This window comes from Limanda limanda, chromosome 10 (genome assembly GCF_963576545.1).
Source record: "Limanda limanda chromosome 10, fLimLim1.1, whole genome shotgun sequence".
Taxonomy (NCBI): Eukaryota; Metazoa; Chordata; class Actinopteri; order Pleuronectiformes; family Pleuronectidae; genus Limanda; species Limanda limanda.
Genome location: NC_083645.1, coordinates 25,848,875 through 25,906,965, shown reverse-complemented (window position 1 = coordinate 25,906,965; position 58,091 = coordinate 25,848,875). Strand labels below are relative to the sequence as shown.

At 42.0% G+C, this 58,091-nt stretch overlaps 4 protein-coding genes across 7 annotated transcripts; 3 read left to right on the top strand and 1 right to left on the bottom strand.

Annotated features, from left to right (window-relative positions):
* Positions 1-284: 284 nt before the first annotated feature.
* On the top strand, positions 285-13,885 carry slc49a3 (solute carrier family 49 member 3). Its single transcript, XM_061079842.1, has 10 exons — positions 285-614; positions 5,944-6,102; positions 7,328-7,547; positions 8,166-8,242; positions 8,509-8,646; positions 10,133-10,249; positions 10,853-11,005; positions 11,629-11,786; positions 11,966-12,069; positions 12,236-13,885. The coding sequence occupies exons 1-10, from the start codon at positions 429-431 to the stop codon at positions 12,493-12,495; spliced, it is 1,572 nt and encodes a 523-aa protein (XP_060935825.1). The 5' UTR covers positions 285-428; the 3' UTR covers positions 12,496-13,885.
* A 506-nt stretch (positions 13,886-14,391) lies between these two features.
* Positions 14,392-22,756, bottom strand: LOC133011628 (nuclear cap-binding protein subunit 1). Of its 3 annotated transcripts, none has more exons than XM_061079423.1 (23): positions 22,600-22,756; positions 21,491-21,579; positions 20,812-20,912; positions 20,566-20,722; positions 20,349-20,456; positions 20,054-20,175; positions 19,827-19,896; positions 19,401-19,616; positions 19,213-19,310; positions 19,062-19,125; positions 18,860-18,970; positions 18,177-18,241; positions 18,000-18,062; positions 17,803-17,877; positions 17,495-17,598; positions 17,227-17,349; positions 16,912-17,014; positions 16,319-16,412; positions 16,127-16,230; positions 15,868-15,985; positions 15,615-15,776; positions 15,382-15,495; positions 14,392-14,939 (listed from the first exon to the last, which is right to left on the bottom strand). In XM_061079423.1, the coding sequence occupies exons 1-23, from the start codon at positions 22,631-22,633 to the stop codon at positions 14,826-14,828; spliced, it is 2,409 nt and encodes an 802-aa protein (XP_060935406.1). In that variant the 5' UTR covers positions 22,634-22,756; the 3' UTR covers positions 14,392-14,825. The 3 variants fall into 3 exon arrangements, with proteins under 3 accessions (XP_060935406.1, XP_060935407.1, XP_060935408.1); XM_061079424.1 differs by having other exon boundaries at positions 15,615-15,758; XM_061079425.1 differs by having other exon boundaries at positions 15,615-15,755.
* A 281-nt stretch (positions 22,757-23,037) lies between these two features.
* Positions 23,038-27,465, top strand: LOC133011822 (thiosulfate sulfurtransferase/rhodanese-like domain-containing protein 2). The gene is made up of 9 exons (XM_061079732.1): positions 23,038-23,177; positions 24,711-25,000; positions 25,110-25,218; positions 25,317-25,436; positions 25,696-25,801; positions 26,017-26,132; positions 26,282-26,440; positions 26,646-26,784; positions 26,937-27,465. Exons 1-9 carry the CDS (start codon positions 23,043-23,045, stop codon positions 27,164-27,166), a joined length of 1,404 nt encoding a protein of 467 aa, XP_060935715.1. The 5' UTR covers positions 23,038-23,042; the 3' UTR covers positions 27,167-27,465.
* Positions 27,466-30,368: 2,903 nt separating this feature from the next.
* Positions 30,369-50,317, top strand: sec24b (SEC24 homolog B, COPII coat complex component). Of its 2 annotated transcripts, none has more exons than XM_061080111.1 (24): positions 30,369-30,625; positions 31,422-32,114; positions 33,312-33,455; positions 34,221-34,373; positions 38,271-38,354; positions 38,653-38,816; positions 39,058-39,242; positions 40,037-40,139; positions 40,250-40,373; positions 40,479-40,588; positions 40,864-40,976; positions 41,131-41,249; positions 41,625-41,680; positions 42,026-42,232; positions 42,849-42,972; positions 43,071-43,229; positions 43,498-43,671; positions 43,967-44,077; positions 44,389-44,564; positions 45,006-45,143; positions 45,542-45,646; positions 46,276-46,368; positions 46,932-47,035; positions 49,302-50,317. In XM_061080111.1, exons 1-24 carry the CDS (start codon positions 30,535-30,537, stop codon positions 49,414-49,416), a joined length of 3,645 nt encoding a protein of 1,214 aa, XP_060936094.1. In that variant the 5' UTR covers positions 30,369-30,534; the 3' UTR covers positions 49,417-50,317. The 2 variants fall into 2 exon arrangements, with proteins under 2 accessions (XP_060936094.1, XP_060936093.1); XM_061080110.1 differs by having other exon boundaries at positions 40,247-40,373.
* Positions 50,318-58,091: the final 7,774 nt, after the last annotated feature.

Genomic DNA, 58,091 nt, shown 5'->3' with positions numbered 1-58,091 from the left:
TTGGATCACCATGAAAGTTTAATATAAAGAGCTTGGAACGTGTCTGATAATTTAATATAAAGAGCTTGGAACATGTCTGATAGTTTTATCGAAAGAAGTTGGAACAATGAGGATGAAACTGTCACAAGTTGTAGCAATAACCAGTTGTAGTCATGCCTACGCCCGGGTGGTTGTTTTCCGGACGGAGTGGCTCATCTAGTCAGTATAGGATCTTCGCTACAGTACCCTCCCCGGCGCTGTACCTGAATAACGAGGCGATGTCTCACTACCTTCCTCCTCCGTGTCTGACCTCCTGTGACCGAACATGAGCGTCGACCCTCTCGCAGCTCACACCGGATGTCAACACACTCACCTGGATTTCCCGGGAGATCGTCTCCACCGCAGAGCTCAGTTAGCTGACTGACTTCCGGTCAACACAACTTCATCTAATGGAGGAGACCGGCGCCGGCACGAATGGCGGTGAAGCCTCTTCCTCCTCCTCTTCCTCCTCTTCCTCCTGTGAAGTTCCCAGGGAGCCCAACGTGGAGCTGAAGAAGCTGCTGTTCTTCAAAGTGTACAAGAGGCGGTGGCTGGTGCTGCTGATCCTGTGTCTGCTCAACTGCTCCAACGCCATGGTGAGTCATGTGACGTCACAGGCACATCGCTAGGGTCAGTTGTGTTGTGTCAGATTCAAACACAACACAAACAAACACGTTGGATGAATCCAGATCGTTCCAGATCATAATTGTTTGTAAATGTTTTATGTGTGTTTTATAGTTCAATGTTTTTGTTAAGCTCATGTTAAGTGTCTTCTCATAGTTGGTGTTTTAGTATGGAAGCCCAGAGGCGCCAAAACAGACAAAATCAGGACCAATCAATCAGATTATGGGTTAACGTCCTATAAGAACTTTTAATGTCAAACTATGTCATAAATAGATAAGTTATCAGATCAGTTTTAAAATCATAGGTCAGGTGGGTTAAAAAACAAAAAACAAACTTCATCTGTGAAACTTATTTGGTAAATCAAAATCATAACCATCCAATCAGATTGTGAATTAACGTCCATATGCTTAGTGTCCAGAAGCATTCCAATGTCAAAGTGTTTCATAAAAGTGTTTTAGTATGGAAGCCCAGAGGCGCCAAAAAAAAACAATCAGGACCAACTCAATCGGATTATGATTATAAGAACTTTTAATGTGAAACTATTTCATAAATAGATAAGTAAGCAAGTCAGATTTAAAAATCATAGGTCAGGTGTGATATAAAACAAACAAACTTCATCTGTGAAACTTATTTCATAAATCAAAATCATAACCACCCAATTAGATTATGAATTAACATCCATATGCTGAGTGTCTAGAAGCATTTCGATGTCAAAGTGTTTCATAAAACAAATAAAAGCTCCACTTAAATGGGCGTTTCAGGTATTTTTCACCAACCAGAGTTTGAGCCTTTTATTCAGAATCAGAATTATTTTAAGTATATTTGCACATACAGGAAATTGCTTTGGTGTGGTTGGTGCACTCTACATAAATAACAATTAGACATTAAACAACAATATAAAACAATATAAAACAAAACAATACAGTAAGAGAGCATTTCGTGGACTGTGGCAGTTTCCCCTTAAGATTTCACCGTATCCCCAGCTGCAGGTGGAGGGAATCCTCTGAACCGATTCCACGTCCACATTGGTAAACATAGGGCCAAGGTTAAATACCAGGATTTCCCTTGAAGCACCCGTCATGTCTCTATCCTCAGGACGAGGTAGATGTCGTCTCATTCCACACTCGAGGAAGTGGTCACTCCTGATGTCGTCCTTCAGCCGACAGCTCGTTGCCTTGGTCCAGCGTCTCCGTCGACCTCTGACCTTTAGTCTCCGGTGTCTCACAGCAGATGTGGTCGTGAGCACAGCAGGGAGACGACATGTGTTGCCCTCTTGTGATTTGCTGGAACTTGATATCTATTCCCCCCGGGGGGATGTTGTGATTGTCCAGCAGAGCCGGTCTGGAGGCAAAGCGTGCCGCCCCCCCCCCCCCACCTATTTGCAGCTCCCTCAGGACTCGCCCTCTCTGTGGGAGGCGTCCTCTCCCCAGGGCCGGTGTCCCTACTCACTGAAGATGCTCAGCTGCTGGAGGGTCGGTCATGAGGAGGCAACCAGCAGCAGACATTAATCTGTGAGGCATTAATAACCCCGCTGAGGGTTCAGGATGTTATCGTGGCAGGTTATAGATTGTTAGTCTTGTAAATTGATTTTTGAGAACCAGGGTTTCATTGTTTACCTCCTTTGTTTACACCCAGGTTTTCTTGGCTAAGTGTGAAAACCTCTGACACTAGAGAGAGAAAGTAAAGCTGCAGATTTGTATTTTTATTGAAATTAAAAAATAAAAAATCTTCCAGGGAAGAAAACTTCCGTTCCTATTAGGGCGATGAATCAAACTTGTATGTGTCCTAAATGAAAAACTGCAGAGGAAATATAAAAGGGATAACTTGATCTTGTTGTTGAAGTATCTTTTCCTGCTGTGCCACTTCTAACAGTTTACAGGTGTCTGTCTCCCCATGAAGCTTTGTCGTGTAAACACAACAGGACACTCAAGTAGTGGCAACTTGACACAAGGCGGTATTGTAATGAAACAATATTGTGTCAGACAACCTGATCGTCCTCACAGACACTCCTCTCCTCTGCAAACAGCACCGGTCTCTGGAATAACAGAGGGAGGAGGAATGAGAGGACAGGACTGGCTTTGTGCGTCCGAGTCAGCTGACCAGCTCGTGTCAGACCCAGTTCGGCCTAAACAAGGTTCTCTTCATTGTTCCCATCTAGGGTTGCAAAGGGGCGGAAAGTTTCCACGGGAATATTAAGCTCGGGAATTTTGGGAATTTTATAAAAAAAACTATGCAAATTAAACGCTGAGGAATAAAAACATCATTCAAAACTCTATTTTAAAGATGTATGGAAAGCAGCACACGCTTCACGTTGAATTTCAACCCTCCACTGTGCATTCTTCCATCACATGCACAGATAACTCCCAGCATGCTTCACTCTACAGCAGGGCTACTGAGGCCTGCTGTAGTGTGCAGGACTAGTCAGGTAAGTTTCGATGATATTACTGGGGAAAACATATTAGCATGCTGATTGAGGATTGTTCATCTGTTCATCTAGCCTATTTCCATTCATTTATCCATCAATTGACATTTCAGCCCATTCAATGTAGAAGGAAAGGCTGTGTACATTTGCAAATACTGTGCAAAGACCTATGTTAAGAATGACACAACGATGCAGAAGCATATAGTCAAGTGCCCAAAGTTTCCTCAGGGCTCAAATCAGCCTATGACACAACAAAATGTTCATATTTATGTCTGTATATGACAAGGTAAATACAGTTAGTATAAATTACCCACAACATTTCCAGTTCATTATTACAATTTATCCGTTAATTCCCGTTAATTCCCGTTAATTCCTGTTAATTCCCATGGAAAGTTTCCAGCTTTTAATATTCCCGGAATTTTGCAACCCTATTCCCATCACAGGGAGTCGTACTGGTGCTGCCTCTGGGATCCCAGTTTGGGTGACGGGTCAGATTCATTCAGTCAAAGCCCTGCGTGTAACTTCTTCTCAGATTCTCTCTACTGTACGACTGGTGGAGTCCTCTCAGATCATGTGACTAAACTGCTCTGCATGTCTCACATGTCCGGACCCATGAGCAGCGCTGTGTCAGCACTAAAGCTCTCGCTGCACTGCTCTCATTATCTCTCTGCAATAGGAGGAGAAGAACCCGCTCGGCCTTGTTCTTTAATCAATCACAATCGACTGTGGTGACGGCGCTCCTCTAGATAAAGTTGGAGAGGGGGACTCGTGTTGGTGGATCCAAGCATCAACCCACCGGGAAGTCACGACTGCTTCGAGGCCTGGAGGTTTTGTCCAGGGCCCTCATCTTGGTTCTTTGGTAACTAGAAGGAACCATATTTGGCGGAGCAGGGGGAGGAGCCTAACTGAGAGCTTGAGGACACTCTACGCATATTGGACGCCACTAGTTGTCAATCAAACATATCTCCAACGCCCCAATGATTACAGTGCTCTATGGTCTATTGGACCGTCATTTTATTAAAAGAACTCCATGGTGTATTGAAGAAGACTTGAAAATACATATTGAGACCATAGTGTCCTTAGGGAAATGTCTACTGACGTCATAAATCAAGTGAGAAGAAAAATCATTTTCTCATAAACTTCTATAGAAACCGACTTCTAAAAAACCAGTGGAGTCGCCCTCTGCAGACCATTTGAGAGAATGCAAGTATTGGCCACTTGTGCATTTCCTTCGCTCTCCAGAAACTGCGTCTACGTCCATTTTTATGAAGTCTGTACGTGGAACATTTCCACGTGTCATTAAAACATCTAATTCACCAAACAACAGGATGTTGACTGTGTGATCCAGATCCAAACTCTCCATCTCCACGGCTCAGGTTGCAGTTTAGAAGATCCTCTCATTGTTTTCCGGAGCAAAGCGAGTTTTGATTTTGATAACCGGTTGGAAGAAGCAGTCGATGAGGACGGCACGCTTACATCCACAGTGTCCGTCCCACGCTGTCCTCCTCTAAATGAACAGCGCTCACACGCAGCGCCGCCCACATCGAGTCAATTCCCGATCTGTGGGAGACGCTGCTGAGACGCCACGCTGCTTTGTTTGGAGAAGAGAAGAAAAGGCTGCGGCGCCACACACACACTGAGAGGGAGGAGTCGATAAAAGAGACAGAACCAGCCTCCATAGAAACATCTATTTAGACATGTTCAGTAGAAGAAATACTTCTGTTACCATCTGTGCCTCAAAGTCTCAGGCCACACTGCAGAGCCTCAAGTTCAGTGTCCTTCAAACACTGTGCATCAAATAAATCACTGGTTTCTGGAAGAAAATCTACTTAAGGCAGGAAAACCGAGAAATAATTCATATTCACATTAACCTGGTTATTGTATAACTCATGTTATCATGCTCGGTATTAAAGGTTAAGGTTTGTAGAGTCTCAGAGTGCATAGTTTTGAATATAACAAAAACGAGAAGCTACTTTTCTTTCTTTTAGAATCCGTTTTAGTTGAAGACAGATTTCTGGTTTAATTATATCGTAGCCAAGAATGTGCTGCTGCTAAAACTGTGTCCTTTAAGCCGTGTGACCTCGCTGCCTGTATGATCCCTTTGTCACGCACATATCGTAAAATGTTTTTTTCTCATTCCTCAATAACCGAAACCAGACTTCTTCAAATTCAAGAGGTTTGGTTCCTAAAGCAAGTGAACAGGCTGTAGCTCAGTTACTTCAATGCGTGGAAATACCCTCGTGTTCAGTCTGTTAACCAGTGAAAGGCCTCGTTCCAGTCAGCCATTGCGTGACAGTAGCCCCCACCCCCCAGTTTCCCATCCAGCACGAAAAAAATCTGCGCACAGCAAGATGAAGTCTGTTCCTCACATGAGCCGAGCAAGTGTCTGCACTTCCTCTTTCTAAAACCAACGTGTCCAGGTCACATGACCACGAGATACTTGAGGGAATCTGTCACAGAAACGCACGGTGAAGTCGAACTGATCACAGAGAAAGTTGAGTTGATACGTTTTGACTGTCGTTAACTCAGAGATTAAATCCTAACTTATTTATACATAACCTTTTTTAAAAGCCAGTCACAAAGTGCTCTACGTGAGATGAATGATAACTTGATGGCAAATAATTAAAAGCAATTTGAAGATCACAGAATATTAGGAGAGAAATTATAGAGTAAAAATGCTGCAAATGAAAAATACGTTAAAATATTGTAAAAAGATCAAAATAGTTAGTAACATTGCATTTTTATCAAGATCTGTTTTTCCCCAGACTAAAATAAAAGACTATCAATATTCCACAGTTTTTCATAAATCAGTATATTGTACTTTTTCCCTCAGTCGACTGATTAGATGTTGGAATAAAACTCTGAATGTGCCTTCACAGTTATGGCTGACCTTTGCACCAGTAGCAGACCAGTCTGCCCATTACCTGAACGTCACTCTGGAGGGGATCAACTGGTTGTCGCTGGTCTACATGGTGGTGGCCATCCCGCTCAGCTTCGGCACCACGTGGATGCTGGACACGCTCGGGCTGCGGATCACGGTACAAACTGCACCCTGAGCTCATCAGGTATTTCTGTATGATTCAGCACATCAGAGGTAGATTCTACAGGAAGGAGACATTTTCCTTTTCTGTACTGGAAGCTGTGTTTCTAAGTTGAGCCAGAACAATCTGGAGTTAGCCGGTTGTTCCAGTGGCACAAGGATTTAACCACCACGCAGGGGATTTTTAAATAAATGTGCAAGAAACATAAAGAGATTATATCGATTGTCTTCTGAAAGTCAAGTGAAGGCAGCTGAGAGAAAACTAGGGTTGCAAAGAGGGTGCAAAAAAACTATCATTCAAAACTCTATTTTAAAGATATATGGAACGTTGAGTTTCAACCCTCCACTGTGCATTCTTACATCACATGCACAGATAACTCCCAGCATCCTTCACTCTACAGCAGGGCTACTGAGGCCTGCTGTAGTGTGCAGGACTAGTCAGGTAAGTTTCCATAATATTACTGGGGAAAATATATTAGCATGCTGATTGAGGATTGTTCATCTGTTCATCTAGCCTATTTCCATACATTTAGCCATCAATTGTAAAATATGTTTACAGACGATTCCAATTGTTTGGCTAACTATTTATATCTCTGGCATTGCATTAGTGTCTTTTTACAAACTTTTTTCTCATCTTATTCTACAGAACAATGCCACATGCACTCTCTCATGTGTGGAGACATTTCACCCCATCCAATGTAGAAGGAAAGGCTGTGTACATTTGCAAATACTGTGCAAAGACCTATGTTAAGAATGACACAACGATGCAGAAGCATATAGTCAAGTGCCCAAAGTTTCCTCAGGACTCAAATCAGCCTATGACACAACAAAATGTTTATATTTATGTCTGTATATGACAAGGTAAATACAGTTAGTATAAATTACCCACAACATTTCCAGTTTATTCCTGTTAATTCCCGTTAATTCCCGTATATTCACGTTTATTCCCGTTAATTCCCGTATATTCCCGTTAATTCCCATGGAAAGTTTCCAACTTTGAAAAAAACCCTAGAGAAAACTCTGTTTCCAGAAATTGAAAAGCAAAGACCTGACTTCCTCCCACTTTCCAGGGGATGAAGACAAGTTTATTAACCTTCTAGTTTGGTTCATGTCCCATTCACCAACATGGAGAAGAGCCGGGGTTTATGACCTATACCGCAGCCAGGCACCAGGGGGCGATCAGTCTGTGGTTTTGACGTGTCACTGCCATCTTCCCCTTGCAGCTGGTCCTGGGCGCCTGGCTGAACATGTTCGGAGCTCTGCTGCGCTTCATCGCCACGGAGGGAGGCGAAAAGTCACCGGGTCTCCGGTTCCCGCTGGTGATGGTGGGTCAGACCCTCGGCGCCGTCGCCCAGCCCCTCATCATCTTCACCCCCACCAAGCTGGCAGCCCTCTGGTTCCCGGACCACCAGCGGGCCACGGCCAACATGATCGCCTCCATGTGTGAGTGACCTTATCACCACAGCGTTCACTATTCATACACATGCAAGATAAGATAACTTTATCATCTGGTAATATTTGTTAGAGGTGTGTCATTTTTAGCTTATCGTGAATTTACTCATCCCCCAGACTTTTCAGCTTTAATTTAGTTTTTCTTCAAATCCAAAAAATGAAGCACCACAGAACAAGACATGGAAACATTTAGATTTAGTATAAAGGTGATTTCCAGAAAGAGGATTTCTATTATGACCTATAAACGAAGCAGGAGTTATTTGAAAATGTATGTTTAACCAAGTAGGGTGAATTAAACATCGCAAAGAATTTAAAACATCTCCTTTTTTGGAACCTGTACATCATGACCTCACTATTCCATAGCTACATGTGAACTTTAGACCTCAGGCTTTTGTCAAATTCACCATTAGAGAATCAAAAATAAATATATCTGAAATATACATTTTTCTGAAGTCAAACCAGCAAATAGAGGTAATTTAAGATGTTTTTGTCTTGGCTTTGGCGAATAATTGAGGTGGTAAACAAACACACAAAGACAAGTGGAATAAGACTGAACTTTTACCACAGGAGCAGAATAAGCCCCGGACTCACTTCTCTTTCCCTCCTCAGCCAATCCGCTGGGCGTCCTCCTGGCTAACATCATCTCTCCTCTGATGGCTCAGACGTCGGCTCAGATCCCACGGCTGGTGAGTCCAACCTGGTTGCTGCCGTGAAGCTGGTTCACAAAGGAAGTGTTGTGCTTTCGAGGCTGACTAGGATGAGATAACGATCTTGTCCCAGCGATCCGAGGGCAGATATTTCTCTCATGGGACCGAACCTGAGCAGGAAGCAGAGAACATGTTGGATTCTGACCAACCTCCGCTGCTAATGATGATAAATCACCTTTAATCTAACACGCTAACATCCATTTATCATCACGTTCTGTGTGTGTGTGTCTCTTTCCCTCCTCCAGTTGCTCGTCTATGCAACCCCGGCCTGCTTCATCTGTTTCCTAGCAACAGTGGGGATACGGAGCAGCGCCCCCCCCACGCCACCGTCAGCCAGTGCCGAGTCCTCTGCCTCCGAACCCTTTGTGCAGGGCATCAAACTGGTGAGAACACACAGAGTGCAGAATCAATTTTCCGGATATTTTCATGTCTGACATCAGTAATCGAGTCGTTTTCCAGTGGAATCTCACTTTAGATCGAGCAGCAAACGGGCGAGCGACGCAGTGAGAGAACAGCTGGGGAAGGACGTTTAACATCTGGCGTCTAAAAACTAGGATTAGTTCCCTCGGGGGTTTGGCACAGACTGAAAACAAAACTGAGAGAGAGCGAATATTTAGCCACTTCGATTCTCCAGGTGGCGAGAGACACGAGTCCAAAAGAATAAGTGTTTCTCTGTAACAGATAGTATTTGTTTATACTGTATATATACAGTGCTGTGAAAACGTATTTGCCCCCTTCCTGGTTTCTTATTTTTTGGCATATTTGTCACACTTAAATGTTTTAGATCATCAAACAAATTTTCATATTAGACAAAGATAACCCAGGTAAATACAAAATGCAGTTTTTAAATGATAATTTCATTTATTAAGGGAGAAAGCTATCCAAATCTACCTGGCCCTATATACTGTATATATATAGTATAATATGTAAATAAGTTAGCATTTGTTAACAAGCTCATTATATCAAAACAAAAAATGTAAATAAGTAAATCATTAATAAACCAAAACATACAATTTTTTCATTCAATGACAGTAGCACTAATAATTACTTATTACATTTTTGCTGTTAATTGATAATTGATTCATCAGTGCAAACATTTTTCAAACAAAAAAGTCATAAATGTGGTGATTTACTAGTTTATTTGATTATTTTGTATAATTAATTGTTTCAGCATCAAAAGGTAAAAACGTTCATACATAATAAAATAAACAAACATGACTTAATAGAAACATTTAGCTAAAAATATTTTTTTATTTTTCAATATAACTTACATATTACATATTAAAAACATGCAGCTGTATCTGGGCTTGTTTTAGTTTCAGTTCCGTCCACCTGCTGCTGCAGCGACTCTGCAGCGACTGACATTTAAAAAAGGGGGGGGGGGTGTGATGATGAGGAAGCTCCGACGTTTCCGTGACATTTCCACCACTCAGTGATTTCTGCACAGAGAGGAATAATTATCAGCGTCTCAGACTTTGTGTGAGTTTTGAGATTATCTGATAGATCAAAGTCTAAAGATTAGTTTTTAGCCAGTAGAACTATATAATATCAAATATTGTGCGTTGACCGAAGCAAATAGACCATCAAATACCTGTAGTACTTTATTTCATGCTTTTTAATTTTCAGAACTAAACCTTAAGGCTCAAAGCTAAATCTTTAGCATTTGTATTTGTCGGCTTCATCCATCAGACGTTTCTATCAAATGAAAATAATAGAAAACAGAATAGTTCTTGTCTAAATGCTTTGAGAAGATTAGTATATTAAGTTTTGCATCAGCATAACGTTTTAAAATCAAGATGGACGACTTGTCTCCACTTCCTCCCATGAAACGTCAGCAGATGTGTGACGCTCCCTCTGTCTCCTGTTCAGTTAATGAAGAACCGACCCTACCTGGTGCTGCTGGTCTGCTTCGGCTCGGGCATCGCCGTCTTCACCTGCTTCTCCACGCTGCTGGAGCAGATCCTGTGTGTGCAGGGATACACCAACGTGAGCACGCCAGCCCATCTCCACGGAAACCGCTAATTCATTCATTAATTCGTTTTTTTTGACAGTTGTTTACAAAAACTTACATCAGCCCAAGGGCAATTTTCTTTCTTCTGCTGTCAACCTTTTTCAAAATTGGGTAACTTTGTACATTTTGGGAGAGGTACAGTGCGTGAATGTAAACAATAATCACAGATCAATAGAGAAAAAAAATAAATAAATGAACAAGCCGAATAAAAAACAACAACATGTTAGAGGGTGACTTGAGAGAGAATGGGACAGAGGTCGGTGAGGCTCGCTAAATCAAGGCAACATTACAGGTTCATTCAATACAATCCACAAAGTCTGGCCTTAGGGGTTTTACATATCTCACCCATGTGCTCCATAATTGGATGAACACAGTTTTCCGAAGACGAAGGGAGAAAGTAATCCTTTCCATAACATAAATGTAATTTACTATATCTATCCACTCCTCTATTGTGGGGGGCTCAGGAAGCAGCCAGCGCCTTTTTTTACAGGCGGTTATTAGTATCGCTAATTCATTCTTAATTAACAATCGGGTTTTTCACTTTATCGATGTTATTCCTGAACGTCTGACCCCTGCAGGACTTTGCCGGCCTGTGCGGCGCCCTCTTCATCGTGTTCGGCATCGTGGGCGCCGGCCTCCTGGGACTCTACGTGGACAAGACCAAGAAGTTCATCGAAGCCACGAAGATCAACATGAGCTTCACTGCTCTGGCGTGCATCGGCTTCTCAGTGGTGAGAACACGTTTCAAGCAAATGTCACTAAACCGTCTTTGAATGTAGTTGTCACTTTTTAAAAAACCTTCATAAAATAACATTTTAATGCAATTCTCCCTATTCAGCATTTATTGGGACTTAATAAATGTTTAAAACACTATAATGAAGCTATAATAACATAAAGACATTTAAAGTGTTTATTAATGTGCAGGATTTTTCTTCAACCTCGTTGTGGGTGCATTAGCTTTACATCTGGGAGTGTCCCGTACGGGTGGTGCTTCGTGCACCGCTGCCCTCCACAGCTTTATAATTACATAAAGCGTTTAATTTGTCAACACTACACTTGGCCTTCTATGAGTCTTCTGACAGACTTGTTGCACAAAAGAATAAAAGAAGAAGTGAAGCTTGAGCGAAGGGCATCTGGCAAATTGAAAAACAAGTCGGGTCCATTTGAGTTCGAGCACAGGGAGAAAACCAGAATACAGACAGAGGTGATAGTAGAGTATTTATTACTCTGTAGATGTGGGAGGCATGTGGTTAGAAAGGTGTGTTAGTTATTTCTTAATTTAAATGAGTATTTCCTGTCCAGTTGTTATTCTGTTCATCTCAGAGTTCTGTTTTCCCCCTGCCCCCCCCCCCAGGTGTCTCTGATGCGGGAGCAGAAAGTCGCCGTGGCCGTCGTCTGTTCCATCTTTGGCTTTTTCGGTTTCTCCATCTACTCGGTTGCCATGGAGCTTTCTGTGGAGTGTTCGTATCCGGTCGGTGAAGCCACGTCGGCCGGGCTCATCTTCGTTTCGGGGTAAAACTTCACCCCTCAAAGTAGTGGAGAGGAAATTATGTTGGTACAGCTCGTGATATTTTTATTTATTATGGGTTCTTTTTGTGTTTTAATATTTACAATAAACTCTGGTCAGTTGCTGGACTCGTGTGTGTGAACTCGTGTTGGTGATGACCGTGTCCCTGTGATCCTTCTTCAAGACAGGTTCAGTCTGTTCTCTACATCGTGATCCTCCAGGCGCTGACCAAGCGGATCGCTGACTCTCCTCTGTCGACCTGTGGGGACGCGGTGCTGAGCTGGAAAGGTGAGTCACATGACGACGTTTACACCGAGGCCACGCCCCCCTGGTCTCTGCGTACATGACATCAACCACGACACTAATCCTTCCTGAGGTGTTGTCCCGACTTGAAGGAGTCTTCACACTAAGGGATCTTTCATTAACGTTAATCCGGTTCCTCTCTCGCCCTCAGTGCCGATGATGGTGATGGCCGGACTGTGCACTTTGTTCAGCTGCTGCTTCGTCATCCTCTTCCACACGAGGTACAGACGCCTGGAGGCGGAGATGGAAGCGACTTACGGCACCAAGCGAACCAGTGACCCCGCCCACAGTGCGGTGAAGAGTGACCCCGCCCACAGTGTGGAGACCAGTGAACACGCCAAGAGTGAGGCGACCAGTGACCCCGCCCACAGTGCAGTTACCAATGACCCCGCCCATGTTGAGGCGACGTGAAACCTGACGGACTCGTGATCAGAGAGAAACTGTTCTGTATTTTATTTTTTTTACCTCAGAATAATGGATTTTATTTAAAAAAACAAGATTTTTTAGTAAAATATATATATGCGCCCAAAGATTTTAGGTACATTGAGTTTCTATAGCAGATTTTACTTTTACACCACTGGTACGTACAAGTATCCTCAAAATATAATTCAGCGATATATCGACTATTAATCTGCAGAAATAACCTCAGCAGGTTGTTCTCATCGATCCATTGAGAAATGGAAAATACATTTCTATGGTTCTCTGAAAGATTGTTCGCGTTAACAAAGAAGTTATTCATTAAGAGGAAATCTACAGAATTATTCTCACTATTGATTTTCACATTTCCATGAAGAAGACGGCAAGAATTTCATTATATGAAATAATGAAACTTGAGTTCTCTCTGCATCTGAGCTCATTAGAGACGCACATGAACTTTTAATATTTTATCTTGTAGATAGTTACGTGTGACCAAAACGTATTCATCTTGAACGCACAAGTTTTTTAAAACATCACCCATCGGGACTTTAAACCTCCGTAGAAATCTGTAAACTGAAGTAAACATTTAACCTTCCTCCTCCAATCTGGGGATTTAAATGATTCTTGCTTTCCAGGTTTATTTTTTAGTAAAACTTACCTTTGATTAAGGTAATCGAGCGGCACAGTGGTGCAGTGGTTCACACGGTCGTCTCAGGTGAAGGTTCAGTTCCTCGTTCTCCTGGTGGTGGTTTTCTCCGGCTTCCTCCCACAGGCTGAACACATGCAGCTGGGAGGTCCGACTAACTGGAGACTCAAGTGGATAGATTCTGGTAGAATCTGCTTGGTGAAGTAATTTTAACAGATAGAAACTAGAAAACCATCTCTGCAGGTCTCATCACTGTCCCAGGATCCTTTATCTTTAAATCCTCAGAGGCAGCAGGGGCATTAAGCTGCAGTGCATTCTGGTCTATTTCACGCACCTTCCATTCTCAGGGTCTGACAACAGGAACCTGATGTTTACAGCTGAAGCTTCACAAACCTTCTTCTCTGCAGCGGCTCGAAAACAACTTGATGTGTTTGTCTCATCATCTCACACGTCTGCATCTGATGGTTTTATTCTGAAACTGCTCTAAAAGGTTCTAAAGGTTCAGTTTACTAACACATTCTACATGAAATTGTGCAGATGAAACCAAACCTGTTGTGTTATTAATGTCTGTCTCCCTGTTGTTGAGAGAGAGAATCCTACTTACAGCATTTAAATACTACTTATTTTAAAGGATGGTTGTGGGTTTTGTGCAATAAAGGAAACTGTCAATTTTCTGTTTGGTGGACGACACTTTTGAATCAAACTTTAACTCTGTAAGAATTATTCATGAGCAAATCATCTGATTTCTACTTTATTTGATTTTATATTCAAACTTTTTAAATTGTAAATGAACTGTTTTTTTTTTTACAGTTATAAGACTACTAAAGATTGTTTTGTACTTTTCAGAGATAATGAGATTTGTTACACTTGAAGGACCTAATGTAAAATGAAAACTGAGTTCAAACATGTTATAAAACATTCTGTTGTAATGAAAAGCATCTTTATAACATTCTCTGAAAGTCAAAACTACAATAATGTTTTGTTACATTTTGTATTTCAGTGCCTTAAAATGTGAATAAACCTTTGAGTCTGACCTTTTGGGGTAAATCTGTCCCTCTGATGTAGAATATTTAATTTGTGCTTTATCAAATTCCTTGAATTGTGAGTCAAGTAATTCAGATATGTTGAATCTGTGAAACTCCCCAGCTCATATAAATGAGATCTGCTCCATCAGAAGAAGAGAAACCCGACAGGAAGAAGCTCAGTGGCTTAGGTTCAGAAAACGACAGAAACAAGCGGCAGGATAAAGACTCTGGAGAGTTTAATTATTTCCCACTTGCACAAAAAACAAATATAAAAAAGTATATCGCTCTTTCGATTCAGAATCTGTTGGAGCCGACCTGATCACTTCTCCAGCTCTGTCTGGACTCAAGACAGTTTTAAAAAGACCAAACTCACGAGAAAACAAGCAGAATGTAAAAATGAACCTAATTAAAAACAAAAGCAGAAAAAGGGTAAATACAATTAAAAATATCACTACAGCCAATTAATGACAGGATTTGTCAAATACACTCTTGCATATAACTGACGGGTTGAATGACACTAAACACAACAAAAAAGGGAAATTTAAAAAAAAAAACAACTAATGAGATTCTTGATGCAAGAGCTGGTAGTTTGTAATGTGTATGTTTAGCACAGGTACTGTGTGAACACGCGTACACATCGATGTCGGTGATTCTTAGAGCTGCAGAGCACAGAACTGCTGGTAGACGGCCAGGATGTGAGGGTCCAGCTCTGCGGTGAACAGCAGGTTCTCCAGGGTGCCCATGTACTGGTGGATGGTCACATGGTGCTGCACGGAGAGAGAGAGAGAGGACACGTACACTCAGGATCATTCAAACACTACGGAACCTTATCCTTTACATCTTATGGAGGGACTATTCAAATTGAAGCGGATCCACAAAGACGGGACGTGTTAGAACAAGAAACCCATCTTGATTTTATCTGGCCTGTCTTTGTCTTTGTATTTGATTTATTGTCGAGCCTGTTGTGAAGCTCCTTGTGTGAGTTTTATTATTATAAATCCTATGAGCGTCCTTCTAGATTTATATACGTTTACAATCTGGAGAAATACGTTTATGTGGATCCTTTTCAGAGTGAACAACCTTATTTACAAATAATCTAAAGAAAATGTTTAAAAGGTCATGATTCTATCTTAGATTTTTCATATATCCCAAGTTTTAAGAACCAGCCTATATTAACCGTTACTGTGTGTGTGTGTGTTTGTTGTTTACCATGAGGAAGATCTCCTGCAGGCGCTCGATGCAGCTCTTGTACCACGGCGTGCTGATGTCCACGCTTCCTGTCTCACAGCGAACCAGGTGCTCGGTCAACAACATGATGAAGCGCTGAGGGAGGAGAAGCAACATTTAACACAGTCTTTTATTTTTCCCTCCACCAGAGACATCGGCCGTTTGAAAGGACTCTGGTCCGATTCAGATGAAGACTTCAGAGATGGAAATGTTACCTGGAAGATGACGAGGAAGAGGTTCTTCTGTTCGCTCTGAGCCGACTCCACCTTCTCCTGTAGCCGGTCGATCTGCTCCTCCAGCTGACCGTCCTCGTCCTCGCTGTTCTTCTCCATGTCCTCCTCGTCCCCGCTGTCCTTCTGCTGGTGTACAAGCCCCAGCTACACTTTACTCAACAATTAACCTATAGATTTGAATCACTGATGTTCAAACCGAGTAACGTGGTGGAGAACACATCGAGGATGAACTTACCCGCTTATGCTGCTGTTTCTCCAGCTTGTCCTTGGCCTCCTCCAGCTCCACCTGGATCTTCTGGACGTGTTTGTTCATCTTTCGGATGGTGGAGTGCAAAATCTCCCAGGTGAAGAGTCTAGAAGGAGGTCAAGGTTGTTTTTAGAGAAAACATATTGTATTCAGGACAATGCAGAACACACTTATTTTATATTCCATGAGCAGAGAATGTAAAATAAAATGAGAAATGTAACGCAATTCATCGTTTCCTCTGCCTCACCTGGTGAACTCGTGAGCCATGTCCTGGGAGAAGAGCCAGTTGGCGACAGCAGCACAGTCGACAATCTGTGTCCGGATCATTTTATCCACCAACACGGCGATCATCTACGACAGGAAAACACAAAACTCTTCATTCAAGTCATTAAAAACATACATTTCCGTATGAAGCCCCCCTGAAGGACCCTGTGTTTACCTGTGGGTGATTCTTCCACGCTTCATAAACCACTTTCAGCATGTGCAGCTTCCCCTCGTCGCTGTCGGTCAGCGTCTTCAGGATCTCATGGAACCTGGAGGAGAAAGATGCAGCTGAGGAAACGGGTCTGGATTCACTCATTCAACACCAACACAAAAATCTATTTGTTTAGTTTAAATCTCAATAGTTATACAGCTGATGATTTGTATTATCTTCATTACTACACTGTTCTCTTGAGATCAAACTCTAGTTTAAGCATTTTGCATTTTAATAATAATTAGTCTGGTAATTAAAATATTCAGTTAAAGATTAAATTGTAGAGTGACATGTCAATTTAATTATGTAGTTTGTTAGTTTAAGTTTAATCATGGAATTTGCAGTTGAGTTCACATGTTCTACCAATTATACAGATTTTCTCATCAACTTCTTAAAGTAAATTATCCGCAAACGTTGAGGGTTTAACAGAATCACCTGAAGCCCCAGTGTCTGACTTGAACCAACTAATTTTAGTTTGTTTCTTCTGAGGCATGACAAGTGGTTTAATAAAACCCCGTGGCCGATGAAGAGGAAGGTTTCTGTGGAGGTGAACTCACTTGGCGAGGGCGCTGAAGGAGTGGCTGAAGGATTTGGCGGCGAGGTGGAGAAGAGTCTGCAGGAACACGTCGATCTTCAGAGGGTTGAAAGTCTCGCCTTCATCTGAGAGGAGCGGAAACAAAAAGAACAAAGTCAGAGACGGGTTTCAGGCCAGTGATCCACCAGCCTGGAAGAGTGAGAACAGAATAAAAACCCTTCAGGGGCGTCAACACATGTTAAAGGTGATTTTAGATTAATACGACAACTACTGACAAACTGTAAAATGATTTCTACATAGCAGGTAACATGTTCCTTCCACTAAAATGAAATAATACCATCGTCGTCTTCCTGGTTGGGGTTGGGCACTTCTTTGAGGATGGACATGATCTCTTCGTTGGACGCCCGGTTCTTGATGGCGTTCCCCACAGTGATGGACACTGGGTAACCTGGCAACGACGCTGCGATGCAGGAGACACATTCCAGTCACTTCATATCCAAATGAATATACTCAACACAGATTTGTTCGTACTGATAATCTCGCTGCTGCTTTTCACAGTAAATGTGTATTTGAAAACGTGCTGCAAACACTGAACAAATTCTTACAAGCGCTCTCGTCCATGTACTTGTAAATGAAGAGGGGTTCAGCGGGGATGAGCGCCGAGAAGGTCGGAGGGACGATGTCCACCATCCGCTGATGGTACGAAAGTCTGGAAGGGAAAAGAGCGAAAAGATGAAACTTTCCAAATAGAAAGGGAAACATGATAATATTCAACTTCATCCAGTTGAATTGGAGAACATACAGCAGCAAATAAATCAAAGTGAATGAAGGATTTTGAAAAGTACTGAGCTGCAGATTCAAAGTCATTTTAAACTCCATACAACTTAAGAAAAGGTGAATAATGATTTAATACCTCATAGACTTCTCCAGAACTTCTTTGACAAACTTGGGCTTGGGTTTATCTAGATCCACAGCCAGGCAGTCGGACCTTTACAGAGACACACGTTATTAACTGTAAGGTTCACATCTTATTTAAAACTAATGATCAGCTGCTATAAAGGTTGTGTGTGTGTGTGTGTGTGTGCGTGTGTGTGTGAAAGATTCACTGACCAGTCGTCCCAGCTCCATCGAAACTGGAAGTTGCTCAAATGGTGAGAAAACCAGTTTATTAGTCTGGGGAAGAAAAGGGGAGAAGGAGAGAGAATGAGTGATGGTGTCACTTCAGACAGGAAGCTCCTCATGGAGGTTCCACTCTCTGACAGGAAGTGGAATGTGCCGTCAGGTTACCTGTCTATGCAGGTGGTGTTCATGGTGTCCAGCCTCATGTACATCATCTCTGTGGCTTGGGCCAACTGACAGGCAGGGGTTAAGATAAAGTTTCTTTTTAACTGTTCAAGAGGTTTTTCTCTTCTGGGGTTTTCATTTATTGCAACTTACAACTATTAACCACCACATGTCCAGGATAATAGTTTTAAGATTAAGATTAAGATACATGTATTTGTCCCAAACACATGCACAGACATTCACAAGCACACTCATGCAAGGAGGGAAATGTAACCTCTGCTTTTAACCCATCTGGTGCAGGACACACAGAGCAGTGGGCAGCCATGTACGGCGCCCGGGGAGCAGATGTTGGGGGAGTAAGGTGCCTTGCTCAGGGGCACTAGACAGGGTAGGGAGAATCCTTTTGGATTTTTTGGACAGATCAATCCAGGTTCGTCTTTTTGTTGTTTCTCCGTGGAGTCGAACCAGAGACGAACCAGAGACCTTTTCTGCCCATAGTCCAAGTTTCTGCCACTAGTCCACTGCCGATCTCAGGTCAGTTTAAAGGGATTATATTATATTTTGTCCCCTTTAGTCAAAAACTACAGAAACATGTTCAAGTCCATGAAAATGGATCCTGATACAAGCTCAGATTTTTAAAGGGCTGGTGGAGAATGGAACTTTGACGTAAACTCAATCAAGGATACGACTTGAGGCAGAGAACCCGGCTGCAGTTTGCAGAGTTCTATCAGCAGTGTGGTGTACATGACGTCGAGGTGAGGCGGAGCGGGAAGCTGGAAAAGCTCCCCGAAGATCACCTGGACAGAGAAACACAAACATGTTCAAACCAGCCTTTAGTCTTTTCTTAAATGTCAGTGTGAAGTTTATCGAGAAACAAAAGCTTTATACCTCCACAATGTGATAGTTGAGCGGGATCTTGTTTTTCCCTGGATAACTGAGTAACTGAGCAGCACTGAAAGGTCATAAAAGAAAAATGAGACAGGTTAGAATATGTGCGTCAGTGGTCGGTTTGCAGAACACAATCCAACTCATCACCCACCATGATTTCCTCTCTTTCCAGTGAGTCTTGATGATGCAGTGCAGGTTTTCTTCGATGACAAATCTCTCCACAGAGTGACTGCCGGGCATCACGGGACCCTGGAGACAAAGAGCAGGAACATGTGGGATCTGTGACATTATCATCATATTTATGGCGAACCAAAATGTAATCAGGAGCATGTACTGTACCTCGGGGGCGTCGGTGTAGTCGAACATGCGGAAGACGACCTGGGGCATCGGATACTGAGCGTCGGGCATGTGGCCCGGGGGGGTGAAGGGGGGCAGGTTGTGCTGCAGAGCCTCACACAGGACGCTGTCGAAGGCGATGTACGGGCGAAGGATGTGGCGCTCCTGCCATCGGTCTTTTTTTAGCTTCTGAATCTGACTCCAGAGGCAGTCCAGGTACTGAGGAGGGTGAAGAGAGAGAGGGTCAGGTTCTAACAGTGACCTGAACGCTGGATCTATCAGAGACAACCGGTTTCCTTCAAGAATGAACAGAAACTTCATGTGGAAATGAAAACAAGTCCTAAACTTCACTATAGCTGTGCAATGGGAATGTGTTGTGTATTGTTGAGTAGACTATTGGGAGAGCTGTGGCGCTGCTGTGTCTCTCACCTCCTCTTGAGGATGAGGCTTCTCCGCTGTCCACACCTGCAGCATCGGGACATGAGTCTTTACTCTCCTCCTGAAAAACAAGAAGTTTGTAGTGATGCAAGGATCTGCTGACAGATGTGAAAAACCAGCGGCTGGGTTATGAAAAATGTGAGCAGGACAAATGAGCCTCGGGAACAGTCGAGAATAGACAGAGAGAAGGGGGGAGAATACAAAAAGAAGAATCGTACTTGAGGTAGCCCTCGACCTGACTGAGGAGTCGGTCCATCTCAACGTCCTTCTTCTCGTAGAGCTCCTTCCCGACCCAGGGCAGAGAGGAGAGAACCACGTACACAAACCAGTCCGACCGAACCTGGGGACACAAATAAGATCCCGTCCATCACAGCAGCTTCGATACTCAACATGATGCAGAATTAAAACTGTATCTGTGTTAACTTCCCGTCCCACAATGCATCTCTTAAGCAAAGATGTCAAGATATAACAAGATGCTTGCTACTGCCCGTATTTCCTCTACATTCCACCCACCTGTGGTACATCCTCCTCTTGAGTAACACTGATAAAATTTTCAAACATGGCCACCATCGAAGGAGCGGCAATCACATGGCAGTTGACCAAGTCAGACAGAAAACGAATCTGCAAAAGAAAAGAGGTTGTTTAAAAATGCAAAACATGTAGGTGTATATATACAGATGTTACAATTAAAAAAGCCAAACATCTGGTGTTTATGCAAACTTAAGATTACCAAGTAAACGGCTTCATTGTACAAGTTGTTTTTCAAGGTTTCTTTGAGTTGTCTGATCATCGCCTCGACAAACTCGCCCCCGAAGTTGTAGTTTCTGGCGTTGAGGAGACCGACTAAGGTTGTGTAGACAGTCAGCTTCTCAGGTAGGAGGCGGGCGCTGTCAATAAAACACGATTCAATGATTACCACCACCTTATAAGACTAATTTTTCAACCAATGAATAGGTGAGGATTTGTGTAAACTTACACAGCACATAGAATGCGCAGGATTTTGTTTTTGTAGTTTGGGAGGTCGGCCTCTAGGACGCCAGCGAGCCCCTCCAGGTTGCTCTCCAGGGACGACGTACTCTGAAAAAGATAAACAAAGGAATTTAAATAAAGACCTTAACAGTGCAACTCTTTGTTGAACCACACATGACCTCAATTCAACAAGATTCAAGATTTTTTATTGTCAAATGAACAGAGATAACATGAAGTAGTCACTGTCAATGAAATGCTTGGGTCACACACTCTCTTTAAGCAATGCTCAGTAATTTCAACCCAAAAAAATAAAATAAAAATAGTATAAAATATAATAAAAACAGAATAAAATAGAATAACAACGAAATAGAATATCAAAAATTTTGAAATAGAAGATACAATATATACATTTACAGATGAATGTTCAATTTGTGCAGTAGTGCAAATATTCAAATATGCTTATTATGGTGCTGGTGCAAATATGGCAAATATTCCAGGGTGCTGGTTTGGTGGAGTTATTGCAGTTCAGAGGAGTTTAAAAGCCACTTATAGTTCTAGTGTTTGTTTTAGGCAGTAAACTGTGATGTTAGGCTCACTCTTCACAGAGGGTTCAATCTTCAGTGAGGCCATCGATATTAAAAACATAGAACATCACACATGTGTTCCTTCCTGTCCATAGTCCTCACCTTCTCCCCCACACGACATATCAGTGACTCCAGACGATCCTCGATCTCGATGGGCTCAGATGTTCTCCTCCTTTTATGAGCCTGACCTCCTGGAAGGTTAAAAGAGAAACACAATGATGAACGAGAAACACGAGCGAGGAGATTTACCTCGAGGGGCAACACTGAAAAGAAAATCCATCAATACACAAACAAAAACAAAATGTAAAAGGACCAAACAGCTGTCTTTATTTGTGGTTTCTCAGGTCAATTTAACACAGGAAGACGAGTTTACTTGTCACTGAACTTAATGAAATAGTTTAACTGAGGCTAATGTAGAGGACCAGGGGACATTTAGGCTTTGAACTTGAACCTGAATTTGACTGTCGGGGCTCAGGGACACTTTGATGACACCATGGAGACATTTTATGTTTTGTCATTTGTTGAATTCCATTGTATTTGAGTATTTTATCTTCGCTCTTATAATCGGTTTTCCTGTTCACTGTCCTTTTAAATTAATATACACTTCTCTCACTTTATCATTTTAATATACTGCACTGATTTGAACCGTTTGTGGACATGGCATTGTTGTCATCATTGTTTTCTTCAATGTGGACGAATAAAGTTGTTTTGAATTGAATCTGTCCCCATTTACTTCAATGATATTTGGATTTAGCTGCAACAAAGTTTACCCTTGAAACTCTTTCAGTGTTTTATGGTCGCACCTACGTCACCCCCCCCTCTATCGTCATATTAGTGAGTAAATAATGACGGAATTTACATTTTGCAGATTTTGCAACACATTACAGATATGATCATTATTAAACTTTTACAGCATTTTATACATTAAACTAATATTTATCATTCCCAGAAGCTGGTAACCGCCCCACGCGTTAAACGAGCTGCTAACGGTGAAACGTTCCGGGCGAATTAAATCGTCACAGAAAAAGTTTACTTCCTCTTTTAATATTATAAATATTATTAATATCTATTTGGAAAGTAATCGGGAACACAAACATGACGAAACAACCCCATGTCAGAGATTAACGCGAGCAGACAACACACGCTAACGCTAAGCTAGCTGCTAGCATTGACACACTGACACACACACACAACTCGCAGCTTCCGGTTACCGTCGTTCTCGTCGCTGTGTCGTCTCCGGGACATGGTTCCTCTCCGCGGGGGGTGCGGGTGCAAAGTGGACTGGAGGTTGAGGGTTCGAACACACGGGTGTGAAAGTGACGAGCACGTCGGTGCAACGAGCAGGAAAATAAAAGCGGTGCGATTCAATTAAGTCACTTCCGGGGTCAACCGGAAGGTGCAGTGCCTGTTTTTCATCCGTCGCCCGGTGACGGATTTGTCTGGTTCCTCCCCGCTTGCGTGTGTGTGTGTGTGTAAATAATACCTTCTTTTATTAAATCGTGTTTAACATGACAACAACTTTTAATCATCACAATACAACTGGTTTTATTTATTTTAATTATTTTTAATTTAAGCCGCAAAGCAGAAGAAGCTCAATGAGAGTTTGATCAAATCCCGCCACTTCCGGTTTCCTCTTGTTGACATTTTAACAAACATGGCAGCAGAGGATCCATGCTCCCAGTTCCAGGACTGGGAGCCGGACTCGTCCACGCGTAATGCTGGTGGTGTGAAGCAGGAGAACCAGATGTGTGCGTCACAGAGGAGGTGCTACAGCCTGTGCAGGAGGAAGGTGAGAGAACACGTGGGTTTAAACCAGGAAGCTGGGAGTCTGCAGTGTTACAGACAGAACCAGAGCTGGACACTTCCACTGGAGATATAATATTCAAACTTCAACACAGCTGGAATCACAACATCTGGAATCACACATGCACATTCATCAATCGTCCAAAAGTGATCAGTTTCTTTAAAGGTCCAGTGTGTAAGATTTAGGTGAAAGGGATCTACTGGCAGAAATTGAATATAAAAATAATCCGAGTGATATTTTCACGAGTGTGTTTCATCTAAATTGTACAAATTGTTGTTTTCTTAACTCTAAAATGGGACCTTTTATATTTAAATACTTTACATCAGGAGCGAGTCCTCTCTACGGAGGCGGCCATGTTTTTTTACAGTAGCCCAAATTGGACAAACTAAACCTCTTTGATTTTTTATGACAACTGGAGGCTACCTCAGGTTATCTGTCATGTTTGGAAGCTGGAAGGCTGCAGTGTTACAGACAGAACCAGAGCTGCAGCTGGACACTTCCACTGGAGATATAATATTCAAACTTCATCATACATCAATTATCTAAAAGTGATCAGTTTCTTTAAAGGTCCAGTGTGTAAGATTTAGATGAAAGGGATCTACTGGCTGAAATTGAATATAAAATAATCCGAGTGATGTTTTCACGAGTGTGTTTAGTCTAAATTGCACAAATTGTTGTTTTCTTAACTCTAGAATTGGACCTTTTATATTTCAATACTTTATATTTACATCAGGAGCGAGTCCTCTCTATGGAGGCGGCCATGTTTTTTTACAGTAGCCCAAACTGGACAGACTAAAACTTTTTGTGTTTTTTATGACAACTGAAGCTACCATAGGTTCTTTGTCATGTTTGGGAGCTGAGGTTGAGGTGAGGGGTGTTCAGCTGCAACATGTAACTTCACCACTAGATATCACTTAGTCCTACACACTGAACCTTTAATATAAATGTATAGACATTTAGGGTTGCAGGTGCTCAGATGAAAGAAGTGGGCACCCATTTCCTAAAGTTAATAGAGAGAGAGAGAGAACATACACGTATAAAGATTCAGAAATCGTCAGACTGATAAATCGTACCTCTATGAATATGTATTGGCTGTTATTTGAACGTGTGGTCGCAGTTTCTTAAAAGTAAGATATTTGGGAGCTTCCGTCTACTATGTTTTTCATTTCAGTTTTTAATTAAATGTATACTGTTTTTACTACTGTATTACCCTGCCTATAATGTATTCATATTTATATATATTTATATTTTTATCCTGCTCATAGTGTATTCATCGTCCCCATATCTTACAATTCCTGTTAATACTGTAATATTCCATTTATATTTCTACTGTTCAGATCTTATTTATTTACTTTTTCACTTTAATATGCATAATACTCTGCAATTTTACTGCCTTTTTTGCACTTCTGGTTAGACGCTAAACAGCATTTCGTTTTATATGTACCTGTACTGTGCAATGACAATAAAGTTGAATCTAATCTTATCTAATCTAATCTCATTGCATTTCTTTCTCCTCAGTCCTTCTCTGCCTTTGTGGCATCCAAGAGCGCCGGCAGTCAGGAGGAAGGAGACGCATCCTGGTGCTGCTGCGGCCAGACCTTCAGGGAACACTCGGCTATTCACAAACACGTGGCCAGGACTCACCAGGGGGAAATAAAGCAGCTGACACAGACGACATACAAGTATTTTTTAAAGCAACTGGAGGAAGAAGCTGAAACACAGGAAACAAACGAGCGCAAAGCCGAGGCGGTGGACATTTCTGCCTGGATACCCGACACCAGCCACATTTCTGAGGATCAACTTCAGAAGTAACTTTGAATTCTGTCATTTGGGTTCAGTTGTCGTGCAAGTTGTGTCTTTGATATGCTAAATTATAAAATCATAAACACTGATGGGTGTTCCCTTGTTGTCCACCAGGGGTCCAGGAAAGGTCGTCCTCTTTTATCACTACGGTCAAGTGGAGCAGCCGCAGGTCATCTGTGCTTGGCAGAAAGCTTTGTGTGAAAAGCTCCACCTAACTGGCAAGGTGGTCCTACACATACATATTTACATCTGGAATAGATTGAAAAGGAGGAATCGTTTAATTCAATTTATCTTTCCCATTCAAATGATCCCGTTCTGCAGGTGAGGGTGGCGTCCGAGGGCGTCAACGGAACAGTGGGGGGCACCGACATGGCGACGGACATTTACATCAACGCCATGTGTTCACATCCTTTCTTCAGGATGGAGAGGGAGGATTTTAAGGTCAGTGTCCCACTCACTTCTCTTCTGTAATGTCACATATATGTTATATTGCAGAGTCATTTTTATTGTGATAACAGAGAATCATCTGAGGAGAATCAGTGAAATCTATAACCTATACACATGATTTAGGGAAGCCTTTAATTAATTTAGCAGAAAGTCTTATTGCAAGCTCTTCATCTCCATCTCTACCTTTCTTTTAATTTAGTAACATTACATTATTATTATTCTATAAAGTGTTTGTTCCTGCTTGTGCCTGCAGACCAGTGATGGGGGTGCAGAGTGTTTCACAGACCTCCGGGTTGGGGTCTATAAAGAAATCGTCCCCATGGGAGTGGACCCTGATGTCCTCTCCTACCAATTAGCAGGTGCTTTATTATTACTGCAACACTATGAAATGGATTTTAATTGTCGTAATAACAAACAAATTGCCGTGGGGCTTTTGTGGTTGTTCCAGGAAAACCAATTACTATGTCAGTAAATGAGCTGAATTCCTTTTTTACAACAGCTGGTATTCTAAGCTTTTAATTTGTGTGGTTTGTGAAGGTGCTTGTGTCAGAAAAACAGTATTTTCTCCTGTCAGGAATTCATTTGGAGCCGGAGGAGTTTCACAAAGAGGTGGAGGCTCTTCTGACCAAAGGGGATTTGTGCACTGACACAATTCTCCTCGACTGCCGCAACTTTTACGAGAGCAAAATTGTAAGTAATTCATTAGATTCCCTTTTTGACCAAATCTGAGTCTTTGTTTATTATTTTACTGATATTTTAATTTAAATTCCCTTGAGGAAGATATTTGAAGTCAGGCTGCAATGTTTGTCACAAACTGTCATTGTTGTTTTTTCCTCCAGGGGAAGTTTACTGAGTGTCTGGCCCCAAACATCCGTAAGTTCAGCTACTTCCCGGACTACATCGACCAGAACCTTGAGCTGTTCAGGGACAAAAAGGTTCTCATGTACTGCACAGGAGGGATCCGCTGTGAGCGAGGCTCCGCCTACCTGCGCTCAAAAGTAGGTGGACCTGTCTGGATCTTACACTGCAGCATGAGATTTAAATTATTTATTTTGATTGATAGATGTTCATGCAGGCTGCTGCTTCTTCACACGAGGGAACTGTTAAATCCTGATGTGCATTTGTCCTTATTCCACTTGTTCCTTAAGATAGAAGCTAGGTTTCAGTTTACTCTGATCCTAACATGTCCTGGCCTCCTTGTAGGAAGTGTGCAAAGAGGTTTACCAGCTGAAAGGTGGAATTCACAAGTACCTGGAGCGTTTCCCAGAAGGTTTCTATCGTGGAAAGCTTTTTGTGTTTGATGAGCGTTACACCATCTCCTCCAACACAGACATCATCTCAGGTTAGTGTTTCCTCGCTGTGTTACAGAGCTCTTTTTAAGAATTTTAAATAATTAAAATACAATTTAATAATATCTAGAATATTTCCTTGCTGTCTTGTGTCAGTCTTTGAGTTAAAAACCTTTCAAAGTTAAATATTTCCGTGTTTGGTCAGACTGCAGGTACTGCGGCAGTCCATGGGACCAGTACAAGCTCTGCTCCACCCAGTTCTGCTGCCAGCTGGTTCTGTCGTGTCCCAGCTGCAGACGGGACGGACACATGTCCTGCTGTCCCACCTGCCAAACCAAGGGACGGGCTCAGAGCGAGACACCGTCCACCGCTCCACATCAGAGAGAGGAGTGCGAGTGCACCGACGGGCGTCCCAGGATCCCTCAGGATGTGTAACCTCACAGTGATCAAACAAGAGTTCCAAAGGTCACATGAAAACTGCTGCATTTACAGGGATAGTAAATATTATATATTAACTATTGAGTATATTTTAAGTCATCCATTTGTTGTACAAATGTTGGGGTTTAAGTCAGATTAACTGTATTTAGGTGGTTAAAGTAATCTGTGAATCGGATGTAAAATGATTAGAGTTGATTCCTATTTTATTGAAACACACCTGCAGAATTCATGAGTTTTCTGACACTGATTTTTAACTGGAATGCCTTGTCATTAATAAATAATACTTTGTCCCAGGGGGTTTTGATCTCATTGTGTGTTTGTGTGTGCTTCTTTGTGTTTTATCTTTTAAAATCAGTGTTTTATTAGTTATCTCTGTTCATTACATGCTTTTATTTGTCTCAAATGGTAATAGATTTATATTTATTCTAAATGTAGTCAATTCGATGTTAGGTTTCCTAAAAATGTGTAGATACAAAGCAAATACACCAAAACCAGGAAGAATTTATATCAGCTTTCTTCTGCTCTGAACTATTGATTTTAGACTTCACTTGACAGAGGAAATTCACGTGTAACTTAAAAACTGAGAAAAGGCATCTGGGAAAACTAACAAATCAAAATTATACAATAACAAATTAAAGAAATTTAATTTAATTCCGATATATATTTTTTTCCTTTATTAACTTTATCGATACGGTAGTTCTCAAAAACAACAGATATTAAGAAATATATACAAAATAAATAAAGTGCCATTCAGAAAATTACTTAAAAAAGCCAAGAACAAACTATGCAATTTATAGGAAAGGGTCTTGACACAGGACACTATTAAATCATATCAGAACCATTAAGTGCAACAGGTTCATAGTAATAGTAGTTTTTGCTTAAAATGTAATTGGACTGTTACTTATATTTCCTGAACTTTTACAACACAAATACTTGAAACATTGATTGTGAGAGAAAACTGCAGTGCGTGCAAAAAAGGTTTAATTCACTTTTTAATTTAATTCCAAACCTACACAAAGATTACAATTAAATTATGTGCATACTGTGTGTATTGGGTAATTATTGGTGTGACACAATGAAGCAGACACATCTAAATCTATTTATCTTTATTATTTATTGAATCTCCATGTTGTTGAGATGACGTCATTTAAAGTTGAAATGATCGAACGTGTAACTACAGAAAACTGAACTGTTGTTGTGCTGTTCCTTGAGAAAAAAAATGAAAAAAAGATTAAAAAAATAAATACTATATTTTATATATATATGTGATCGAATGTGTAACGTCAAAGATTGGCAACTTCCTGTTGTTTCCGTTACGTTCCGACTTAACGTATTTTTTGTGGCACAGAACAGTTCCACAAAAAACTGAACTGTTGTTGTACTGTTCCCTGAGAAAAAAAAAAGATTAAAAAAAAATCTATATTTATACAATTATAGTAATTGATAATTCATAGAGATTGATTGCTCCTTCAGTTCCCACTTTTGTCCACCAGGTAGCAGTATTGTACTGCTCAGCTTTAGCTGATGTTGTGATCTGCCCAGAATATTATTATGATGATGATGATGATGATGATGATGATGATGATGATGATGATGATGATGATGATGATGATGATGATGATGATGATTATTATTATAACAATAATAACCATTATTTGTATATTATATCACCCTCACTCTATCTATCTATCTTCCTAATTGCTTTCATGGTTTGGAGAAAACATTAATTACATTTTTTACATATATGTATATTTGTCTTCGTTTCCAATATATCATAACCTTAAAAGTTGGAAGAGGTTTCAGTCAGAAGGAAATTATTTATTGAACCCGGACAATGCAACACAAACATTAATCTCAACATGAGAAGAGATGATTTTTGCCAGATTTAGAAATCAAATATACTTTATTGTCCCCATAGGGGGAATGCTTTTCAGGCCAAAGTGCTTCAGCAGCTGCAGAACCTTGTAATAGAAAAATATAAAAGAATAATAAAGCAGAATTAAAGTGAGTCGCCCTGAAAACACAAATTAAACACAAAAAGGATCAATATGAAAAACAAAAACTGGCATTAAATCCTAAAAACTAAGAGTACAAATGTGCCAGACAAGGTGCAAAGCTTATAAAGTGTGTGTACTATCCATAATTTATATATATATATTTGTTTAAAAGGTAATTTAATAGTTATAGCAATAACAACTATTATAATTTTAATATTATCAGAGTGATGGCTGGCCCCACACTTGCAGCTCCACTCTGCCTGGTAATATAAAAATATAAAAGAATAATAAAGCAGAATTAAAGTGAGTTGCCCTGAAAAAACTAATAAAACACTAAAAAGAAAAATATGAAAAAAAAACTGGCAGTAAAAACTAAAAGTGTTCAAATGTGCCAGACAAGGAGCAAAGCTTATAAAGTGTGTGTACTATCCATAATATATATATATATATATTCGTTTAAGTTAATTTAATAGTTATAGCAATAAGAACTATTATAATTGTAATATTCTCAGAGTGATGGATGGCCCCATACGTGTAGCTTCACTCTGCTTGGCAATAGAAAAATATAAAAGAATAATAAAGCAGAATTAAAGTGAGTCGCCCTGAAAACTCAAATTAATCACAAAAAGGATCAATATGAAAAACAAAAACTGGCATTAAAACCTAAAAACTAAGAGTACAAATGTACCAGACAAGGTGCAAAGCTTATAAAGTGTGTGTACTATGCATAATATATATATATATATTTGTTTAAATGGTAATTTAATAGTTATAGCAATAAGAACTATTATAATTGTAATACTTTAATAGTGATGGCTGACCCCACACTTGCAGCTTCACTCTGCTTGGTAATAGAAAAATATAAAGAATAATGAAGCAGAATTACTATTGAGTTGCCCTAAAAAAACTAATAAAACACTAAAAAGATAAATATGAAAATAAAAACTGGCAGTAAAACCTAAAAGTGTTCAAATGTGCCAGACAAGGTGCAAAGCTTATAAAGTGTGTGTTCTCTATAATATATATATATATATATATATATATATATATATATATATATTTGTTTAAGTTAATTTAATAGTTATAGCAACAAGATATATTATAAGTGTAATACTTTAAGAGTGATGGCCCTACACTTGCAGCTTCCCTCCACCAGGCGGCGGAGTGCAGCTGCTCCTCCTCATCCACACTGGAAGCTTCAGCCCCGGCGAGCTGCTCAGGCTGCCCGGGTCCTCACTGACCATCCCCGGCCGCAGCAGCCGCCTCTCGACCGCTCTCCTCCCCGCTGGAGGCTTCTGCTACAACCCGCTCATGAGCATCCGACCGGCCGCGAGCCTGCGGGAGTGACCCGGCCGGGAGGAGCGAGCCATGTCGGGCTCCGGCAGCAGCGGCTCCGGCAGCGGCGGCTACAACCACAGCGCGACGCCGAACGGAGGAGCCGATCCGCCCCGTCAGAACGGTACCACAGGCCGGGCTGGTGCCGCTAGCCAGCCCGCTAGCCGTTAGCATGCTATGTCAGCTAGTGTGTCCGCTACCGAGCATTGATTTTTAATCTATAAAACGTCTCTTCCGGTTTTATTCACAGCAGCGAAACCCAGAATTAATCCTGTCGACGGAATAAAAAATCTGGAATTAAAGTGATTATGCTAATGCTAGCTGGATGCTAACGCTAGCTAGCTGAGTTAAGGGCTGACTCAAAGGGGATCAGGGCTAATGCTAGCTGGATGCTAACGCTAGCTAGCTGAGTTAAGGGCTGACTCAAAGGGGATCAGGGCTAATGCTAGCTGGATGCTAACGCTAGCTAAATTGAGAGCTGACTCAAAGGGGATCAGGGCTAATGCTAGCTGGATGCTAACGCTAGCTAGCTAAGTTAAGAGCTGACTCCAAGGGGATCAGGGCTAATGTTAGCTAGCAGTGTGACAGCTAGCGCACCAGCATCTCAGTCTCTCCTGTTCTATAGAAGCTCTAAGAGGCTGAGATCACTTCCCACTGGGAGGACTGGTGCTGCTGGTGCTGCTGGTGCTGCTGGTGCTGCTGGTTCTGTTGGTTCTACTGGTGCTGGTGGGAGGGTTGCTGGTTCGGTACTGGTCTCACTGGGATCTGCAGCTAATGGAACATATGTTTTTATTATGGTTTTTATTTATCCTCCCACTGAAGTGATTGAGATGACACTCTGATGCTAACTGCACCTCTCTTCCTCCTCTCCTCTCCCTCCTCCTCCTCCTCCTCCTCCTCCTCTTCCTCTTCCTCCTCAGGTCCAGCTCACACGTACCCACCTCCAGGATACTATGGAGCCCCCCCGCCGCACCAGAGCTACCCCACCATCCCCGGCAAAGCCCCCCTTACGAACAGTGCTCACTACTACCAGAACAACCACCAGCAGCAGCAGCAGCACCATCATCAGCAGCAGCACCCCCCCCAGCACCATGTAGCACCCCCCCAGTACACTGCTCCCCCAGGCTCTGCACCTCCTCCTCAGCCGTACACCACACCAACCTCTCCTGCCCCCCCACCGTCAAACACCCAGTACAACCACCGGCCTTTACAGCAGCAGCAGCAGCAGCAGCAGCCCCCCCCCTACACCACTCCAGGGTCCTACTATGGACAGCAGCCGTACCAGGCTCCGCCCCCGGCACAGCCCCCCCCTCCTCACCAGCAGCAGCAGCAGCAACAGCCCAGTTTGGTTCCGGCGGCAGCTCCCGGCACCGGAGCGCCCCCCCTCTACCCCATCGTGTCCTACCCGTCCGGGCCGGGGATCAGCCAGTACGGCACGCTGAGCTCCCTGCAGAGCCCCCCCCCCACGCCCGGAGTGCGGCCCACCCAGATGGGCGCACCGCTGCACCAGTACAACTCGTTACAGCCGGCCGCCACGGCACCGGTGCAGCCCGGGTACGGCGCCGGTGCTCCTCCCGGTCAGGGGCCGACGGTCAACGGACAAGGAGGCACAGGTGTGTGTGTGTAACTGTTTGTGTTATGGTGAAGAACAAGTGTGTGTGACAGTTTGTGTTACGGTGAAGCACAGGTGTGTGTAACAGTTTGTGTTACGTAGAAGAACAAGTGTGTGTGACAGTTTGTGTTACGGTGAAGCACAGGTGTGTGTAACAGTTTGTGTTACGGTGAAGCACCGTGGTGTGTAACTGTTTGTGTGTTACGGTGAAGCACAGGTGTGTGTAACAGTTTGTGTTACGGTGAAGCACAGGTGTGTGTGTGACAGTTTGTGTTACGGTGAAGCACAGGTGTGTGTAACAGTTTGTGTTCAAGATTCAAGATTTTTATTATTAAATTCACAACAATAAAATGAAGCAGTCGCTGGCTCTCTTCTAGCAATGCTCAATAATTACAAACAAAAAAATTAAATTAAAATAGAATATCAAAAATTTAAAATAGAAAATAAAATGTATATATCTAGAAATATATATACGGTGAAGCACATGTGTGTGTGTGTAACAGTTTGTGTTACGGTGAAGCACAGGTGTGTGTGTAACAGTTTGTGTTACGGTGAAGCACAGGTGTGTGTGTGTGACAGTTTGTTTTACGGTGAAGCACAGGTGTGTGTGTGTCAGTTTGTGTTACGGTGAAAGTCGTCAGCTCCCGGCTGGAGAGTGAGAACTTCCCACAAGATTCCTACAAACACTACAAGTTCATACCAGAGCATCATGATAAACTTTTGGTGTTGAAGAAACAGTGATCAGAATCAGAATCAGAATTATTTTATTTGCCAAGTATGTTTGCACATACAGGAAATTGCTTTGGTGTCATTGGTGCACTGAACATAAAACAACAATATAAAAACAACAATATATGACAAAATAGAATCCCATCTCTACTGGTTCAGATCAGCTTCAAGAGGCTGTTTTGGTGTTAGTCCAATAATTTGTGTGCCAAATAAAACAGCTGTCCATATTTACTTTTTCAGAATTAAGGCTAAGCTGCCTTTTTAAGATTTTCCTTCAAGTCACATATATTTATTTGGCTGAAACACATACACTGTCTTGATCCTGCATTTGTGAAACGACTCTTAACCAAAATAATATAATTTTGTCATAGAAAAGAACGTTTATTGTCACAGTTTCATGGACAATTCTTCGTTTTTCATAACTTTTCGTGATGTCTCATTTTTCTCATTGTCCTCCTCTATGCTGCAGGCCCGACCACAGTCCACCAACACTATGACCAAAGCCACCAGGCCCTGCAGAGTTATAACTCCTACGGTGGCCCCGGGGCTGCAGACACAGACCAGGCGCCCTCCAGAGCCACTTCGGTCCATTCCTCGCCGGGACACCACCAAGGTAATAACCAGATATTTATACGACTCGTGACACCAAATGTTTTGGTAGGTTTGTCTTCACAAGGTTTGCTCTTTAGGTTCTGGTGTGACAGCTCAGAACATGTGGAGGCTTTTTGTGTTGATGGAAGTTGACAAGCTGCTCCTGTGACTAACAGACAACAAAATGCAGCGTGTGTGTGTGTGTGTGTATATACAGGTTATTAATATCCAAGCTGCTATACCTGTATGTGTACTGAGATAATTGTCCTCTGAGCGATATAGCCTCAGGCAATAGAAATCATGCAGTACAATAGCAGGAGACTTAAAGGACACACCTCTACAGTGGACATGTTGGAACAGTCACGCTTGGTGGTTAGAATTAGTTCAAGGTTTCAGTATGAAAATGTTCAACAATATTTGTGATTTTTTTTTTAACCTTTGGTGGTGAAACTGAGGTCGTTGAACAATCAGAGAAATCTCTACCGCTGAAAACCACGATGAGAGAAACCACAGGAAATGAAACCATTAGATTTCTGATATCAGAGACATGATGCACACATACAACTTTTGCACGTGGACGTTTTAAGTTGTTATCTTTTTTGCACCAGTTTCTTATTTGGCAGAATTTTAATGGTTTTAAATTTCCCATTAAAGTACGCCTCATCAAGTTGTCACTTACGCTTTCTTTATCAGTTTCTTGCATGAGCGCCACCTTCCCTTCTCTCCTCGACCAACCGGTCCTGACAGATTCTTATCTACCTCTCCCGCCCCCCCTCCCCTCCAACAGGCATGCAGTATGGATATGTTGCTAATAGTGGAGCTAGCTCTGCCTCTGCCACCACCTCAGGCCCAGCAGCAGCAGCAGCAGCAGCCCCCCCCTCGTCATCCAGCTCTGAGGATGAGGATGAGGAGGATGATGATGAGGAGGATGAGGAAGCAGGTCTGCTTTAGCTTTTAAACTCCCCCATAACTCTCCTCTCCTCTCCTCTACCACTTCAACCATCTCCTTAAACTTCTCCTAGTTATGTCTAAAAACTTTCTTCTAAAACATAACTTTGCCATTTGTGCGTTTTCGTTTCCCACTCATACAAAACTCCCGTCTGATCACCACCACCTTCTGTTCTGTGTCTGATGATCGTCCCTCCTACTCCTGCTCTCATCACCCTTAATGAGTTTTCCACTCATTATCTCTACCTTCCCCTTTTTCCTGTATAGTCCAGGCAAAGTAGCGTTTTACGACCGACTAATTGTAAAAGAATTTTTTTCAGCATAGATCATTTCTATGAGGTGTCCAGAACAACATACTAAAAGTCCTAAGAAATCCTAGTTGAGGAAATATGTTTAATTCTCATCAATGTGTGCATATAAGGCCCGGCAACAACACACCCCAAAAAGACTATTTTTTTCCTTTACGCCTATCAAAATAAAACTTTACACAATGAAAGTAACCATGAAACGTAACATTTTTTGTATTAAAAGTTTCTTTGAAAATGAATTTGAATATGCAAATGAGCTATACACTAATCGAATATGCCCCAAATACAACCAAATAGGCTTAATTTTTTCCTTTACTCCGACCACAATAAAACTTTACATAGTAAAAGTATTTATGAAAAGTAACTTTTTTTGTATTACAAGTTTCTTTTGAAATGAATTTAACAAGCACATGAGCTCCACACTTATTGAATATGTCCTAATTTGCATAGGCAAACACCATTCATATGTATGACAAGTACATACATAAATTCAATTTCAAAGAAACTTTTAATACAAAAAATGTTACGTTTCATGGCTACTTTCATCGTGTAAAGTTTAATTTTGATAGGAGTAAAGGAAAAAAATAGTCTTTTTGGGGTGTATTGTTGCCGGGCCTTATTGGCACACATTGATGAGAATTAAACCTATTTCCTCAACTAGGATTTCTTAGGACTTTTAGTATGTTGTTCTGGACACCTCATAGAAATAATCTATGCTGAAAAAAATTCTTTTACAATTACTTCTATTTTTGGCTCCAAAATGGGTTACTTTGCCTGGACTAGTAGGCTAATCAGATCTTTTTCCTCACCTTCCTTCCATCTCCTTTGCAACAGCCCTCCACAGTTCACCTGCTGCTCACCCTCTTCCCCCCCTGTCACAGTCATCACTGCTCTTTCCCTAATGTCAAATCCCTGTTCTGTTCCTCCACGAATCAAATCTGATATGAAATCTTATCTTAGAAAGGTAAACGGGTAAGTAGCCTTAAGCCACATTCTGCTTTTCTAGTTGTGGTGCAGTGGAAGCCGTCCTTCTCGTGTGCTGCTGAGTAATCCCTGGGTGGTGATCATCCGGCTGGTTGCAGATGGAGATCACAATCTATATGTTGTGTTCCTGCTTTCAGTCGTAACACAACTGTAGAGCTGAGAGAGTAGAAGCTGACCTCATGGGCTGGATACGATTTGGGAGTAGATGAGATTGTTTAATATTGAGCTGAGTGAGTTTTATGACATTAGAGGTGGGATGTTGTTAATGACATAAAATGTATTCAATAATAATAACAACTTTATTTATACAGCACTATTAAAACACCACAAACAATAACATGAGATCAAATATAAAGACCAGCATCAAGACTTTAATTACAATCAATTAAGTCATCATTTGTGATTTATTCATCAAAGAGGCAAAACATTTTCCAGCCTCATCTTTAAAATGAGACTAATATGTTTGACTCTATAAAGTCTTTATTGATAACTGTTATTTTAAAAGACCAGGGGCATTAATCTTGCATGGATTTACATTTGACGACATTCTATCATTTTACAGAAACGTAATCCAGCATTACAGATTTGAAAGTTTCTAAAAAAGGAATCTTTTTCTCTGGGAAAGAAACATAACTTCTTCTTGTTACATATCTGGCTGGTGTCACGCTGCTCTGTGCTTTCACAGCTCGCTGTTAGGTTATGTGCGACTGAGGTGTTCTGCAGATGATCGTCCCTCAGGCCGCGTGTCGTCAGCCAGAGGTTAACGTGTTTTTAAATATAGCCGGTCCCTTGCTGCCCGGTCCAGGCTCTCCGTGCATGTTCCCAGTGAGGGAGGATGGGCAGAGGTTATCTCAGCACAGCTATTATTCATTAGCACGTCACTTCAGATAAAAGAAAAGCAGCCGCTGACCCGAGCAAGTGGAATCGCCATCCAGTGGCAATAAATAGCCGGTTGGGGGGGGTGTCCAGGGGCTTGCACTCTCGGGAAAAAGCTAAATTTGGTGGCTTCTACTCCATCTTATACACTGATCTTAAACATTACACATTTTAATAACTTCACTCACCACATTGCAGACATTAAGTGAATTATTGTGGTTGAAAAATTGGGGATTAGAAAATTAAAAAATGTAAATCATCTATTAATTTCACACAAAGCAGGATAAAACTGCTCAGTAACAGCATAACTGCTAAAGTTGACCATAGATGTTTGATGTTGTTATATAATTTATGATGTGTATATACTAGAGGAAGTTCCATTACATCATATTTTATGAATAAATGAACATAGATTACATAAATTAAATATCTTGTGCTACCATTTACAACTGAACATAAGGATTTCTTTCATTATTGGTGAGTCCTCTGATTATTTAAAAACAATTTCAGTCCATAAGAAATGGAAAAATGGTGAATAAACACTTGAAATGCAAATAAAAAAATAGAAAAGCTTTAAATTGATAACCAAATCACACAAGAGGAGGAGGAGGAAGAGGAGTTGTCAGATGAGTATTTGAGAAGGAGGAAGAGGGCTTAGCTGTTCTGGTGTCTTCTTTCTCCTGCAGACCAGATAATCCAGCAGACTACTGGTCAGATTTAGTCGGAGATAATTGGATCGTGTCCTGTCCAATGAGATCTCTGCCACAGACCTGTCGTGCCTTGGTTCGCTGTTTGTTGATCCCTCCTTTTGGCCGGCACAGATTGAATGGCTCATTCAAATATTCTAACCTTGTAATCCTCTATGGAGAAAATAATCTATTCATGAATTGACATGAGAAGAAAAACAACCAAAGATTAGAGAGAAAAATCAAAAAATGGTCCCAGTGATTTTACATCCTTAATGTTAAATTAACTTAACGAGTTTCCTCTCAAACTAAAGATAAAGTCATTTGTTTTAAGTGTCTTTAAACTTATTCTTTACATAAATTTGCTGTCGTCTTCTTCTTTTTACACCTGTTTGCCACATTCCTTGGCATTTTTCTTTGAAGGTCGTGAATTCAGAAAATGTCAAAGTGCAAAAGAAAATGAATGGGAAATTGTGTAAAAGAGAAAGGTTGATGATCCTAGATTGAGGAAATCAGGAGGAAATTAAAGAGGAAATAAGAATTAATAACATTTAGAACCTGTATTTCTTCCATAGCTTTCCTCCATCTTATCTCACCATTCACTCCATACTTCCTGTCCTCAGAGGCCTGAGCTTTCTCCACCAAACATGTGACCACGAGCTTGTTCCAAACCTGAGTGCGTCCTTTCATCCTTTTGGTTCAGTGTTCACGCAGCCTTCCCTTTCCTCCCTCTGCACACGTCAAAGTCAAATAAAAGAAACTCCTTTTCATTCTTCTGAATTTTTAATCTTTTTTGCTCCTTTCCCTCTCTTCCTCCTGTTCTTTCATTTGTATCTTGACCATCGTTCCTTCACATCTTTTCTCATATTATTAAATGTACAGACCAGCTTGTCGCCAAGTGATCTGCTCTTTCATCTTCTAATGACTCCTGTTTTTTCTCTTAGTTGTACTTTGTTCATATCTTGATATTTAATTATATTAAATTCATTTGTTTATATTTCTGTGATTCACTCTTCCTCTCTTCTCCTCTCTCAGGTGGGGATACATCCTCCTCCACCACTGGCAGTGCCTCTCCAGTGCCCAACAGCTATGATTCGCTCGAAGGGGGCAGCTATCCAGGTACATCTCTATCTTTACCAAGCTTTATATCAAATTAATAGGTAAACATGCATCTGACCTCATCAAGGAAACTCCTTCACGACATCTGCTGTCTTGTTTATGAGTTTAAGCAGGTTTTTATTCACACAAATATATGACCTTTGCACACAGGCAATAACCTTGATGTCAAAATGTGTAACTTTGAGAAACCAAGATATTTATCTGCAGTGAAAAGCTGATTGAAGGACACGAGTCCCACATGAATGTCATTAATCCAAACTACGTTGCACACTGTCTCACGTCTTTCTGTATTCCCCAGATTCTATACCACCTCCTAATGATATGAGCAGCCAGGCTCAGTCCTATGGTAGCTATGGTTACTCCAGCATGCAGCCAGCCTATCCGCAGGGGCCGCCCCCCCACCCGGACTCTTCTCCCACTCAAGACCAGTACGACCAGTCAGGCTACGAGCATTACGCCAAGGTGAGGCCACAGTGTGAAGTGTTCACTGATGTTTTCCCTTTGCTTATTCTTCTGTGATTGGCTGCTTCAGCTGCTGGAGAAACACCACGAGCCAATCAGAGCCAAGCAGGTGGCAATGTTAACGACCTGTGTCGGGGGGGATCTTATCCTCTGTGATCGTGATCTTGCTGCATTGTCCCACCAGTTCTCACTAATTACAGGTTTATAATGTATTTCTCCTTCTCCCCTTCCACTTGTTCAGCCTTTTCCCAAACTGGCCCAGCTGTCGGCGGCCCTCGGGGGTCTGAGCGGCGTGCCGGAGCTGGAGCAGGAGGCCCTGACGCCGATTAACCTGATGCACGAGAGGAACCTGCTGCCCCCGAGGCCCCTGGAGGCCCCTGAACCCAACCTCAACAGTGACCTCAAGAAGGTCAATTGCAGTCCGCAGTAAGTCGAGTGTGCGGGATTGGGGCTGCTCGATTATGGAAAAAATCATAATCACGATTATTTTGGACAAAAACGAAATCATGATTATTCAAACGATTATTAATATGTGCCCTTATTTTTTAAATGACTAACCGGAAGTACCAGTCACTTCCGGTTCCGGTAAACACCGATTACGGCTGCGTGTCTTATTCCTCCGTGAAACCATGCAGGATATCGGTGCATGGTTATTCAAACCCTTAATGATGGCAACATTAACACTCTCCATAAAAACACTTTGTAACTGAGAACTTTGAAATTTCCTCTCAATATTAAATGTCCCCATCTGCCCCCCCACTACAAGCACAGAGAGAGAGAGAGAGAGAGAATGCTTTAGGGGAGGGACTGAAATGCGAATGCGCGTCTCTTTAGAAAAAAATGCCAAATAATCGTTTCAACTCGATTATAGTAGTTTGGAGATCGTTTGACCCAATAATCGTAATCACGATTATATTTCGATTAATTGAGCAGCCCTATGCGGGATACACATACTTTTTATCTACCAATTTTGTTCCAAGTTTTATCTAGTTGTGGGTAAATAGCACATTATATTACAAAAACCTTATTAATGTAAAATTACCAAACTAAAAATCAGACTATTTTAACATTAGTTTTTTGTCTTTTTCTTGTCCTGCTCCTCTGAATTTCTCCCTGTTTCTTAAAATAACACTTTTATCTCACACACTCGGTCATGATGTAATGTGTGGCTGTGTTACCTAAGCCCCTCCTGTCTCTCCCTGTGTGTTTCTGCTGATCAGGACATTCAGGTGTACGCTGACGAGCATCCCCCAGACGCAGGCTCTACTCAACAAGGCCCGGCTCCCCCTGGGCCTCCTCCTCCATCCCTTCAGAGACTTGCAGGTGTGAACCAACGCCTGCAGCATGGATGGAAAAATTTGAAACATTTGAAATGCTCAGCTCACAAGACACGTTTTGTATTCTTGTTTTTCCCCTTTTCCTTCCTGCAGCAGTTACCGGTGATCACATCCAACACGATCGTGCGCTGTCGCTCCTGTCGCACCTACATCAATCCCTTCGTCACCTTCCTGGACCAGCGCAGGTGGAAGTGTAACCTCTGCTACCGAGTCAATGATGGTAGGAGAATAATGGTTTATGCATCCAGTCCTATATTAACCATCACCCCTATATTCTGCATAGTTTTGCAGATGTTTTACTCACTTTTGTTTTTTCCTCGTTAAGTTCCAGATGAGTTCATGTACAACCCGGTCACCAGGTCGTACGGCGAGCCCCACAAAAGGCCGGAGGTTCAAAACGCCACCGTGGAGTTCATCGCCTCCTCAGACTACATGGTAAACATGCTCTGCTTGTAAAAAGTGAATTATTTTATTAAGTTGGTCCTGTGGTGTGAGTGTTTGTCCACTAGAGAGCAGTATTGTCTCAGTGCATAGGAACCTTTACTAACTGTCAGGAGGGCAAATAGATGTGTGATGGAACTCCACTGAATTTATTACAAAAATAAACTTACATTAACTTCAGATCCGCATTTCCACATTCAGCAGCTTAGTTTTTATATCATCTCCGGCTCTTTATATCCTCACTAACATGTTCTGACCTGTGTGCTCAGCTGAGACCTCCTCAGCCGTCTGTCTACCTGTTCGTCCTGGACGTGTGTCACAACGCTGTGGAAGCAGGCTACCTGAAGTACTTCTGTGAATCACTTCTGGAGAACCTGGATAAGTGAGTACTGTTGATGTTACGTTAAAGGGGCTGGTTGATGAGTCTGTTAAGATCAAGTAGAGGATGTCAAGAAGCAGATGTTATGAACAGCTGTCACAGACGTTTCTCTAAAGCATTTCCATCTAAACCTGATCAATCATGTTCTGATCTTCAGGTTACCCGGGGACACGCGCACCAGGGTGGGCTTCCTGACCTTCGACAGCACCATCCACTTCTACAACCTGCAGGAGGGACTGTCCCAGCCTCAGATGCTGGTGGTGTCAGACATAGACGGTACGTCTGCTAACGGGAGCCAGGATTTAGATTTAACGTTTTGTTTTTAACATCTGAGGATGATAATACTGGACTACCTGGTCTTCCTTGAATCATAAAGATACATTTATAAGAAATCATGATAGTTGTATACATTTATCCACATTTTCTACACATAATATGATGCATATATGTGAAATAAGTGTTTTTTACTTCAGGAGGGTTTTCAAAGTACAATTAGAAAGGAAGCTGACCACTTTTAATACTATCCCTAGCCGAGCATTTCTCCATTATTTTAAATATCCAATAGAAACCGGTTTATCTTGGCCATGTTTTTGTGAAATTTGCGATTTCTCAGTTTTCTCCTTTGGCTTGTGTCCCTCTCTCTTCTCACAGATGTCTTTATTCCGTCTCACGACAGTCTGATGGTGAACCTGAAGGAGAGCAGAGAGGTAAACTGTCCTGCTTTGTGGAAACAAATGTGTCAATGACCATTTTTTAATGTTTCTCTCGTCTCCACCATTTCCTTTTATTTCCTACATTCCTGTTTCTTTTCCCTTTACTGCCTCTTACTATTTGTCTCTCTTTTGGTCGCTCCCTCTCTTCTCCATCCATCTATTCCCTCTTCTAATCCCTTCACCTTCATGCATCTGCTCTCGTCTCATTTGTGTCTCTCTTCTGCTTCTTTTCTCTATTTTTAATGAAAACGTGTTCCTTTTCTTTCATCATTTGCAACGATTCCCTCTCTCCTCGATTCCCTGATTTAAATCCCCCCCCCTCTCTCTTCTCTCCTCCAGCTGGTGCAGGACCTGCTCACCTCGCTGCCGGCCATGTTCAGTCAGACCAAGGAGACCCACAGTGCCCTCGGCCCGGCGCTGCAGGCGGCCTTCAAGCTCATGTCTCCCACGGGCGGTCGCATCACGATTTTCCAGACGCAGCTGCCCACGCTGGGCGCTGGTCTGCTGCAATCCAGAGAAGACCCCAACCAGCGCTCCAGTACTAAGGTGAGGAGAGAGGAAGGAGTGTTTCTGGATGTTTGTTGTGGTTATTGGAAGTTTGAGTTTCTGTGGGTGCTGCTGTGTTTGTTCTTCAGCAGTGATTTGTGTGTGTTCTCCTTCTGAAGATGTCTACTGTCACAATTTAGCTGCAGTGTTTTTATTTTATGGTTTTCCCAGCCAGTTGCGTTTTTCAAATGGAATTTGGGATCTTGAATGAGCTTGGTGACCATTTCGCTGAGATTTATGACTTCTAAAGCGAAACCATGCCAGCGATGAAATGTAGAAGGATGATTTCTCTTCCTCTCTGTGTAGATTCAGTCTGGATTCATATTTATTGTCTTGATGTTTTTGGTTCGTGACACAAAACCCGGCTGCCAGGAACTTGCTGCAGAAATGTGGCCACAAATCATAAATATAACGAATAAAGAACAGATGTGTTTTCTTTGGCAGGGAAAATTAATCTCTGTTTTTTAGATTCTGAACTTTCTGGAGGATTCAGAGGCCGAAAGAAACAAGGAAACTTGGACCAAAAATGAAATATGCCCCTGACCCGAACCTGCTGTTGATTTTTTGTACTTTGTAAACAGATCAGATAATAAATAATACGTCTGTTTCTTTGCAGGGAGTTCAGCACCTCGGCCCGGCCACAGACTTTTATAAGAAGCTGGCTCTGGACTGCTCAGGACAACAGATCGGAGTGGATCTGTTCTTGCTCAGCTCCCAGTACGCTGACCTGGCCTCACTAGGTAATAATGCCTCCCTCCTAACTTAGTAAGTTTGTACATTTATAGTTTTTCTCTTTTCTAAATAAAACCTTTCCTGTTTCCCTGTTTCTCTTCTCCAGCTTGCATCTCCAAATACTCAGCAGGCAGCATCTTTTACTACCCCTCCTTTCATTACACCCAAAACCCTGCACAGCTGGAGAAGTTCCAAAAGGATCTGGAGCGCTACCTCACCAGGAAGATCGGCTTTGAGGCGGTTATGAGAATACGCTGCACGAAAGGTGAGCGGATTGGGGCTCAGGCTGCCCCTCCAGATGTTTGTTATCTCGTATGACAGTTGTATTTCCTGGGTCACTCGAGATTAGATAGCATTTGATTGGCAGCTGTTTTACACGCTGGATTTCCTGATATGGAAAGTGACTCAATGCTCACAAGCTGCATTTGAGCATAAAATCTGCTCAGACGTTCACCCGTCTGATTCCATCTTTCTACCTGACTGTATTTTAACATTATTTCTGTTTCACTACCCTCCTCTGTGCGCCCTCTCAGGTTTATCCATCCATACGTTCCATGGGAACTTCTTTGTGCGCTCCACCGACCTGCTGTCGCTCGCCAACGTGAACCCAGACTCTGCCTTCGCTGTCCAGATGTCGATCGATGACTCTCTGGCAGACTCGTCTCTGGCCTGCTTCCAGGCCGCGCTGCTCTACACCTCCAACAAAGGTACAGGCACTCTGGATGTGGGAATCTGTGAAGCTCAGTGAGCAGAGATCATTCATCACCTCTGTAATAACTCATAGTCCCTTTAAGACTTTTAAAAGCTCACCGGCTCCATTAGCCAACAACAGGAGCTTGTATTCATTCAAACAGATTTCCAGATGTGAACTTGTGAAGCAGAGTTAAATAAAGTTCTTACTCCACAATGAGACATTATTTGATAAGTTTTTGATGGTTAATTTCTAGGCAGTTTACAACGAATAAGAAACTCAAGCAGCTGTGGGATTGTGTGTCTCTGTAGGAAAAAGGCGAATTCGAGTTCACACCCTGTGTCTGCCGGTGGTCAACCAGCTGAGTGACGTGTACGCTGGAGCTGATGTCCAAGCTATCACGTGTCTTCTGGCCAACATGGGTGAGTCTCTCTCAAAAGTATTATCTGTTTCCTTATAGGTGACCATTTGCCTGGTGCCTGAATGTACAGAGATTATTAAAAGTGCTGAACGGAAAAAAATATTCCAAGATCTAAAACTTTTTCGCAAGGTTTGAAAATGGTTATCAATAGAAATTAATAATTCATGGTAAAGTAGACAATGATGTATGATGTTTACTTAAGAATAGCAAAATTGCATAAAAGGCATTTTTATTGAACTGCTATAGGAGACTCAGATTTTATGTTCCTGAAGAAGGCCTGTAACTAAAACCACGGTATATTCTTCTTTCCAGCCATCGACCGGTCGATATCGTCCAGCCTGTCAGACGCCCGGGACGCTCTGGTGAACGCCGTGGTGGACATGGTGACCTCCTACAAGAGCAACGTGTCCAACATGCATCAGTTGGGCATCGTGGTGCCCTCCTCCATGCGCCTGTTCCCTCTCTACATCCTCGCTCTGCTCAAACAGGTGAGACACACAAATTCACTCGTCACATGAGTCCATTACAGCTTCAGACACACAGACGGAAACATGTTAAGTTCTGTATCAACAAAACACACAGTAATGCGCCTCAATAATTATATTACACATCATAAAACACACTGACGTAATTTCTGCACACCCCAAAAACACCCTGTATGAGGTGTGTGTGTAGGACACACCTCAAAAGTCCTTCACACACACACACACACACTAATGAAGGCAAAGTTTACAGTCATACTGACTCTTCTACATGTTCACTGACTGTTCATCCACCCAGGACTTGTCCATTCATACATGCAGGGTGTGTCCATGTTGACGAACAGGTCACATTAAGGAACAAACCGACCATTAAACATATATTTTATTATCAGACCATCAGATGAATGAGTAAATACATGAAAATGGAACCTGTGTATCTGTCTCCAGAAAGCGCTGCGGACGGGAACCAGCACGCGTCTCGACGAGCGGGTCTTCGCCATGTGTGAGTTCAAGACGCAGCCGCTGGAGCAGATGATGCAGATGGTTCATCCCGACCTGTACAGGCTGGACAACATCACAGACCAGGTAGGACTCCACTGAACTAAGGGATATTTGAATGGTGAGTCATGTAATCTGCTGAACTGGTTCAAGTCCACAACAGTCACAACCAGTGAGATTTGTTTTACTGAAGTAGAAATAACAATACACACAATAGCACTATTTAAGAATGTTATAAAACTTCCTGGATCTGTCCACTGATCCGGATCAGCTCCAAAATTGTAATGCGAATTAATTATTATAATCATCTTAAATGGGGACGTTAAACATTCAGATTACTTTAAAGTCCTGATTACTAAATATAGCTTGTGTTTACTGTTCTATGAAAAGAGGAAATAACACTTTTTATCCACTTTATAAATCTGGTGATTTTGCTGCTAGTTTCCTCCAGCTAATCAGTCGCACCAATCTTGTGTGACCTGCAGGGGGCGCTCCATCTGAACGACACGGTGGTTCCTCAGCCTCATCTGCTCCACCTGGCTGGGGAGAGGCTGACTAAAGACGGAGCTTTCCTCATGGACTGTGGCAACGTACGCTTCCTGTATTATTTATTCATTAAATCACAAGAGAGATGTTTTCCTCAAATGTCGGAGCTCAGCAGCAGCAGCAGGATCGGCCCAGTCTGAGTGTCGGTGTAATTTAATTTCAGGGGAATTTCCACCTCAAGACGATAATAAAATAGGAAATGGAATTATTGCAGTTTTTGACGTGAAAGAATTTAGTTCAAGAATGCAGAAAATGTATGATTAATGTCAAATTTTGATAATCGAATAATCAATTTAGTGATGTTGCAGCAGATGTGAGGATTGGAGGCTTTCCTTGTCTTATCCGTTGTAAACTGAATATCTTTCGATCTTTGACTCAATCAACTTGGGTTCTGAGACATTTTAACAGAGTTTTATTTAGATAATTAAGAAAATAAGATGAAACCTTAGTTGCAAACAGACTGTAGATGAAGATGAAATGTAAAGCCAGTTTATGTAGGTGGAGATATAAAAGGTTTCTCTCATTTTAGGTCCTTATAACATTTATTGTTAGTGTTCATTTTTTCATCATCCGTCCTTATTTACAGTTTATGGTGAAGCTCAGCTCAGATTTAATAAGAGATTTAAAGACTTTTGAACGTGACGCTCTGACACGACTCTGTTTCCGTCTGCAGGTGTTTTATCTGTGGATCGGCAAATGCTGCAACGAGATGTTCATCCGAGATGTTCTGGGCTGTTCCAACTACGCCTCGATCCCCCCCAACATGGTCAGTGACACCAACTCTGATTGTTGTAAATGAGCAGCTCTCTACTGAAGAAAAGTGCATTGAGAAATGATGCGTTTCACATCCAACATTTCAGGAAATGACTGAGATTGACTCGGATTAGGGAAGTTGAAATATTGCTGTACAGTTTAAATCTGACAGAAACGCCACCGCCCAGTTTCTGCATGAATGATGCAACGCAGCACTGTACATGAGTCACAGTCGGGGAACTGCATTTCTGTTTTGTTCAAAGAAATAACTCAGTGCAGCAAAACAAATGTGCTGTTGTAGCTTGTCTTTAACAAACAGCTAGATAGAAAACTCTGTCATTACCACACTGTGGGCACGATGGCAACACCCAGAACAAACAGCTCAGCACTGTTTGTGTTTCTACACACGGGCCAATGCACCCACCCACCTACATGCAAACCCCACATTTCAGACCACAGGCATGTTTCTAGATGCTGCGCGAATCGACTGAATCTGTTTCCCGTCAGAAACTCGCTGCAGTGAAAACAATGTTGTTGATGTTTTTGCCTCTCCCTTTCGTTCTCTCTGAATCCCAGAGTCACATTCCTGAGCTGCAGACGACTCTGTCTGAGAGGGTGCGAGCGTTCCTCGACTGGCTGCAGGACAACCGGGCGTTCAGCTGCACCCTGCACGTCCTCAAGTAAGCAGCGCCGCACATCTGGACCAACATCTGACGGTTTAACAGATCTCACATCCACATGCTCGGTGGTAGAAAGTGTGGGAGGGTCATGAAGCAGGTTTCCACCCAAATGTTGAATTTCAAGGAATTCTAAATATCAAGAGATGTTTCTTAACAAGCGAGTCTGAACTGAAATGGTAGGAAATATGAAAATGTTCTAAATTAAGCTGCTCTCAGATATGCACTGAACTCAGATAATTTCAGGATATACAGGTTTTATGTGAGAAATGAGGGAGAAGGTGAGTTCCCAGGGTCGCATAGAGTCGGTGGTAGAAAATGTCACAAAGCAGGTTTCCACCCAAATGTTGAATTTCAAGGAATTCTAAATATCAAGAGTTGGTTCTTAACAAGCTAGTGGCGCTAACTCAGCGGGATATCGAGATGAGAGGATGAAAAGAGGATCAGTCTGAACTCAAGTGGTAGAAAATATGAACATTTTCTAAATTAAGCTGCTTTCGGAAATGCACTGAACTCCAGATAAATTCAGGATATACAGGTTGTATGTGAGAAATGAGGGAGAGGTGAGTTCCCAGGTCGGATGGAGCCAGTGAGGTTACAGATGTTGAAGTTATACATCAAAACCAACAAGAATAAGATGATACAAACGTAGATTATTTGTTGTAAAGCAGTTTTATTCGACAGAACTGTAGCTGCTCTTCCCTCTTTCCCAGCGAGCCGCTGTCACCCAGCGCCGAACAGAAACAGGGTGTGACCGGTTTCATGTCAGAGTGGAAACTGTCTCCCTGCAGTGATCGGCCCGAGGTTGACAGAAAACAATCTCCAGTGTAAACACGTAGTAGCGTTGAGGTCACCGATCTGCCAGAGGAGGCAGAGGCTTCCACAGGGAACCTATTGTTTCTGTTTCCTCTCTCTCCCCTCCGCGGCACAGCATTGTTGCTCAACCACATTTCTCAGTGTTGTTGGGCGAGCAGCGCTGATGTCAGACAGATGGACTGAGAGCTAACAGAGAACAAACAGTGGATTTGATTAGGTGGAGGGTGACGTGCAGGACTCACTGATCTAAAACAACAATACAACTACAAGAGGAAGTTTACGAAATGGTTGAAAAAGCAAAAATGTGACAGGAGCTGATGAGCCACACCTCATCCCTGATGGGTGGAGCTGGTCCGAAGTGTTTCTGTTGAACCTGAACCCTCAGCCGATGCTCTAGACAAGCTGAGTCATCTTGAGATCAGAAGAAACAAGATTCCAAGACACAAGCAGGGTTCGTACGGTCATGGAAAACCTGGAAAAGTCATGGAAATTTAAAATGTGTTTTTCCAGGCCTGGAAAAGTCATGGAAAAAAAGAATCTCCCAAAAGTTTTGGAAAAGTCATGGAAATTTGTCATATTCATATTTTCATGTCGTTCAATCATTTATGCCGAGTTTTAAATAATTCATATGCTTTTAAAGAAATACTCTCAAAATATAAGCAGGCATACTTGGGTTTGTGTCATTTACTGTATACTGTATGCCTTGGAATTCTCATTGTTAGTTTGAAAACTACATTTTGTCACTTTTTCGCGTATACACCGAGATTTCACAAAATGTTCGGTCATGGAAATTTGGTTTAAAGTTATTGAAAAGTCATGGAAAAGTCATGGAAATCCATTGGTCAAAATGTGTATGAACCCTGCACAAGGAAATCAAGAAAGACAAAGCTGCTGATTTTGACATGAAGCACTTCAAACTTTCCCTTTGTGGTTGAATGAGAAGATTTAGTTTTATAGAAAGAAAGTTATTCAGAAGAGAGTCTTGTTGTTGTTTTGATATCGAACAAAATGCTATAATTCGAAATCTATAACTCCTATCCGTGAAATGAAAACACCGTGAGAATCACAAGGTCTGGTCGAACAAGTACATATCTATATTATTGTTCAGAGTCAGAAAAGGCCGTTCTAGCAGTTTAGAAACCTAGGTTTCCTTACATAAATCTCCTCCGAACGTGTACATTGGTTAAATTATAATCAATGTTGAAGTTGTAAATGTGTTCAAGGAAATCAAGAAAGACAAAGCTGCTGATTTTGACATGAAGCACTTCAAACTTTCCCTTTGTGGTTGAATGAGAAGATTTAGTTTTATAGAAAGAAAGTAATTCAGAAGAGAGTCTGGTTGTTGTTTTGATATCAGAACCAAAGTCCCGGTGTTGTTATGTCTCTCGTCCAGAAACCTCTCCAATGATTCCCGGTCCCTTTAACCCTGTTCTTCCTCTTCTCTCTCCGGCAGAGACGACGCGGCGGCGAAAGCTTCCATCCTCCAGCACCTGGTGGAGGACAAGTCGGAGTCGGGTTCATCACTCGTCGAGTTCCTGGAGCAAGTTCAGCTTCAAATATCCAAGTAGGCTCCGGTCAGTCGGAGACGACCTCTGACCTCGGACCAGTGCGAGGGAGGGACTTCGGCCTCGTAGCGTGAGAACTAGCTTTAGTCAGTGACCGACGCCCATCGCCTCCTCGGACCCGCTCCAGGGAGGTGGCTTTACCTCCCCTTCATTTTTAAAAACAGTCTTCTTAAAGAAAGAAAACCCCCGAAGCCGACCGGTCAGCCGTGGTGTGACCTATCGGAAAGGGGCGGGGCCAACGTCTCCGGACAGAATAAAGGATTACAGGAATTATGATGAAGGAACCGGGGATTTATCACGAGTCAAAATGAAATATTGAAAACGCTCCTGCAGCGTCGAGCTCTCGTTCAGCCTCTCGTCCAATCACGAGTCAACAGGAGAAGGGGGGGGGGCGTTGAGCCAAGAAGATGCCACTTCAGTACGTTTTTAGTTTTGTTGTTTTCCGTGATCTACACATGTAGCTAGTGCTGTTTTTATTTTATAATTTATTCCCTTCTTTACTCCTTTTCAGTTACATTTTTTTTTTTGCATACACTGGAGAACAGAACCAAGCATTCCTTCGGTTGCTTTTTGTTTTTTTTTGTCGGCATGTGCTCTGAAAACCGCATGTCACCGTTTTGTTTGCTGCGAGTCCCGAGGATCGAAGACGAGCGGGAGCTTCACCGGTGGCTGGACAGTTTGAAACCCCTCCCTCCCCCCCCGCCCGCCAACCCCCCCGCTCCGCTGTGTGACCCGAGTGTGTCGAGCTCACTCCTCCAGAAAAGTCCCACTGTCAACAATCTTCTTCTCATTTGTTTTATTGTTTCCCGGGCGCTGACTCGAGTTGCTCCTCCACTTTGTAACTATTGAAAAGAATCTTTTATGTGCGATAATTTATGAACCAGCTTATTAAATAAAAAACAAAAACAGAGATCTGCTTCTTTTCACTGAGCCATGAACAGATATCTGTAGTTTGTTGGATGTTTACGTCTGAATTTGTTAGTTTGCAAAAAACTGATAAAAGATTTCAGAAGCTGTTCATCCATCAAATACACACTTCTGACTTATATATTAAATTTAACTTGTTGAAATCTGTTCAAACCTTTATTTTCTAAAAGCTCCAACTTCATTCTACAACTTAGATAGTTTGACCTCCACCAAGGAGGTTTGGATTTGTCTGAATTCTTCTATTAGTTTGCAGGATAACACAAAACTTGGTGGAACGATGAAAACTTGGTCAGAGAAGAACCGTCAAAGTTCTCAGGGAATAATTCACGGATCCTGATGAAAACCAGATGTTTATGAGTCAGTGTGTCATTAGGAGTGGATCCAAAAATAAGAAATGCAACACTAGTGAATTTGAATGTGGTTCAATAAGGAGACTGTTGAGCGGTCTGGGCCTTTTTGTTTGTTAGTTAGCAGCATTTTGAAAAAGCTTCTGTCCAAATGTCTATGAACTTTTGTGGAGTTTGACCCAATTAATAACCCATTATTTTTTGAATCAGATTTGGAGAAATGCCCAGGAATATTTTTGACTTTTTTTCCTGGCTTCTCTAGAAAATAATTCATGAATCTTGTTTAAAGTTTTATTTGGCATATTTGAGGTTTGTGCTCCACTGCCATTCTGATTAGAATTTTCAAATTTAAGATTTAATTTAAAGTATAACTCTGCTCCCATCAAATTTCAGGCCAACCGAAGAAGTAAAATCTGATAAATTTTGATAACTTGTAGTAATATGCCATATGTCTGAAACATAGTTGGCAAAAACACTGTTCTACATATTTCAGACAAATGGGACTCACGTGTTGAAACTTCAGCCTGAACAGCATGAAAACTTTTATTGTACAATCAGTAAATGAGTTTCTCTCAGTCTTCAGGTTTCTCTGGTTTCCTGAAGAACGCTGCAGATGAACTGACCTTCAGAATCTAAAGTCTGAAACCGAAGTTGGACCCGTGAGACTCTGAGCTAAGCCGTGTTTTAATTCTTATCAGCAAACAGTAGTGCGTGAAATGAACATGGTTGTTAACACATTTCTGGTGCTTTCCCAGACTTTTGTGTGTGTTTATCCTTAAACTTCTCGCCAGCAGGAAATGATCAAACCTCGTCCCCCCGGTAGTGTTCAGGCTCCACTGGCCTGCGGAGGAGAATTAAGATTGTTTCCTTCAAGCTGCTTAAGAAGGAGCTGTAAAAAACACACACACCGTGGAAGGTAATCGTGTGTAGTAAACACACAAACAGAAAGTGACCGGCTCCCTGCTCCACTGGCAAACAGATCTGGATCCCATCTGCTGCCACTGCTGCTGCTCTCATGGAAAAACTGCAGCATGAAGCTTTAAGGAACCAGACAGACGCTGAAACCAGGCTTCTTACATTCTCAGCTTTCACATTTTGAGGAAGTTCAGTGAATAAACGTTCTGGAGGGAGAGACGTGTCCGAGTCCAGCTGGAGACGAAGGCTGGAGATGTCATTTCATGTGCTTCAAAGCTGCAGAACTTCACATCGTAGGAGGTTTGATCTGTGAAGACAGATGTGGGAGTTGTGCGACAAATTCAAAATCAAAGTCTTTGCGTTTCAACGCTCGACATTTGAGTTTCTCTCCCGACAAACAACAAGTGAGCGCTGTGTTATATTTAAACTCCTGTTTTTAACTGGTCCAGCCCCCCCGCCGCCCACCCAACCCCCTCTGCCAACTTTCCTTCTCACTACAGACCCTCTTTCACTTCTTTATGGTCATGAAGTCACAGTTTCCTCACACAGCTGGTTCCTGAGCAGCTACTCTGCAGCGGTGGAGGTTCACCAACACTGGGAGAAGAAAGATATGTTTATATGTTAATAGTTAAAGATATGAATAAAACACGATAAATATCAGAAAGTACTAAGAACTGTCAACTTGGCCAATTAGTGTGTGGTATTTTTTCTGATAACAATATATGAGGAAGTACAGTGTCTAAGATTGTTATGAGGAATCTAGTCGTGTTAATCGTGGTTGATGAAATATGTTTAAATGCCAGAAATGGGTAAAACTAAAATAGACTTTGGAATTTCCGAGATAATTATCTCAGAAAAGCAGAACTTTTTTTTTCTTCAAGTGAATGCAAAACGCTTCTGTAGAAAAGTGAGAAGGAGAAAACGTATTAATATTCCAGACAGAAAAGAAAGTAGCAGGAGGGCGTTTGTGTGTGTCTGTGTGTGTGTGTGTGTGTGTGTGTGCAGAATGTTCAGTTTCTATTTCATCCAGCCGTTAGAAGATAAGAACCCCCCCCACACCCCACCCCCCACCTGCTTCAGTCTGATTCTCGTGCACTCGGATGTTATCGGCCTGTGACTCGCTGCCTGTGGGAGTTTCTCTTCTGGAGTTTCTCTTCTTCTCTGTTCTGTTCTGTGAATCTTGGCCTCGCTCAAAAGCAGCTTCTGTGTTTGTCTTGTAAGCAAACACTGGATTACTGTTGCAGCAGATATGCTTCAGATAGTCACAGTCAAAATAAAGAGAGGAGTTCTTTCTGAAGTCTGAGGGGGAAGGTATGTGTGCGTCTGAGGCCCGATAAGGAGATTGTGCGCCTTGTTTTTATTCCTCTGGTTTGTTCACTCTGAAGCAGGAAAGCAGTTGTGTGTTTGTTGCCTTATTGGAGTTCAGTACTCGTGTCTGAACCCCAGAGGTCGACTGTTCCCTGACCACAGACAGAACCCGGTGTGGTAGCATCGGTCTGTGAAGGCAGCGTCGATGTCCTCCGCTCTCATCGCGTCTCTTTATCGCAGCGTGATGAACAAACGCTGCTGTTTGCTCAGCTTTCCCTCAGCTTCACACGCCAACACGCCAGATACCCGTCCTCCTGCCTGCTCACCAGACGCTTCAGCTGACAGGAGGAAGAGGAGGAAGAGGAGGAGCAACCAGAGTTTATCCTCTCAAAGGCCCGAGTCCTCAACTTGAACCACATGTAGAACGACTTCAGAGAGAGAGAGAAGAACTCAGAAACAAACCCAGCAGAGTCCAAACTACTGTTGTTGAATTCACTGCTTTGTTTTTGGGGGTCTAGTGAACTGAGAGTAGCTCAACTCCTTCAATCCTTCTTCTTACAAAGGTGGCAGTCAGTTCTTCGGTGTGTTGTGTTTGGCCGGTAGCACCCCGGAGTCGTCACCTACTCAGGGCCCCCAGTGTTTGACGTGGAATGTCTGAATCCACCCGGTTACACAACAGGTCCGGCCTCCGAGCTGCTCAGAGTTCAGCGGCTCGGCTTCCTTTGTGTCGGTCGGATCCTCAGAGCGACTCAGGAAGCTGCTGTCAAGTCCTCGGCTTCCTCCTCCGGCTGTGTGAAACGTCTTCAGGACTTCCTCCACGAGGGTCTGGCCCCAAGAAGAACAAACACTGGGGTTCCGACATGGGCTCAACGAGGAGAAACATGTAATTGACTTTTCAGTTTGGTCCATGTCCCGTCCACTAACATGGAGGAGGATGGGGTTTTGACTTCGCCACCAGGGGGCTTCCCTTTTGGAGAGCATGTGGTCCATCTTTATACACGATGGTCTATGCTCCAAATATATAAATCCAATACTTAGATTTACAACCAAATACCAGCGTTTCTCCAAAAACCTTGATTTCTTTTGTTTTTGCCACTGAGATGATTTTGTTTTTCAAACCCTTCCTGTGTCAGTTCATCGTAAACTCTCAGGTCAATGTGAATTCGCCTCCTCTCTCCCAGATGGGGGGGGGGGAGGGATGGAGCCGAGACTCGAGTCGGGCCCATGTGCCGACCACGTCTCTCGGCCAATAAAGAACTCTCTCTCTCTTCCAGGCATCGACTCTCTCTCTCTCTTTAATGAAAACAAGGCTGTGACTTCGAAGGGTTAAACGATGAAGACGAGCAGAGGCCGTTCCCCCCCCCCGCTTCCCGCAGGAGGACCAGATTTATTAATAGCAACCTTCTGCACATATCTGATTCTCCGTGGATTGGCCGACTCGTGAGGAGGACGAGGCTCTGAACACAAAACTCTGTGTTTGTCTTGGATCAGTTCCCCTTGTTTCTTCAGGGCGGTTTGATCCCTGGTTCAACAGAGAGAGCCGTGTACCATCAACCCGCTGGAGCCCTGTCCCGTGGATTCACCTCAGCGACAGGTTTAACGGTCTGAAAAGCAAAGTCGTCTCAACCAGACACGTTTAAACCTCGTAAAGCTTGTAACCTTTGACCTCACCTAGAAACACAGCAACGGGAAAGTGTCTAAATGTTTAGGTTCTGGTTTATTTAAGAGTCGGAGGGTTTGACCACAGCTCTGAGGTCTGGACTCCTGTAGATCTGTGTGAGGACTTTATGTAAAGATGGATGACGCCTCTCTGACGTGTCGCTGAAGCTCCTGTGATGATGATCCTTCGTGTCTGGACGTTGTTACTCCTCTAGTTTCATGTGCGTGAAAACAACAATTTGCAACATGCCTGCACTGGACGTGGTCTCACCTCCAGATCCTGAGGAGCCGAACCCGTGTCTCCTGCAGCAGCGTCACATGTGATCACAGGGAATCAGCCTCCGTCACGAGGAGCATCAGCTCAGGGCGGTTCTCAAGAACAAGTCCCGTCCACAGGGAACATGAAGCTGCTGCGTCCCCGAGAGAACTATTGAGATATTAATACTTATTGGGAATCTGATTAAACTGTTGAATTGTCAAAGCCTGGAGAGCAGAAACATCCACCGAGGCCCAGCAGTCCCCTAGGAAACCACATCTAGATTTTAGATCTGCACCAAACTGCACACACATTAATATCAGATCTCTAAACATAACGGATATGTTGTTCATCTAGATTCATGAATTATTATCTGAGAAATCAACTAAAATCTTGGGAAAACCCACTAAAAGTTCACTGTACAGGTCACCTACTCTTCAGCATTTCCCAAATTCTTATATTTTAATTCAATACCATACATACCACAAACTTTTTTTATCTTTACCAGCTTAAGAGTATAAGTTTATAAAATAATTTAAATACTTAACTGTATTATATTCAGTTTTATGCTTTAATAATGAAACAAAAGGGTGAATATCATAAGTTGAGTCAATAGAGAGGTTTTCAATAAGTACATGCTTCCAAAAGTTAAAAATATTATCAACATTTATATATATAATACTGATCCTCAACCTGTTTCTGTAACGTATGAACCTCCATGACATTATATATCATTAATATCAGTCCTCTCAACATGACTGATATGTTGTTCATCTAGATTCATCAATTATTCTCTGAGAAATCAACTCAAATCTTGGAAAAAACTTCCTATCTGGCAAAAAAACAAACTAAAAGTTCACTTTACTGGTCATGTTCTTTTTGTCATGTCCCAAATTCTTATATTTTAATTCAATACCATACATACCACAAACTGTTTTTATCTTTACCAGCTTGAGAGTATAAGTTTATAAAATAATTTAAATACTTTTCTGTAACGTATGAACCTCCATGACATTATATATCATTAATATCAGTCCTCTCAACATGACTAATATGTTGTTCATCTCGATTCATGAATTATTCTCTGAGAAATCAACTCAAATCTTGGAAAAAAAACACTAAAAGTTCACTGTACAGGTCACCTACTCTTCAGCATTTCCCAAATTCTTATATTTTAATTCCATACCATATATACCACATACTCAATGTAACCTTAACAATTTCATAGATAGTTTATAAAACAATTTAAATACTTAACTGTATTATATTCAGTTGTATGCTTTAATAATAAAACAAAAGGGTAAAAATCATAAGTTGAGTTAATAGAGAGGTTTTCAATAAGTAGATGTTTTCAAAAATTGAAAATATCAACATTTATATATATAATATTGATCCTCAGCCTGTTTCTGTAACGTATGAACCTCCATGACATTATATATCATTAATATCAGTCCTCTCAACATGACTGATATGTTGTTCATATCGATTCATGAATCATTCTCTGAGAAATCAACTAAAATCCTGGAAAAAAATTGTCCAAAAAGTTCACTGTACAGGTCACGTTCTCTTCGTCATGTCCCAAATTCATATATTTTAATTCCATACCACACATACCACATACTATTTGTAACTTTACCAATTTAATTCATGACGCTGCTGAGCATCAGGACACGTGAATAACGTCTCCCACATCCTCTCACTATCTCCGGCGCTGCCTGGAAACAACGAGTCACGACCTGTGGTATTTTTAGTCGGAGCGCTCTCATCATATCTGTCGTGGACTCACAGCCACTCGCTGTTGTCCTTGTGTTTCTCCTGAACACGTCCGGGTGTCCAACACGCAGGAGGTGGGCAGACGTCATCTGTCAGCAGCTCCTCACTGGGTTTATTTAGGAGAAGATTCTGGGAGTTTTCAGATGCAACACGCTGCTCGTTTATTGACAAAATAAACTCCTCCGGTGGGATTCTACAGCAAAATAGAGCTTTTCTCTCATTTAAGTATTAAATAAATGATGTAACATGACACCCAGATGTTTGTCTAAGGTTTTTATTCTTAACAAACCTTAAATCTTTATAAAAATGTTAATTTTAATCGTAGTTTAAATTAGATGTTCAATAAAGACACTTTCTAGACTAGTTTTCTTGTTTTAAAAAGTTAAAATATCATGGTTTTCTCCTTATTAAAAGGTTTAGGATGAAGATATATATAATATATCCTCACCCTAAACCTTTTTTATATATACATTTTAAAGAAGCTGAAACTGATAACACGCGTCACTTGCTCTAGAATCCGTTCCAGAGAACAGACAACATGTTCAGTGACTTGTTCAAACAGTGAAAGTGAAAACTGTTCTCTACAGAAACATCTGCAGAACCATCAGGTTCCCACAGTGAACTTTGGAACATTCAGATATGATTAACTTTCTTATCATTAATTACGACCCCGGATCCTCTGCAGCAGCCAATCAGCCGCGGGACCTGCTCTGCAGAACTGAACGTTGTGTTGATCTGTTGTAAACTTGTTATCAGCAGCAAAGTCACCTCCTGCTGTGACACAGGGACACGACACAAACAGACCTTCATTCAGATTTAGAGTTAATACGAGCTGAAAAATGACTTGAAACATGAAAAGAGACAAATTGTGAGCAGAAAAGATGCAAATTGATCTCGTAGAGAAACTGAATGAACAAGAAGAAGTGATTAAAGACCAGAACAGATGCAGAACTCACTGCACAAACACTAGTTGTGATTTAAAATAATGACTTGATCTTGTCTGTGCCTTTTCTCTCATAATCCATCCATCCTATAATAATACTCGTGTTATTTTGCCTCAGCACCAGCAGCTCGTCACAGCTTCTGAAAACAGCAACAACACTGGGTCGTGGTAAAAAGTTCATTCAGCTCAGCAAACTAAACAAAGTGAGTCGACCTCCAGACTTCAGACTTCAGTTCTCATCGTTTCGAGCCTGAGGAGCTGCTGCCTATCACATATCCCCCCCCCCCCCCACACCCCCCCATTACCCCCATAAAACCTGACTTTTTGAGGTAATTTCCTGTCGTTGTGTCCGATTACGTTTTCACAATAAACATCTCCTCCATCCTGCTGAGAGCAGTTTTACATTTCCAGGCGTTGTCGAAGTGGTTGTTTGGTTTCAGAACCGTTTTGAAAAAGGATCCTCGGGCAAACAGGAGCAGAAATAAAGATCCTCCGGCTTGTGGAAGCTTCTGAGAACCTGAAAAGCCAGAGATTAAACACTGAATAGAGA

What these genes read in the sequence shown, in the direction of transcription:
- slc49a3 (XM_061079842.1), top strand. Translation starts at nt 429, where the DNA reads ATGGAGGAGACCGGCGCCGGCACGAATGGCGGTGAAGCCTCTTCCTCC. An exon ending in CGGCTCAGATCCCACGGCTG is followed by an intron (nt 8,243 to 8,508) that starts GTGAGTCCAACC and finishes TCCCTCCTCCAG; the next exon opens with TTGCTCGTCTATGCAACCCC. An exon ending in GGGCTCATCTTCGTTTCGGG is followed by an intron (nt 11,787 to 11,965) that starts GTAAAACTTCAC and finishes TCCTTCTTCAAG; the next exon opens with ACAGGTTCAGTCTGTTCTCT.
- LOC133011628 (XM_061079423.1), bottom strand. Translation starts at nt 22,633, where the DNA reads ATGTCCCGGAGACGACACAGCGACGAGAACGACG. An exon ending in TCTTCCTCGTCATCTTCCAG is followed by an intron (nt 15,496 to 15,614) that starts GTAACATTTCCA and finishes CTCCTCCCTCAG; the next exon opens with CGCTTCATCATGTTGTTGAC. An exon ending in TGCAGGAGATCTTCCTCATG is followed by an intron (nt 14,940 to 15,381) that starts GTAAACAACAAA and finishes CTCTCCGTGCAG; the next exon opens with CACCATGTGACCATCCACCA.
- LOC133011822 (XM_061079732.1), top strand. Translation starts at nt 23,043, where the DNA reads ATGGCAGCAGAGGATCCATGCTCCCAGTTCCAGGACTGGGAGCCGGAC. An exon ending in ACAGCCTGTGCAGGAGGAAG is followed by an intron (nt 23,178 to 24,710) that starts GTGAGAGAACAC and finishes CTTTCTCCTCAG; the next exon opens with TCCTTCTCTGCCTTTGTGGC. An exon ending in TGGAGAGGGAGGATTTTAAG is followed by an intron (nt 25,437 to 25,695) that starts GTCAGTGTCCCA and finishes TTGTGCCTGCAG; the next exon opens with ACCAGTGATGGGGGTGCAGA.
- sec24b (XM_061080110.1), top strand. Translation starts at nt 30,535, where the DNA reads ATGTCGGGCTCCGGCAGCAGCGGCTCCGGCAGCGGCGGCTACAACCAC. An exon ending in CTTCTGGAGAACCTGGATAA is followed by an intron (nt 40,977 to 41,130) that starts GTGAGTACTGTT and finishes TCTGATCTTCAG; the next exon opens with GTTACCCGGGGACACGCGCA. An exon ending in CCTCGATCCCCCCCAACATG is followed by an intron (nt 46,369 to 46,931) that starts GTCAGTGACACC and finishes TCTGAATCCCAG; the next exon opens with AGTCACATTCCTGAGCTGCA.